Raw genomic sequence first — 72089 nt, forward strand, 5'->3', positions numbered from 1 at the left:
GATAAACTTATAAGTATATACATACTATTCTTTATTATTTTTATATAGATATTTTTTAGACTAAGTAAAAAACTTATTAAAGAGCATAGCATAATTTTTGATTTTATTTCAATACGTTAATAACTAGTGGAAACAATTTGTTTTGTTATTAAGTTGCAGGAAAAGAGTTCTCCAACTGTTTTAAAATAATTTAAATAGATGATATGAGACAATAAATTTAAATTTTTTTAAGCAGAGCAACACTAATTTAATCAAAATTATTAATAATTTAAAACAATATTTGATTAAATTTTTCTGATCTTTTCATTTTAATAAGGTTAAAGGCATAAATATTACATAACTTTTGTAACAACAACAAGCAAATTGTTGTAAAATAGTTATACAACAATCAAATGACTTGCTTTTAACATGATAAAAAGATTGTTTTATTTTTACACAACTAGTTTGAAAATTTAAAACTTCAATAATGTAAATACTGTTTACTCAAGTTTGAAAAAAAAATTTTTTTTATATTTTCTAACCTCTTCTACAGCTTCAGCCAATCTAGTTTCGCTTCCCTCAATCGATAAATCCTGTTTAAAATACAAACTCATATCAGAACCAAACTAAACGCAAATACTTAAATTGAAAGAAAGTATATATAAAAATCAACCAACCGCATCCAAAACTTGCCGCTGAAAGAACCTGTTCTGATTGGTCGAGTAGATCAGGTCTTCATCGTTCGCCTCATTGTTGAGCATCAGCAACATTATTTCGCTGTCTGTTTCGAAATTATCCTGGAACTCCAACCCCGTGTTCAACCAACCGTCACCAGTGGCCCTTGAAGGAACAATCGTTAACTTTTATTTTCAAGTATAATTATATTTTACTTCCTAAATACATTCTAGTTCACTCTTTTTTTTTGTATCTGTATGAAAACAAACAAGATAAAAAAAACTTGTTTTTTTTTGACGTTTTTAAATATCTGCAAATAATTTTTAATTGCAAGTTGTTCTTTCTTGTTTGAATGTTGTTTTTTTTTTTTGGAATTATTTATATTTCAAGTATAAATAAAAAACTATCAGTTAAAGTTTATTAGTTTTATGAATTCAATTAACCTGTAATCGACTGGAGAGTTGTCGACTTCGTTCGCTTCATTTTCTCCTTGATTGTCGTTCTCTGATTGGTCTACAGATTGGTTTTGCTGCTCGTTCTGACCAATGACGAAGCTCGTTGCTGTTTGCGACGGTTCATTAAGACTTTGTTCAGAGTTTTTTGGCAGTCTTTGGGAAAAAAGCTTCATGGCAAAAAAAGTGGCATTCCTGTAATGTTTTGAATGTACAACTGTTTATTTTTATACCTGTGAGCAAGTTTTAGATTCAAACAAAACATTAACTTTGTTTTAGACAAACGTTTTTCAACTAAAACATTCACCTGTAACAACTCTACCACTACTAAAACTTGAGAGAGATTTTAGTGATCGTTGCTGAAATATATTTTTTATGTAAACTATCAATATAAATATACCAACCATGATAGGACTACGAACAGTATGAACGCAAATACGGCGGTTAGGTCCTCGTACAAGTTGCTCGTTTCACCCGACAACAACCGTTGAGCGCTTTCCGCGACCAAGTATCCCTGGTCCTGGGTGGTGGTCTTTCTGGGCCAGGACAGACCGTCGTCTAAAGATAACATGACCACAAAGTTCAATCGACACACAAAAACATGAAATTTAATATGCGGTTTTAAGTAGCGGAATAAAAATTAAAGTATTTGTTGCCTAGCAATATAAAGAATTGTTATAGTTATTTAGCCTGATTTAAAAGTACAGATTAAAATGTAATCTGATATATGCATTTTTATGCACAAATTCTAAAATTAAAAGTTTTGATAAACTATAGGCTAAAAAAAAAAAAAAAAACTTTTAAATCTTTTATTGAGTGATTTTTTACTTTGGTACTTATTCAGTCTGATTTTAAACTTGTTTGTTTGACGAAGTACTACCGGTTTAAAACAGTGGTCCTCACGGAGTGCACCCATGCACAAAGTTTATTTTGGGGTGCACGAGAGTTTTAGGATACACGAAACTCATGTAGGAGTGCTTGAAACATTTCCGAAACTTACACTAGAAAATAGTATGGAAAATTTCAAAACTTACGATATATATCCCGGAGTTTCTGATTAAAAGAAAAAATAGAGTTTTTAACTATATATTAAATAGGTCTCCACAATAATAACGTGGTCTTCACGACCACTGTGATTAATAAAATAGAATACAAAAGTTCTGAGCACCTCAAGCTCAGAACTACCCGTATATGTAGACTATTTTCAAAATTTTGTTGTTATATCTAGTATAAAATTCAAAAAATCTATTAAATATGCCAATAATTTTTTTTTGCTTTTAATTAAAAAACCGGAATATCTAAAATTCATAAATTTGCCAGAATATCTATGAGTTCTCATAAAATTTTCAGAAAAATCTAGAGAAATCCATGAAAAAATTCAAAAATCTATGTAAAATTTTTAATGAAAATTTGAAAAAAAAGTAGACTCAAGCTACCTTATGTTTAAAGAAAACAAACATATTTTTTATTTTTTTCGAAGTATATTTAACAAACAAAGACCTTACACCTTCCAAGCTGAACATATTGAACTCACCGAATCTGATCCCTTATATTTCAAAACCTTTTTTAACTATGTCAATCTGTAAAAAGTATTTGGCAGCAGAAATAAAATTAAAAAAATAAGATCAACTTGTAAAAATCCAGTAAGCTCAAGCTTTATTTAAAACCTAATCGTAAAATATACATTTAACTAGTACATTTGAAAGTTAGATGTAAAACATCTTAATATTGTTTTTAATAATTAAGGCTCAATTTTCAAGGTTATCCATTGGTTTTCAGAAAAATAAATGTACGTGTTTCTGTAAATTTTATTGACTTTTTTATCTTAAACGTGAGTTTCTATATAATTACCTGATTTCATGATTTTTGGCCATGCTGTATAATATACACTATACCATATATATAGATTAAAAAAAAAAAAATTCTTTGAGTCAATTATTAAAATAAATACTTTTTGTTAGTTGCTAAGTTTTCAGTTGTATCCAACTTTTTTTTGTTACTTTATCAAATTTATACGGATTTTGACCTTGTTTCTAAGATCCAGTAAGTTGAAAATAGCATGAGTAATTGTTTTTTGAGAAACGTTTGAATTTATATAAGTAGTAACACCTTATTTGTAATACAAGTTCCCCAAAAAACAAGTTAACCTTAAAGAAAAACAAGTTAGCTATATAAAATACTTCTATAAGTTAAGGTTCATGATTCTTATTGAGGTTAAAAAAATTTATAAATTTTGTCTCGTTTCTCTAGTGTCTAGTAATGCTGAGCAAAAAAAGCAAAGCTAAATCTTCAGACTTTTAGCATATGTTTTCCTTAGTCAGACAAATAAAACTGTGTTGATTGCTTGAATCGAAGTAACTTTGCCTCATGTGTTTTCAAAACTTGGTATTAGGCTTTTATTCAATATTAAATCAATTGAACTTTGTATACTTCTTCAGCCTTCTATTTTAGGATTGCACAATACAAGTTGACGAAATTCGTCAGTTGTTTATGTATAATGGTCCTGAACTATTTTACATAGACTCGAAAAGTTATTTCAGTAAAATGTTCAAATAAATTTACAAAAAAGCTCAATATTTTTCTTTTAGCATAGTATTTTATTTAGTGCGTATCAAGTAAAAATACGTCTATGGCAGTAGGTTACTCATCGCTAAACCAGCAAAGTTGTAAAAAATAGATATATTATTACTTACAATACTAAATTTATCTTAGCAAGTCAGATTTTCACGTATAAGAGAGAAATCATAAAGGTTTGAAAACTATTAGTTACCTGAAAAATTTCAGAAAAGTAGCCAAGGACTAAAGAATTGTAATACACTTTTATGAGTTTTGTGTTACAAATTAAATTCTTCTTTGTTACAGACTACTTATACTTTAAAGTAAATCTTTGTTTTTCTATTTTTTTAACGTATGTGCAGTGACTAAAAGCTTAGAAAAGTATATATCCAAACATTACAACTACTTCAATATGTTATCTATGGCATAGATAGGGGTGGGCAACGTACGGCCCCCAAACCTTTTTTAAACTTAAATGGAATCCGGCCCGCAGACAAAATTGATCCGGCCCGCGAGTAGATGATCCAGCCCGCTAATCATTTTCAAAATTTATATTAAATCCGGCTAACCAATGTAAATATTACAAAATTTGTAAAAAAACTTTTCAGAATTATTTTATTAAAACAAAAATGTAAACTTTGACCCTGAAAACGTTTGTAAAATTGACTTTTTATATTTGTGGTGATAAAAACACTCTTTTGTTAAAGTATCTTTTTCTTTTTCGAGTCAGTTGAAGTAATATTTTCTTAAATTATTCAAAAACAATTGTTTGCTGAACTAACTTTGATGATCTCACCTTTTCATAAAAAATGGACGTGTTAAAAACTGCTGTCTTTCCCAGATGTGTAGTGAGTTTTTTTTATACTTGTTTAAAAAAGTAAAAAAATTGTTGTAAGCATTGACAATTAATTTAAATCTAACTGATCAAAATTAAATTTTAATAAAATATTTTTAGTTGAGACTACAATTTCAGCTCTTTTCTGCTATTAATTTTTTTATTTATTACTTTTTGATTAATTATATGGTTAAGTTTAGTGATGACCAACTGATAACAATAGTTTTACTTGATAATGAGTTTGGTCGTCGTTTTGCAGACTTTCAACAACTAATAGAAGAATTCAATAATGTTTCATCATAGTTGACGTTTGACATCAAAAATGCACCTAGCAATATACAGTTAGAACTGCTAAACTTCAATGTGACAGTACACTAAAAAAATTCAAACCTTAAAAGTTTGACAGATTTTACGCCCTATTTAACAAGTCAAAGTTTGTTAATTTAAAAAAGATGGCAATGAAGCTACTTTTTCTGTTTGGGTCTAGATATATTTGCAAACAAACATTCTCATCCATGTATATAAACAAAAGTTAGCTGCGTTCAAATCTTACTGATACCAATCTGCAGTCATTACTGAGAATATCTACTTCGAATATACTTCGAGATATTAAACAACTTGTTAAAAACTTTGAAGATCCACAAATGTCTCATTGACTTCTTTTTAGTGTAACTATTCTTTCTAAACTCTTTAACCTTACATTTAAAATATAATATGACAGTTTTATATATTAGTTTTTCGTTTAGTACTATTTTCATTAATGAAACTGATATTAGCCTAAAAGTCTATTAAATTAATATGGTCATCATGTTTAATTATTAATTAGTCTCATTTTTATTTTAGTGTTTCGTTATTTTATGTTATACTTTTATAAATGTATTTTAGATGCATTGTTTGACAATATTATTTTTAGAGTACATAACTTAATTAAGTTTCATAAGTTGATCACTACTGTTTGATATTTTGAAAGTAAAAGTACTAGAATTTTAAGCCAAAGCAGTTTTTTATCTAGGTATAACTGTTTTTTAAATGTGTTGATATGAAAAATTAATCAAACATATAATTTTCGTTGCTTTTAGTAAATTTTTTGTATTATTGAACGACCCAAAGTTTTTCAACTTCAAAATATGACCATGAAATTATTTGTTTTGTTTGAGACTTCATACATTTGAAAACAAACATTTCCGACCATAAACATTAACAAGGATAAGCTAATTTCAAACTTAATCGGTATTTCAGTGCACTTGCAGATTTTCCCAAACCGTCATGCTACTAGATTTAAACAACTGTACTATATGATTAACGTTTAGTGTTTCATCAAGATCTTTTAATTTTATTTTTTCGCTTTTTATGGTAAAACTGTTTATTATATCAGAATTAATTGTTGTTTGGTTTCTTTTATACGTGCAAAAATATGTAATGAATCTTTATTAGTTTGTACAAATTATAAGTTAGTAGTTTAATTTTGTAATATTAGTTAACTTCTGAATATTATCATTAATGAAAACTCCAGCCAAGGATTGCCAAAACTAGATAATTTTGGATAGTTAACAATTTTTAAATGTTTTAGCTTGAAATATTAGGCTCGAGTATGTTTTAGTAAGAAAGTTAATGTTTTTATAAGACTAACTAGTATTAATTCGGTCCAGAGTTATAATAAATATAGAGTTATGAATACTCAATAAGAATTAACACAAAATTTCATACATGATAACCTTGGTAATTTAAATATTGATTCAAAATTCTGAAATACCCGATCAATTAGCATCCAGCCGGATCGAAATTTTTTTTAAATTAGCTTCCATTCGGATCCGGATCTTTGTTTAAAATAAGTATTTAGCCGGGTCAGGATAATATTTTAAAATTGTGATCCGGATATAAAAAAGGATCCAGCTGAATCCGGTAGATCACTAACTCGAAATGATCCGGCCCGCTGAGGACTATTTTTTTTTGGATCCGGCCCGTCAACTATTTACGTTGCCCACCCCTAGCATAGAACAAACACAGTAAAAGGCTGTTTATAACTATTTTAGTATCGTTTTTAAAATAAATCTTTTATTTAATCAAGTAAAAACTAATAAAAAAGTTGTCCTTATAAGTGTTGAAAATTATAAAGTAAAATTGTTACAAGTTTATTTCTTTAGCTCATCATTATAAAGTATTTAGACCAAAAAAAAAATTAAGTTTAAAAATAGAGCTCATATTTAAACTTGTAACACATTTAACAAAAACTATAAATTTGTTGTAAAAAAATTAAAAACCATCTGACAATAAAAGGAAATTCTATAGTTTTTATTTGTTTATTCGGTATTTCTTTTTGAAATTGTTTTTTGTTTTCAAATTTTAGTTAGTTATGGGAGCCTTGTTGATAAATCACTATAAATGTTGCGCAAAATACTTTAAAGAAAAGCAAAAAATTAATTGGATCGTTACATAATTAAACTTATAGTTTTTTTTATTTATTTTTCAAAAGAAGGTTTGAGTTTGAAAATTGACTTTTAATTGGTAGGTATAAGCTTTAAAATCAAAAAGTCTTTTTTGTTTATTATTTAGCTAAGTAGAAAGTATATATTTAATCTGTCACAGTCCACAAAGAGTATTGAATTTAAATAAAGAAAACAATATTAGTAGCTTTAATAGTAGGTATAAAATAAGTTATAATAGAAACAAGTTTTGCGTAAAAGAAACTTTTATAAGTCATTTTAAAATATATATTTAAACTAATTCCTAATAAACTATTATCTTAAATGTTCTTTTAACATAATTTAAATAACAGTTCAATTTTTGAAAGTAAGAAATTTGTCTAAAATAATTACTTGTATATTTATTGTACTTATCTAAGTGAAATGACTCAGAATTAAGAAAAAAATCATGGTCATATATTTTAGCTTAGAAATATAACTGTATTTGGTCTGAAGCATTAAATTTCAGTAAAATGATTTTTTCTAGTTTTTAATTATGATAATATCAAAATGTAAAAAATTGAGCTATTAAACATCCTTTGAAATTTTATACTTTTTTTAACATATGTACAACAAAAATCTGCAATGACTGATCATACATTCATGATAGTACATAGTAAAATGATTGAGAGAATTAAATTGGTCAATATTAATTTGTAGATTGTCTGAAAAAAAAACATTTAAAAAGTTTATTTTTTATTAAAAATTTGGTCTTTCAAATTCAACTTTATACTAAAGTAGTTTTCAGTATGTACATTTTTAAGGTATAAAAAAAAATTAAACTTGTTTAGTCTAAACTAATTTAAGTCATAGTTGCTGTACTTTAACATTACTACATTTTGAAAGTTTGAAAACTATTTTTGTAAGTTAAGCTTAAAAATTTCTTTTAAAACTAACTGTAAAGAAATTTATAAAAGTTACACAGCTAGCACTTTAAATCTTAATTAACTTAAGTGTTATAGTTCAGTCTGAAACATTTTAAAACTTTGTACAGTTTCTAAATAAAATGGCATACAGCATTTTAAAGACATTTAAACATACTTTAAATCTCACAATAAATACAAACAGTTAAAAAAAATATTAAAGAGTGTTGAAAAAAAAATATATCATTTAATTTTACCTTTATTAAATTTTTTTAACTTGGAAAATCTATTGTTCATTTTTGAAAGGCCCGGACTGTCTTTAAGCAAATCGTCATCATCAAACAACGAAGGCTCAGTCCATTTTTTCATTTGTTTCTGTTGAAGTAAAGTCGGAGTCCTCCTGAATCCGCCCAACCCGTCAAAACGATGTCTGTTTGTCGCTGCATTCAACTTACTGTTATTAGGCGTTGTTTTGTATAGGTTGTTAAACTTTTTCAACTCATACTTGACTGGCGTTTCTTTTTGGGTTTTAAAACTTAGCTTTTCGGGCTTGATAAAATTTTTGTTGTTTCTTGTATCAGAGTTGGTAATTTTTTGCTTTTTTTCAAGCACTGGGCTTTCCCCAAACACCTCCCTTTTTATAGACGATGACTGAAGGTTTAAAGGAGCCGGACTTTCAGCAATCAGGCGAGAAATTGCAGAGTGCTTGGTGTTTCCGCTGGGGGAAGCTATTGCTTGTTCCAGTTTTGTGATCTTTCTTTTCAAGCTTCCTACTTCGTCTTGAAGCGAGGATTCGCTCAATTTTAATTCTTCAATGAGATTCTCCTTTTCATTAATGGTGCGCTCAAATTCAATTTTATGCCTTCTCAAAGCAAGGTTGCTGCGCTTTGTTTTTGTCAGTTCTTCCAAAAACATGGTTTTCTGTTTCTTTACTGAATCAAACTCCTGTTTCAGAGCAATGCAGAAAGTCGCCAAGCGGTACCCCTCTGGAGAACTACCACTCTTAGACTTGTAAGACTCCAACAACTGATTAACTTCCTCTCTCTTACCTTCCAAAACTTTTTCCACCCCAACGTAGTCTTTGAGCTGGTTAGAGAGCTTTTTGTTTTGTTTTCTCAACGCCTTTACTTCAACCACTTCGCGCTTAAAAGTCCTCACTTCACTTTTGAGAGCCTTGTTTTCCTCTTCAGAGTGGATTAGATCAATCCTGACTTGAGACAAGTTGTTCTCAAAAGACCTGCACTCGTTCAAAGCGTCCTCCAGCTCAACCACCTTTCCCCTGAGATCACACTCCACTTTTTCCCTTTTGTCCCTTTCCTCCACCAGCTTCTTCTGAGCCACGGAAGCGGCCATCTGCTCACTGGCCTCTTCCTTGGGCAGGTCGGGGTACAAGGTGTTGATGACCCGCCTCCTGTCGATCTTGATGCGGCAGTTGGGGCAGGTGGCCTTGTTCTTGCAGGTGGCCATCCACTTTTGGAGGCAGTCGCCGTGGAAGAGGTGGCCGCACTCCACCACGCTCACCACATCCGTCACCACGTTGAGGTGCTCACAGCAGATTGAACACACTCCCGCTATCAGCAGCATGATTTGTTTGAATTTTTGTAAAATATCTGAAAGAAAGTTTTGTTTTTAATAAAAAAATAAAAAATATCATGCAACAAATTAAAATATGCAACAAGCTTGTAAACAAGGTTTTCGCTATTTTTTATTTTATTTCAGTGTTGGTAAACAAAATTCAATGTTATTTGTTTTATTTATAATTCAAAAATTTAATTTTTTGGAATTAAATTTGCTTATAAATACTTTATGTGAAAATTTTATTTAGTATATACTATTTATAGAAAAATAAAGGAAGTTTTTGCTATAAACAATATAAAAATAACATGTAGGAGCAGCACTCTTGTATAATAATATAATAGGTAAGATATAATTGGTCTTCTGACCTTTTACCTTTCACATTAATAAACTACCTTTTTAAAATACAACCATTTATCAACAGCTTGATCTACAAACTCTGTTTAAATTCTACCCATCTTAAGTTATAAAAATTTAACTTTTGAGAGTCAGTTGTTTTTACAAAATTTTCTCTTTAAGCATTGTGCTAAATAAACAGTGTAAATATCTTAACAAGTTTTTTTAATTTCAAACCTGTAAATTCGGATTCCTTTTAAAACACCTATTTTAGAACATGTAAATAACAGCTACAGTTATTGAACAAACTGGGCAACTATCTATTATTGTGCACCTTACTAAAAGTAATAACAATGACCAGGTTACTGCTCGACAATCTATTGATATCTTCATTTACTTAATTTAGTTGTAATTTTTAGTGGTGTTGTAAAGATGATAATGAAGAATCTTTAATTAAACAGTGTTAAAGAAATAAAAAATAAAACAATTTTCCATTTGAGTCTATTACAGCAAAGTCTGCAGCTGAATTTAATATTAATTTAGATTTTGTTCCCATTTAATTTTATAGTCTGTGTTATTATCTTTTAAACTCCAAATGTAGTTTGCCAGTTCTGTTGTATGTCTTTTGTTAGTGTTATTGAATGAAGACATGTGATTCCTATATATTTGTTTGAAACTATTTCCCGTAGATCCCAAGTACTGTTTGGTTGCTTTATTGGATTTCTAAATTATTTAAACAAAAGGGCTTTAAAATAACAATAGAATCCGGATTATTCCAAACGAACTTTTTAGATGTATCCTTTAACATATTAAAATTAAGTTACCAACCCTACAACAAACCAAACTCACCAATTTTATATGTAAACAACAACTTCAATCACCCCCAACAAGTTCTAAAACAACTACCCAAAACAATAAACACAAGACTTATAAAACTATCTAACAATGAAGAATCTTTTAATAATGTAAAAAGTGAATACCAAAAAGCATTAATTTCAGTCAATTATAAAGATAATTTAAAATACGACAAAACCATTCTATCAAAAAGAAACAAAAGACAAAGAAAAAGAAATATAATATTTTTAACCCACCTTTTAGTTTAACTGTAAGTTCAAAATAGGCAATCAATTCTTAAACTTTGCTTAAAATAGTTTGTTGTTTAAAATTACCTTAATTTTAAAAAAATTTCCGACAAAAATAAATAAAAGCTTAAAATGCAAAAAACATTTCATGAGTAATTTTTTAACTTATCAGAAAAGTTAGTATAAATACTTATTCATAGTAAAAAATGACCCACTAAACAAGCTTGTTGTTTTAAGTAGATAGTTTGATAACAAGCTCATTTTTATTGGTATGAATTTCAAAGTATTAATTTATTTTAGAATGGATATGCATTTTTAAAACTTAGTCAAATATCCAATAACCTGACATTTAAAGATGGCTTCAAATTAAATTTGCTTCAACATCATATTTGTGAATAAGAGTTTTAAAGTTGATGAAGCTTAAAAAACAAAATAAAAATTGCTTGCAAGTTTTTTTTGTAGAGCCAATACAATTGTTTTTATTTAGCATAAGTTTTTCATATTTATGCTTTTTTATTTTAATAATAAAATATAAACAATGAACTTCACCGCACGATCTACAACAACAGTATCCAAGACAATCCTACGACCGGTTTTGTCCTTATTAGGACTCATCAGGCAGGAATAGTTGCAGCTGTTGTGATCTAACCAAGCGGGCTTAAGTACAAAGTACTGAAGCGACCGTTTGTGGGTAAAGTCCGAAAAATTGACGCAGGCAAATCTTTACAGCTCAACGTCTTAGAAATTGTCAGCTTAATGTGAGATTTTACTCTCCACGCTCGTTTTATCAGTTTTAGCCAGTATTTATTTCGGCCATTGTCAACAAGTTGATATGTTTTATGCCATCAAATATAAACAATGATGAATATAAACAATTTTAATAAAGTAATATAAAATTCACCTTTGCCTCTACAATTATTTCTACAAATAGTTTAACAAGACCAGACACTAGGCAAAAATATTTCATTTTATAACTTCATTGTTTATTTTTCAATACTACTATTTTTTAAACTTTCACTGTTTTACAGTGGTGGTGAGTACCATCTTGTAAGGCAGGGGTAGGCAAACTGTGGCCAAATTTTTGTTTTAACTAATTTAATATTACTTTGATTTAAAAAAAAACTAATATTAAAGTTTTAGTGTTATTTAAAAAAATATATATCACTCAGTATTTTTTTAATAGTATTAAACAGGCGTTTTTCACCATATTAAAACTGTACCTTTTTGGACCTGCCAACTGCTTTTCTAAGGTATCTAATAGATAAACATTCACAGTTATATGAAACACTAGTCAAATTGAAAATAATTAATACTTTGACAAAATATTTTCTTTGTTCAAGAATTAGTTATAAACGAAGTAACTTTTAAAACCAACCAAACACAGAAAAATACTATTATAAAAAAAAACAGTTAGTAAAAACTGATAAATGTTACTTATGTCAATATAGCTTTAGCAATTAAGATACAGGACTCATTTTGGAGAATTATTTTTGAAAAACATAAAAAGATGTTAAAAATAACTTATTAATATAATTATTTTGTTCTAAAAAGATAAGTATAAGCATATATTTCTTTAATCATAACTGTCTTTGTTATTATGAGAGAATTGCCTCTCTTGGAAATTAAAAACTGGCCTGAGTTACATCAAGCTGGCCTGAGTTTAACAGACTATAGAAATAATTTTTAAAGCTAAAAATAAAATAAAAAACTGTAAATTAAGCATGAATACCTAAAAGTACCAAAATAATAAACATAGGATTTAAAAATTAGCCAAGCTTTAGGGAAAATATTAAAACTAGCCTAGGTATTTTTAAAACTTCATCCTAGTCTGAGTTATTCTTTAGTAGATTGAGTGTGTGGTTGAAAAGACTCTGCTTTCTTAGCTTTTATACTTAGTTATGCACTCCTGGGAGATAATTTTGACATATATGTACTCTTTAGCATTTTTAGTGTTGTAAAAATTAAACTAATTACATGCATCTAAATTGTATACATTTAGCGCATTAAAGATTTAGTTTGTAAAAAAGCTGCATTGCAAAATTGATTCTAATGGAAGCTGTAGCTTCAAAATCAAAGTCATACAATTTTATGTACAAAAATTTGCATAACTTAATGTTGTTTCTATTGTCTACATTTGATGTTTGATTTTGAAAACAATATAAATGATTTTTAGTTAAATTTTGATTTTTATATACTTATTTCAATGAAAGTTGTATGGGTTTACAAAGTGGCAACACATAAAGCAAAACAAAAGTCATAAGGGGTGTGGAGCAAAATAAATTTCCTTGTATACAATTATCACCCATATTTCAACATTACATTTTTGAAGTATTAACTTAACTGCATATTTTCATATTAAATTCAATAACATTAGAGGTTGAGACAAATAAATTTCCTTGTATACAATTATCACCCATATTTCAACATTCCATTTTTGAAGTATTAAACTAACTGCATATTTTCATATTAAATTCAATAACATTAGAGGTGGAGACAAATAAATTTCCTTGTATACAATTATCACCCATATTTCAACATTCCATTTTTGAAGTATTAACTTAACTGCATATTTTCATATTAAATTCAATAACATTAGAGGTAGTTTAAATTGCTGTGTTGGTGTTCCCGCTAGGACTCATTTCAGATGTTTTGATTTTTGTAAATTTGTAACTTTTTTGAGCTAGCTACGTCCCTGCTATGCATTATGACACACACAATTTTATACAAATTCTGATACTATAACTTAAAATAAGTGTGAAGTTAGCTTGAATATTTTTTTTTTAATGTCCTAACTTTAGATCCAATTATTTTCCTTATCTTAAAAGGTATATAAAAACTTTTTTTTTATAGAGTGGTCCTTTGTCTTTACTATATAAAAAAATCCATTTGATTGGGGCTTGACTTTTAGTGTGGGCCCCTTGGAAAAAAAGAGTTTTTTTATCAATTTTTACTAAGCATGAATAAACAAAAAAATTTTTTTTTTTTTTTTTAATATTCATATTTAGTAGCAAATAAATTTTATATAACACTTTTTTTCCAATTGTTAATATTTTGTACTATTTAGCCTTATTCTAGAATTATTATACAAAATATAAGTTTCGTTATCGATTTTTACTTAGCTTGAATTAAAAACAAAAAAAAAAAGTTAAATTAAATTCTTTTTTTTTATATGTGTGAATAATGTTAAACAATTTTTTTTTCAGTTGTTAATATTTTGTTTTACTTGGCCTTATTTTGGAATTAGGAAATCTAGAATAAGGCTAAATAGTACAAAATATTAACAGTTTGAAAAAAAAAGTGTTATATAAAATTTATTTGCTAATAAATATGAATATCAAAAGAAAAAAAGTATTTTTATTTTTTTTAATTCAACTAAGTAAAAATTGATAAAAATAATTTGATCTAAAGTTTGGACATTTTTTTTAATTCTTGAAAAACGTTACCAAGCTAACTTCACTTTCGTTAACTTAAAAAGTAATAACTGTTTGTTTAGAACAGGGTTTTCAAAAGAGGAGAATAACTAGTAAGGCTGCAACAACTATCTTACACTAAATATTTTGGGGTTTTGTAATGAAGAGTAAAAAGTTCAATAAACTAAAACCCTGATTTAAATTAAAAATTAAAAGAAAAATCTAAAAAAAACATATTTTTTGTTTGTTTTTGTTATAAATTTATAATATAAATATTTTTAATTGTTAAAAACTTCTTATAACTTGCTTTTCTAAATATTGCAAGGTATATTTCCTGAAAATTTGAGTTATTTATCTCAATGAACATAGGAACAAAAAGTTTTATGTATAGTTTATTGAACAAAATATGGTTAAAAAGAGAAGAAATAAAATATTTTTCACTTTGATATTGGTGCAATATCATCCTAGGGAATTACCAAAACTTGAAGTCTCATTAAAATTATCAAAATAAAATTAAATTGTAAAAAATATCTAATCACCCCCCTTTTGACTTAATGATAATAAAGAGAAATGTTGTAAAATGTTTTTTTTTTAAACAAATGGAGAAAACATCAAACCAATTTGTTTACTATCATTGCATTTGAAATGTGGGCAAATTTCAGCTTAACTGCAACAATTCTTAGCTTAGGGTATTTTACAACTATTTTTAAATCAAAGACATACAAGCTGGTCTATGTAACCTAGGTAGATGTCAAATATCACTTTTGCACAACGTCACTTTTTGCAATGGTGTCACTTTTGCAAATTTTTTTTTTCATTTTTGCACGGTAACACTTTATCACGGATATGTCACTAAGCGTCTATACTGCAGAAAAAGTAACTTTGAACGGATAAGTAAATGGTAGTAAAAATTAAAATCTATTTTTTGTTTAATTTTTTATACTTAGTTACATTAACATGTTTTTAACCATTGATTTTCATTAAACTAACAATATTTAAGAATTATTTGACTAAATTTTACAAAAACTATAGAAATTTATAATGAAATCAAGGTTTAAGTATTACTAGAATAAACTTAGTTTTAATAATTATTTCCACCGTAAATTAAACAGTGCAAAAATGACTAATGAGCAAAAGTGTTGACTGGCGCAAAATTATCACCCGTCAAAAATTTCACCTATGTTAAAATGACATTTGTGTAATTTTTTCGCAAAAAGGACGATCCGGGGAAAAATTTTACCCTTACAAAAGTTGGTTTATAAAAAACCTTGTTGCATATTTGAAGCTTTTTACCTTTTTATCTAACAAAACAACAAACTAGTTTTAGTGGGTTTCTTTTAGTAAGTTCATTTGTAATTAGTAAATGTACTGGATATGCCATATAGCCTTTTTGTTAAGATAAATTTTATTGAAAAAACAAATATAGTTTTTATTTTTTTAGTAAAATAAAAACGTTTAAATTTTGAAAACATTAATTTTATTTTAAAATTCATAATTCAGCAAGCATAGTTTTCAATAAAAGCGTTTAAATGTTAAAAACAGTAATTTTATTTTAAAATTAATAATTTAGCTAGCATAGTTTTCATTAAAGAAATCGTTAGTATACAGATGATTCTAATTTAGAAAGATAGAAAACCAAAAGTTTAGAAGCACAGAATTCAATTTATCAAACATTTAAACATTTATTTCTATTTAAATACTTTTGAAGTTTTTGAAATTAATAGTGGTTTAGCTATTTGACCTATAACTTCAAATTTCTAATAGAAGCTCCCTGAATAAATTAACTAAACAAGTATATACTGTAGCGTTAGATACTTTTATAAACTGTAGTTGATGCAAAATGTAATTGTTTAAAAAGACATATAAATGTCTAATTTTTGCTTTAAAATTCAAAACTTTCCAAAAAAGTCCAAAGGTAACTAACAACTTATTGGCTTTTGTCTTTTTGCTCAAAAAAAAAGTTTTATGATTAACTTACTAATAAAATTTTTGCTTTCTTCTATCATGACACTTAAAAGTTTGTTTTTTGTAATGTTTTGAGTTTTAATTATTTTTTTCTTTTAATAAATAAATCATTTTATACATACTCTGTTCACTATGATATAATAAAGTTGTTAAAATTATATAGTAGGTTGTCCAGAAGTAGCAGTCTTTTGCAAATGATGGTTTTTTAAACATTTGTTAGACATATACTTTTGCTTGGTGCTTTAATTTTATAAAATGTATAAAATGAATAGATTTAATCGATTTTTGCAACAAATTATGTATTACAACACGACGTATAAATAAAATTTACTTATAATTCAGTGTATATTCTACTAGTAAACTTATATTCAAATTTTTGTTCTACATTGAGTGTTTCGACACTCTTTCAGTACAACTTATAAAAAATAGTCGTTGGTCGGATCCTACCCGCCGACTATGTGTTGTTCATCCACATCCTTGACAAGGTTGTTTTTATAGAAGAAAATCAATAATCCTAAAATGGTTGTGCATTTTCATTTGATGGTTAACTAGAACAAAAATTATAGATCAATAGCGGTTCTAGACTTTTTAAAAACGGGGTAGCTAAGAATTTAGTTGTTTAGGGGCAAAGGTTTTTTAAAACCACTCTACAAAAATATTTTAAACATCGTTTTCAGAATATGAGTCTGGTATTAACCTAACTGTATTAAACGATATGGTTTCTTAAGTTTAAACCGTCAAGTGTTAAATCTTGATGAGATGAGGAAAAAATGTATAACTTTTATATACGATTAAACATCGACTCTCAGTCAATAACTGATTCATAAAAAGACCTTTTGGTCATCGAGCTACAAATACTGCAATTGTAAACTCTGTTAATCAACAAAAACTTAATATGTTTTATTTTTCATTAGTTGTAATTTAAAAAAGATTGGTTGAATTAAATAAATTAAAGCTTTAAAATATTCTAATTTGTTTTAACTTTATGAATTGTAATGTTTCAATGAATGTTTGTTTAAAATAATAAATACTTTGAATAACTTTGTGAAATAAAAAAGTTTTTATTGAGATCTACTTTCGTAAACAAATTTTAATTATTATACTATGTAACCTTTCACGAAGTTAACAATTAGAAGCTTTGAAGTTTAGTATAGTTAAGCTCATAACTTTAGTTGTGAAATTTTTGAAAAATTACTTTAACTTAATGTAAAACTCTACATAATAAGCTTTTGTCAACCGACTCAAGAAGTTGCTGAGTTATATTAGAATACATTTATAAAAGTATTCAAAAACTAATTTAATAATACATAAAAAAAAGTGTTAATTTAAAACATTACATACTTAATAAAATATTATAATAACTAAAAAAACAGTATTAAGTTGTGAAAATAAATAGAAAAAACTGTTTATTATCGATCACCATGAATTATTTATCCAACTAAAAAAAATGTAAACCAATAAAATAAAAGTGTAAAATTTAAATTTGGATTTTTAATTAAACTTTTTCGTAACTTGTATAGAAACAAGTTATAAACATTAATTAAGAACATTATTATTATAAACATAAACATTAGTAATCAAAAATTACAATAAACATCAAGTAAATGTTGTAAAAGTATTTATTTTGTCAATTTGTTTATGGTGGTTAATCAAAGAAAATTAATTGTTATAAATTTTATAATGTTATAAATTTAATCTGATCATTTTTTAAACTTTAACGTTTTGTTTCAACGAAAAGAAAACTAAACTGACTGTTGCCCAATTTAATTATTTTTATTGTTGACTTAAATTCTTGGCAAAAATGCCAAAGATCCTTGTGTCACTATCTCTAACATATTTTAACTAAACATTAATTTTAGCAACTAAACTTTTATACAAATAAAAAGCTACTAACAGTTTTTTAATTAAAGTCCTGGACAAGACGTTAAAAGGTATCCGTGGTGTGAGACTCAAAAACCGAAAGGTTCTTTGTGCTTTAGGTCCTAGGACCAAATATTTTGAGCGTATTTTTCTATTGTTCAATAAACTACAATATAAATTAGCATCTTAGTTTTTATCCTACAACTTAAGAGTTCTAAACAATGTTTTGCTAAAACATATTAATTGCTGTATTTTACTTCTAATGGAAATTTTTAGTTTTATAACTCTTTAAACCAAAAAGATTAACTTATTCATCTTGTTATTTAAAAAAAATTATAATCGTGATTTTTATTTATAATTCAAAAAAATTTTAGAAAATATTACATCCAGCTCACTTAGTTCATTTTTCTCAACCTTTTAGTTAAAGTTAATAAACTTTTGCAACAATCTAAAAAGCTAAAAGTTTTGATACAGTACACATAGAAGAACTTTTAAAAAAGTCACATGAAAGAAACAAACTTAATTTTCATATAAACAAGAAAAATCAACGTTAAAAGATTTAAAGTTTTGTTATTTAACTGTTTATTTGCTGTACAAGGACCTTGTGTAAGAAAAAATCTTTCAGTTATCGAGTCGTACACAACATACTTTTACTTAAATTACTTAAACTAAAAGAAATAAAACATACGATAAAAGTAGGAAAATAGAAATAAATGAAAATTAAGCAAGTAATAGATTTACTTGGAAATTTTGATTTCAAGATGTACTCAAAGAATTGTCAAATTGCTAACAAATTAAAATAGAGTTTAAGTCTAAAACTTTGAAAAAATAGAAGGAGGGAAAAGTTTAGACCTAAAAAAACAACTTATATAACGAAATAAACAATCCTAAACATGAAAATACTTAAAAGATTGGTATTAACACCTTTAAGTAAAGTGAAAGTCAACACGCTAAAAAAATTGTTTTAACTGTTTTCAGTACTTTATGCTAATAATTTAGCTATTCATTTTATTATTTTATAATGAGATTGAAATAGTTTAATAAATTTACATTTGAGTGATAAACAAACTTCTTTTTTTTTATACATAGTTTTTATATTTTAAACAATTTTCTAAGGTTTTTTTTTTATTTAAACCCTTTTCTACGATAAATTATTTTATCATAATACAATAAAAAAATTAGAAGTTTTGAATATGACCGTATAATATAAGTATACAGAAAATGATTAGTAAAGAGTATTTTTTTAAAACAATAATAATTCTTAACTTAACAACAACATTATAAGTTTGCTAAGCAGTAAATGTGTTAAGTGTGTTAGTGCTTTATAGATAACTAGTGTTTGTATTGGAAAGAACCGAACCGACGTTAAAAGCATTTTAAAGCATCAACTTAAAATAATACTCGCAAGACTGGGACGTTTTAAAACATTTTTTTATTAAAGAATAAATATTAGCGGTGTTAATTTTTTATACTCTTAGTCAGTTTTACCAACAATATTTTGATGTAACGCTAGTTGATTGTATTGTAAATTTATCATACTTTTTAACTTTTGGTTTTCAAACGATCTTTTTCAAGCTTGTATTAACTTACCTCTGCAACAAACTTTTAAAAATTATAATGTTTGAGTTAAAACAAAACTAAATTTATTTTCAATTATAGTTCTGCGTAAAACACAAATAAAGTTTACTTTACGAAATAAAACATAAGAAGTTTCATTATGCTGTAGTTTTTGCAAACATTTAAAACAATATTTTTATAATATTTATAAACAAAAAATTACTCTAGTTATTAATAATTTATTCTTTCCATTAAAAACCCAGTTGAAGTGTGTTGATTCGTTAAAACACAGAAACATATGTTGGTACAATAAAGGAAGATTACTGTATAATTTGTTTTTATAAACAAAAATGTATGGCTTTTACATTAAAATACTAGTTTACTTTATATTATAAAATAATAGTTTACATATTTTTCATAAATAAAGGCGTTTTAAGGATCGCTACTCATACGAAAACTTTTAAAGTTCAACAGCACTAGGCACCACATTTAAACTAAAAGTTTATAAAAAGTATTATATGTATTATGGATTTATAATGAAAACTTTAATGACAACAAGTGGGCTTAAAACAGAAAAAAATTGATTATTTATTTTTGAAAAGAAAAATATTTTGCACTAAACTTCAATCAAATTATTTTATACCTTTATAGTGCTAATTCTTAAAAAAACACTCAAAAATTACTTTATTATAAGCAAAAATCTACCACTTGGTTTAATTCTTTTTAAAGTGTTTTTTATATGTTTTTTGTTGTAAAAAAAAACATTTGTTTTAAAGATGCTAAACGTAAAAAAAAAACTATCACGTAGACACAATCCTTATACTGGTTTGTCAAAATTAATACAATAAACTTGATAATGATGATTATATTTTATAGTTTAATTAAACAAATTTTATCTTAGTAGCAGAGAAATTAAACTATATTTTATTAGTCTAAAATTCAAGTAAAATCAACACTTAAATGCTTTTTGTCTTTAAACATAAAAAAAAAACTTTTTAGACTTTTAAAAATATAGTTCTTTGTTATTAAAGTAAATTTTATAACAATAATTTTACGTTTGGTATTTTAAAACTAAATCTTGTCAGGTTGATTTTACGGATTTTTTACTGAAACAGAGTAAACTAATTGTTTTCTATTATACTTCAGATTGCTTTTATAAGCTTCTTCTACTTCAACATTTTTAATTTTACTTTTTTTAATACATGGTTTAAAAAGAGTTTTTGGTAATCAATACATCATTATGTACAAATATGATCGAAATCAAGTTTTTACTGGTGTTTTTACTTCTTGAAATTTATATTTAAAAAATCATAGTTTATTAATTACACCTTTTTGAAACGTTTTTTACTTTTATTAAATAACCTCATACATTTCACTTAAATAGAATATACATAAAACTAAGATAATACAATATAACTTATAAAAAAGGTAGTCGATGTTGTTAACTTAAAGTTTTATTAAACTGTGAGATAAAGTTTTAAACTATCTTTTGACTTGAGTCATAGGGATAAATATATAAACTAAATTTTCTAGTTATTTTTAATACCTTTATCGAACTAATAAAGTTTTAGTTAAAGAATAATAAACTTAATTTTAAAAAAGATAGTAGTTTATTTACTTTGAACGAAATTCATAAATTTTTAAATTATTTATCTTTACAAATAAGAGCACATAATCGACTTGTGTTTAGTCCGACCTCAAGGTTGTACTATTGGTGTATTAGTTCGGTGTAGCTTAAGACTAATTTTTAAAAATTTTATTTTCAAGTTCAAAACAATAAACATTTATCACTCCTACGATCTAAAACATAATTTAAGAAGCACTTTGATTATTTTTATTATACAAAAACTAAAGATTTTGTTGTTATATAATTAGATTTGTGAAGTCAAAACAAATTAAACTCTTAGCAAAAATAGTATATATAACTTATGGACCTGGTAGTTATTCAGCTTTTGAAATTAGTAAACTGAGAATTTTTTCTTAATATTTTTTAAAAGGTATATTTTAAATTGAAAAAACTTTGTAGCAACAAACAAGAATTTCAAACTTTGTAACTTTATAAACAAATAAAAAATGTTATGTCGTTAAACAATTTTACAAGTTATGCAATAAACATTGATGCTTGTTTATTTTGAGTTTTTACAAAGTATCTAATTAGCAATGGTTAGGTATTTAATTTCAAGTTATCACGAGTTTAGTTGTTTAAAAGCAGATTTTGTACAGCTTACAGCAGTATTTTATAGCTACTTATAGCAAGCAGTGAGTCTCAAACTATTGTTTTTTAAGTGCTATAAATCAAAGGTAAATAACTTATTTAGAAACAATTGTTTCCTTGAGTTTTTAGAATTTAAAAATAGTAATGATACACTAGTTACAAATATGTAGATTAAAAACAAACTTTAAACTTTAATCTGATCAGTCACTTTTGTAGGTTTAAAATGTTACTTTTTTATTACGTTTTTAACATTTACTATGTAATAAATTAGACAGCTTAAATCTTAGTTTAATAAAACATAAATTTTTAATTTAGATGTTTAATTCTTGTATAAAAACAAACGAAAAAGACGATGAAAGTATACGAATAGAAGCTTTTATAACTAAATGGGTTGAAATTAAGTCTACAATAAAAGAACTAAACAGGTTAAAGCTCTTTATACATTCATTTTATCAAAAAAATATTTAACCCAATTGACAATCACTCATCAGCTTTGTAAAATAAAAAATTCAAGTAATTTAAAATTTTTGAGTCAAAACTTTTAATAACAACAATTTTACATTAAAATAGCGTTAGTAGGAAGATTAAAACAAGTATAGAGTGCATTAAAATGAAGAAAAACTGTTTTTTTCACATAATTTTTTTTGGGTGTAAAAGTTAAACGGTTTCATTGTAATTTTTTAAGTATAACTTAGCAGCTTTGGTTAAAAATTATTTTAGAACTCATTAAAGAAAAAAGTTCATTATGTTTTGTGTAAACAGCTTTATTCTTTTAGAAAAATGTTGTTAAATTTTTATTAGTTTTTACCTTTAACACAAGAGATTTTATACCGGTTGTCTTAGTACAGGGGTCGACAAACTGCGGCTCGCGGACCAATTTCGGTCTGAATAGAAAAAATCTGCGGTCCACGATGTAATTTTACACTAAAACATACTTTTTAACACAACTTTAAAAACTTTTGAGATAAGACTTACTGTTAGACTTAATTCTCTAATTGTTAACTATTGATAGTGCTTTATTTTTGCAATTTTTTATTACATTTTAGTTTAAAGTAGTTTTTATTTATAGACTACAACAATTATTTTATATAATTTCATCTCTCGAATATTATATACCGTGAGGCCCGCGACTTATAAAACACTGCCGACCCTGATTTAGTGTTATATGTTATTGTAAATTTAAATAGGACATTTTTTAAGTTATTTCGAACTTAGGGCAGATTATTATTTCATAAAATTCCTGAACAGCAATAAAAAAATATAATTGATCTAGCCTGTTTAAAATGCTTGGTTATAAATATATAATTTTTTTTTCAAAGTAGTTAAAATATATAATAAAATTAAAATATTTTTTTATATAAAGTTTACTGCATAAATGGTATCAATTTTATTTACTTAATTACTTAAGTTTTCTACCTTTTATTATTAAATCTACTACATCAAAAAAAAATTAAAGTAATTAATAAAATGTGAAGTTAACAAAATAATTTTAGTTTTTACTTTTAAGTAAAAAAAAATAGTTTTTATTTTAATCAGGGGGACTTTCAATAACTTTACCTACAATTTATACCCGGACAAAACCATAAAGAAACAACAGAAAGTCCAAGCCTTCAGAATAAACGAAGCGAACCCGACCGAAATTGAAATCGTAAAGAAAATAAACCACAGAAACTTCATCAGCTACTTTGGAGAGGTCCACGTCACAGGCTCTTTCTACAGCTACTACTTGGCCGAAAATTCGGAACTGAGCCTTTACGAGCACAGGAACAACACGATCTCGCTCCCTGAAACCTTCATCGTTTCAACTCTGTTCCAACTGCTCAACGCCGTCAACTTCCTGCACTGCAAAGGATACGTTCACAGGAACATTTGCGCCGAAAACGCGCTTCTCTTCAACGGCGGCCGCCTCGTCAAAATCTCCAAATTTTCCCGCGTTCAGAGGTCCACCGACAAAAACTCTCAATTTTTCAGCGATGTAGTGCAGGCGCCGAAGTACCTTTCCCCGCGTGTAGTCTCCGGTCTTCCGTGCCGCGGGGTTCTTCAGGACACGTGGGCGGTGGGAGTCATCTTGGTTTTCCTGATCAAGGGGAAGTACCTGTGGAATCTGGCAGTGAGCAAAGAGAAAATTTGTTTTAAGATTTTTAAGGCGCAAGGGAACCCTTATGAGAGCGTTGAGGATGAAAGCTTAAAGTTCATGCTTCTGAACTTGCTCGAGCTGGAAGATGCCCGGATGTTGAGTGTGTCGAGGATTGTTGACGATTGGATGTGTGTGAAAACTAATAAAAAATAGTTTATACAAAGATGTTGAAAAAAAAACATTTAAGTTTCAATTTAACTACTTTTATGCGTGTCTTGAGAACAAAAACTTATTCAAGTTGTTTTGATATTATGAAGTCCACCTTAAAAGAATCAATTTACTACCGTCTGATGTAAAAGCTTCTAGTTTTTTATTTTATTTTAATTAGTTTAAATTCATTTTTCTCATAACTTTGCAGTGAATTTAAATTAGTTTTATACAATTCTAAAATTTTATCTGGACCAGTGTTTTCTAAAGTATTTAACTTATTGTTAAAGAAGTAGATATTAGAATCCAAAGATAACAAAAACCTAACACAATCAAAAATACGATAACAAATTATTTAACTATTTTCTCACAGTAAAAAATATCTATGCCTACAATTATGCTTAAGTGCACGTTAAAAGAAACACTGGTCTAGACTAACTAAAAGAAGCAAGAGTTTTATAGTAGTTAGCAAAGGCAAGTTTAATATTTTTTCTTATGTTAAGACAAAATGGAGTTTTTGAATTTGTATGCAAAATATTAGCACTTTGTATACACAGTATAAATAAACTCTATTTTGGTGTTACTGTGTGATTTTTACTTAAATTCAGTTGTTTTAAACTTTTTTTGTTAATGTTATCTATTCACAAGCTTGTGATAGTTAAAATAATTATAGAGGAAATTTGTTGTATCACCTGTATTTAAGCTTCGAAAATTCATGTTATCATTTTTTTTAAATCTTTTTTATTTTTTAATAAACTATTAAAACTATACGCTAGAACTAGTTAGTTTATTTTAGACATCAGGATTATTACAGCGAGATTAAGTGTGAAAAATATTAAAGATAAAAGGCCATAGTTCTATTAAAACGAAGCTCAATTGATTAAAATGTTTCTGGTCATCATGGCTATCTCATAACGAGATCTTTATTTAATAATTGAGCATATTAATTGTATCCTTTAATACTTTGCATACTTTATTTTCAATGTTTAATAACTATATTATATAACAAAATGTTTATTATTAATATAATTTTTCGAACTTTGAACGTTATGCAGCTTATTTTTTAATTAGTTGTGTTTTTTATGACCATTTAAAAACGTTTTACACATTATAATTTTCAAAAGTTTAATTGTAAGAACTTTTTACACAATAAATAATTTAGATTTAATTTTTTCACGAGCAAAATGTACATTAAAAACATAATCAGATAGCACTTAAAATTTTACAATAAGTATAATTGAAACCACGGTAAAGTTATTAAAAATTGGCAAAATAAAAATCACAAGTTAACTTTAAATCACTAGTTTAAATGTAAAGAGTAGTTTTTAACGAGCTTACTTTTTAATATACAAAAAAAATACAAAAGTCGTACTACGAACTTCATTAATCAAAAAGAAAACTTATAAAATTGCTTTAGTAAGAACTTAAACAGAACTAAACTAGTTACTTTTATAAGTCTAAGACGCCAAGCAATAATATTTTTAAATGTAAACAAACAAAAAAGCTAACTTGTTTGATTATTTATAAAGTGCGGTCAAAAAATAATATAAACTATGTAATTGAATACTAATTTGAAAATATATTTATGAAATTTAAGGTCTATTTCGCTCACTAAATACATAACATACTATTTTTAAACTGCAGCATTAGAATTAGACTGTTGCTTAGTTTATTAACTTAAGTTTTCTACCTTTGTTTTTTTTAATGGTTTGATAAAGTTATAACAATGTTAAAGTTAAATGTTTTGTGAGTTTATATTTCAATTGTAAAAATATATTCGTGTTTTTATTTTTCATTTTTCATTTTGCAGAGTTTTTATTCTGCAGATTTGCAGAGTTTTGCACAGCATGTAGTTTGACTTTATTTTACTGCACTTTGTGCTAAAAGCTTTTCAAGAAACACTATCTATGTATAAACTATAAACATATTTATAAATAATGTTTCTTTGGTAAAAACTTGTCTACAGTGTTTGTATTTTTGTTACAGTATTTTTAGTTTAGTGTTTAAGATATTCAAAATAACTTTATACAGATACATCAAAAGTTTATTATCTATATCTATACTGTTTTAGTCGATGTATAAGTGCTAGGTTTTAAACATAAACTACGTTATGAAAGACTGTTTTTTTTTTTTAACTTTAAACAAAATCTTTATTTTTCAAGATGGTGTTGAAAAAATTAAACTTAAATTTGGAATTTAATGTTTATTAAAAAACTTCCCAGCTTATGCTGTGTAAAATTTATCATCAAAAGTGAAAGAAAAAATAAAAACTAATGACCGGTTACTTCGGTAAACCAGAACCCACTGCTTAAAACACCATTAAGTCTTGATAAATGTGAATTAGCTGAAAAAGTTTTATTATTTTTACTTTTTTTTACAAGTATTACCATCATTTTTACTTTTAAATGTAATTTTTTATATAGTTATTTTTCAAATTTGATTTATCATTTTAGTTTTAATTCATTTCATATAAGTACTAATGGTTATCTAAAATAATAGTTTGTAAATGTTTAGAAGGCTTTGTAAAAGGCATTTTTAATTTAAATTACAAAAACAGCTTTTAAACATAGTTCATTTAAAAATCTTATACAGTCGTTAAAAAATATTTATTTAATTGATGAAGATTAAGGCAAGCTACTTACATCTCGCGAGCAGCCCGTCAACAGAAGTCCTTGGTCCACGACTATTTTTTTAGCTTAAAATCAACTCATGCAAATCAAATAAAACTGAGCTATTTTTATTATTGTAAGTTTATTGTCCATTTGATGAACCAAGGCATCAAAACCTAGGCCACTTAAACAGAAAAACTAATACGAAATATATCAAAAATAAAAATAACACAAAAAGTTCATTGTGTTTAAAACGAAAATAAAAACATATTTCAATACAGTATATTTAATACTAAATGTTTTGGGAATTGCTTTTAATTTGATTTTTAGTACATGTAAATTCTAATTTTGTAGTTGCTTTACAGAAAGTTTGCTTTTAATGAGTAATTTTTATAGTACAACTTTTCAAAACTATGCTACCTGCAAATACTATTTTTAGTATCTAAAATTTCGACCCAGTAACTCTGGCCAACTGCATAGAAAGTAACCTAGTTTTTTTATAAATCCATGATAGCTATAAAGAACGATATTTTTAAATTTAATATTCTGAGTATTTTGTCAGACTTCATCGAGTTATATATTTTAAGAAAGTTAGTCTCAATTAATATTTACAGTAACCATAAGGAATGTGACTAAATTGTTGAAATTACTGTGATGTAGTCTTTAAAGTAAGCTTATTAAAGCGGTAATTAACATGTTTTACTCTTTATTTTTAAGTGAAAAATAAGTACTAAATTACTTTCCCTTCTAGAAAATTGGACATAACTCAAAAGTTTACCAAACAAGTTTCGTCATTTTTAGTCTTACCTGAGCCTTAACGATTAAGACTTTCAAAAGTTTACCAAACAAGTTTCGTCATTTTTAGTCTTACCTGAGCCTTAACGATTAAGACTTAATGGTTCAAAAATAAACGAAGAAAAATTAGTTAGTCTTCTTTAAATCAAAAAAGCTCTTGGTAGTACGACGTTTATAAAACACCCGTAAGGTTAAAGTAAACAACTAGTGTAGGAAAGTTCTGGAGCTTGAATCTCCAAGCGATTAATTACCGAAGCTTCAACTAAGAAGTAAATCAACAATTCAACTGTAAGATCCATTCGACTAAAGTGAAACCACAATCAATTCTAAGAAAATAAATTTTAACTATTGAAGACTTAAATCAGAAAATGCTAAATCATTTTTTTTAGAAAACAGACTGTATTTAAAACAGTGCACTAAAGTTTTTAATAAAATAAAAATGTTTTTTATATAGTCAATTACAAAATACTATACTGTCTAAAAAAGTTCTTGTATGAGACTAGTTTAAAAACTAGTAGTACATCAAGATTAATAATAATATAAACAATAAAACTCCGTTATAAACTCAAAAAAAAATTTTTTTTATTAAAACGATATGAGTAACACAACATGTATCAATATCAAAACAGTATACAAGTAAAAGACTTCCAAATTTAAAATCTACAGCGATTTTATCAAAAAGTCATATGAATACGTTTTAAGCTAGTTTTTAGTTTTTAAAAACTCTGGAACACTAGACCAAAACCTCGGGCCAAAATGTTTAAATGAACTTTTCCAAGCCTTGATGTAGGTCTTTAAAGTAGAAAATTTTATTTACATGAGTTCTTGTGTTGTTTGAATGAACAGAAAAAAGATGTAAACTCACCTGAGTCAACAAGAAATAAAGCAAAGACAGAACTTTAGTGTCAAAGTACAATTATTATAAAGGTGTTATTTTTAGTATTAATACATCCACAAATGGTCTACAGTATTTTGATTAAATAATATGTCTTCCGAAATTTCTTAAGTGTAATGTTTAAAGAAAACATGGAAAACCACTTGTGTACACTGCTTGACATCTTGTATACGGAGTAGTACCCAAAAAAGTTCTCAATTTACTTGACCTGGTTTCAATAAAACTGCCTCAAGCAAATATTTTACTACACTCAGGTGCTCCTCAATTTTATACAGAGCAAATTTTATATATTTTAGTGTTTCAATACAGACAATTTTTAAACTATTATTTTTTATTAAATACCACATTTTTTAGGAACAATCAATTTATCGAACAAACAATCTTAATTAAAAAATTATTGTACAGGAAACTTTTTTTACAAATGTCATAACAATTAAATTAGGTTATTTTTAACCGCTTTGGTTAAATATGATGTTCGTAATCACACTCAACATAACATTTCTGATCTCATAAAAAAAGAGCATGAAAAACTTCTTACTTTTTTTACATTCTTTTTTCATTTTTAGTTGTTTCTTGAATTTTATCAGATTTTCAATAAATTTAATTAATTTTTTTATTTTTTTTTTAAGAAGCATGATTTGGTTTTATCTTATTTTAAATACCACCTGTTATAGTAAAACATAAATTTAAAGTTTACTATACAATAGTTAAGTATAACGACATTATTGCAATTTTGATTTTTTTTTAATTTCAAGAATTAACAAATACTATGTAAAAGATGTAATTAAAGTAATTTGAATTGTGTTTATTTTCTCCGACTAAAGCTTAAAAATCAATAGTCAAGTTAACAATTTTGTGACTTCAATCTTAGTTTGTTATAACGGCTACGCTCTGTATACTTTCAATAAATTTCACTTTTGAGTTGTGTATTCTATATACAATAAATTTTTCTTTTTTTTGTGTTTAACAAATTTACTTATGTGTTTTTTTTTATTTTGTAGCATTATTATTGAAAGTCATTTTACTATATTTCACATCAAACAGATTTATTATATGCACTTTTTTTTTTTAATCTAAGCATAATCTATAATCATAATAAAGAAAATAAATTTTTGGTATTTAGAATGTGCAAATATTAAAGTACAAGATATACCACTAAAAACCAGTCAGCTTAACAAGCACATCTATCTCAACTTATTATGTTACCAAATTTACATAAGCAGGGTATAACCTCTGCTACAAGTTACAAAGTCACTATGGATATATATTTATTGAATGCCATTTCTTGTAACAAATACTTGAAATGTAAAGATTTAAACAAATATAAGTTAGAAATTATATATCATGATTAATTGAACCAACATGTATATAGATAGAGTGTTTAATTACTTTTACAATATATAAATGTACTGGCTAACTACACATTCATTAAGTTTTCCGTCATAAACAACTACAACAATACATAGAATCAACAATAGAAAGAATTATAAAAAATAACAATTATGATACAAAAGTGTGTGTGAGTATCTTATTCGCTATATTATTACAGCAAGATTAATTCTTCTATCCTTTTTTAAACTGTGTTTAGTTATTCTGACGGTAGTAAATGCTATAGTTTTTTTATGCAAATTTCATCATGTTTCAAATTTTAAAAACCAACTGCTCGAATTTTTCATCTATAGAACCACTAGACTTAGTAAATTAATTTAATTTCTTCAAAATTAACTTAATAAAAATATACCAAGTTTAGATATCTAAAGAAAAAAAAAGGTTAATGTCTTTAAGTAATAAATTAAACAAAACATTTAAACAAAATTTTTATTGTAGTTTTTATTAAGAGAGAAAATATTCGAACTATTTTATTTAAGAATCCCAAGCACATAAAAAAGAAAACAAGTTGATAACTAGAGAAAACTTTAAATCAAATTATGAAACATAGAACAATGTACTTTCATTTAGTGCAAATTACATATTTTAATGAAACGTTTGAAATGTAAAAAGGAATGGGTTAATATAAAACTTGTATAATCATAAATAAGTAAACAAGTAACAGAAAAAAAGTTTAAGATTATTTCCGAAATTGGAAAATTAATTGATGCTACATAAAAGTTCAAGAAATAAATATAATGTTTACTTTTTAAGTTCAATTTTTTAATAGTGCATAAGAAGAAAAAGCTTGAACCTTAGATTAATAATAATTTTTCAATGATGTAGAAATTCCAGTTTTTCTAGAACTTTATCATAACAGAAATAAATGAAACAGCACTAATATACAATATAACAATTAAGAAGCATTAAAAATAAAGTTTACTTTAGAGCAAATAAGCACTACTAGAAGCAATAATTTATAATAGTATGTATAAAAATTTGAATTTAGGTTTATTTTGTAGATTTAAAAACTGATGTTTTGAAATTATATTTAAGTTTTAAGAACTTTTTATATATGAACAAAAAGTAAAAAAAAAGTTTTATACTAATCAAGTTTATTGAAAAATAAATGAAACTTCTCAGTTTTTCAACATCACAACTTATTGCAAATTGTGTATATTGTAGTATAGAAAAACTTACAATTTATACTTAGAAGATCATTCATGTGAAAACTTTCATATGTATATGGAAAGCTAATGTTGTTTTATTATTTAAAAATAATGTTATGTTCAGATTTACGTTTTTTGCTAAAAATATTAGTTTGTTTATTTTTGGGTACTTAATCTAACTTTAAAACTTATAAACTTCCAACTTTTATTTGTACTACTCTTTTCTTTACCCTTGATAAAATTCATACATCTGGTAATAAACTAGTATAAGAAAGCATAAAAAACTGTTTTTAAATATTGAATAATTTTTTGAATCATAGTTTTTATAATCTAGCGAAAAAAAATTTGAATATATCAATCATCTTTTGCAAAACTTTTGTAGTTATTGTAAAATATTTAGGAAGAAGAATATAAAAAAGTAATGCTTTTTAATAAATCATGTCATAAAATACGCACAAAGAGATCAGAGTATCAGTTTCCGTTGGTTTTCTCCAACCAACTTGGCTTGTTGTCCACTTTGATGCTGAACTGCTTCAACGACGCCTGCAGTTGCTGCTGGTTGCCTGCAAAGTAGGCGGTTATGGCGTTATGGAAGAGAAGAAGCTGCTTTTGCATCACCTTCATCTGCAAGTTGTTTCAATCAAAATTAAAATTATAAAATGTTAACTTGTTGTTCGTGCTTGACAAATTTTTTTAACAAACTATTTTCGTATTTGATATGAGCTGTTTGAGAAAAAATATCAGGCAGAATTTAATGGATTTTACAAACCAGGTTTGAAGAATTAAGTCAAGAGACATTGAAACAAAAACTCTGGCTAACAAGTTTTATAAAAATACTCCAAGTCATCTACTAGAAGTTAAGTTTTATTTAACAAAACAATTTTATATTGCACAGTTGAAAGGTAGTCTGGGTTTATGGGACTTATGCTAAACAAAAAGCTTGTCGTAACTTTCTGCAGTTACTGTTTTTTTACAATAATAAAACTTTAATACTTCTTTTTTTTTTAACTTGCCTGATCTAGCTTTAATGAAATATTTTCTCTAGTCTGCGTTTTTCAAAATTTTTCAAACTAGTCCAAGTAGCTGAGTAGACTAACAGCTCTGCATTTATCTTAACTATAATTTTTCTTGCACTTATTTTCTTATTTAAATAATATTTATAGGATATGCTGGCACCTTATTCAAATCATTATTAACTACAATCGAAAACTTAACTTTAGCAAATGCATACATTAAAACACTGTCTTAAAATAAATATATTTGAACTAAACTGCTTTTAAAAACTTTATCAATACCCCTAACGATAATAATAAATTTTGTTTAAATAATTTTTGGTTTAGCTTGAATCACGATGTACATTTAATAGAAAATACTTAAACAATAAGACTAGTTTTAGCGAAAAGTAAAAGACAAAGCACCATTTCGTAAAGTTAATATTTAAAAATAAATTGTTTTATTGTTTTAAATTATTGTTTTAAGAAGATAAAGTCATTGTATTCAATAATGAAATCTCCTAACACTTTAAACTATTTTTTAATTGTTAATGTAGTTAAAGCAGTTGTTCTAGTAGGTTTAAAGTTTGAAAATATAGTAGATTTCCCTTTTTAAATTTACAACGCTTACAATAAATTATTAATTTCTTTTTTTAAACAATTGTGCTCTTTTTTCTATCAGCAATTGACTTTTTTGACTAATGTTCTTATAAGTAGACGAAGAAACAACATACGATTTTTTTATTAAAAAAAATTTATGAAGAATATACTTTGAACAATAACAAAATTTTGCTTCATAATGCCTCAAAACTGGTTGTACTTAATCTATAAGTTTTATAATGATAATATAATACACGTTTTAGGTATAACTTAATAATTTATTTATTATAACGTTAAATATTTTTATAACTCTATAATCTAATCAAAAACAACTACAACTGTAAACTTTATTTTTATATAAAAAGATAGGTATATTAAAGTTTAAAGATAGGTTTAAATATTACAAATGCAATATTGCTAATTGCGCCTTTGTTAGAATAACACACAATTAATATTTTTGAGCGGTTTTTAATGGCGCTATGAACTAGTTTGAACCTCTCATATATACAATTATGATTTTAATTATTAATTGACCATTTAAAAACTTTGTTTTGATAGTTTCGGTCCGAATTTTAAACTACACTAGTTAAAAGAGCTAACATGAATCTCTCACATGTACTTATCTTATAAACATATTAATTTATTATTAGTTATTTGTTTTTCTAAATTGTTTTTTTTTAATTACCAATATTTTTTTTTGTTAACTCTATTCCTCGGTTAGTTACAATTTTACTCATACTTGGCTTGTATCCCTTGTACAAATAAAATTTATAGTTCAACAGTCACAAACCCTGTTTTCATCGAGGAACTGCAGCTTGACGCCCACATCCGCCCTCAGCTTCTCGTACACTTCCTTCTGCTTGCTGAAGTTCAGCTGGCTCGCCGCCTGCCTGTTCAGGTTCGCTTCCGTCCTCGGCGCCAGCTTGATCGATTCCAGCTCGGTGCGGTACGCGTCGTACTCGATTCTGTTGAGATAAGTTTTAAACATTGATAATTATTTTAATTACATTTATTAAGTTCGGTATTCGTCGTACTCAATTTTATGATAAAATTCATTATTTATTCCAACTATGTAAAGAAAAGAATCATTTCTGAAAATAACTTTTTTTTAATAATTCAAAAAAAAGGATTGGTACTTGAATTTTCAAAAAAGATAACGTGGTCTGGTACTTTTTTTTTAATTTTAAATAAATATACTTATTTTGGTGGGATTGATACTCGGTTGTATTATTAAAAACTTCAAACAGTCATACTTATTGTTAAAAACTGTTTCCAAAGTATTTACTTCTTTTTACAGAACTTATTGACTCAGGATAATAGATTTTAAATGGTTTTTGTTTAGCTTTAAACACTAATGGTGCTACACTTCTTTTGCAGCTTTTTGAAAGACTATCATCCTAAATTAACTCGAATGATTGTTTTAACTTTATTTTTGAATATTTACATTACTTTATTATTGAAATGTGCTTAAACAAAGATGAGCTGTTAGAATTCTTTTATAAAAAAATTAAGTTATAGCAGTTCTATATATTCCAAACTATGGTCCTTTAAACTACAGCTTGCAAAGATTTACCCTTAGTTATTATAAAAGTTGCAATTTCACCATTTATTACCAAGTTATCAGGGTTGCCACTCGTTTTTTCAAAATTTTTTCCAGGTTTTTTAAAGTACACATTTTTGGGTCTATTTTTAGCTTTAAGTTAATTTCTATATAAGAAACTGCGTTAAATAGTATAAAAACATTAAAAAGATACTGTAAAGTTACTTTAAATGTGTTTTTTAATAAAAAAAATTTGATGACGAAAAAAAAAAATTATTAATATGATTGATTTTTTGTGTCAAATCAAAATTTTACTACTGAAAATTCCAGGTTTTTCCAGGTTTTTTTCAAAATTTCTCAAATTCCAGGTTTTTCCAGGTTATTTTTGCCTAAATTGTCGAATTCCAGGTTTTTCCAGGTTTCCAGGTAAAGTGGCAACCCTGAGTTATTCAATTAACTTTAACATTATAATTTTATTTTGTTTTTAAAGTAAAGATTTGTTTTTGTTTTATTTTTTACATACCAGTATTCTCCATGACCAGCATCTTTTCAGAATATAAGAACTGATGAACTCATTGAGCGAAACACTGTACACTTAATAAAATTTAGAAAGAATAAATTGTATTGATTCTCTTTTAAAGTAGACTTATCTATTTATTATTTTTTTAAACATCAAAACATATAGTAGTACTGTAGCTTGCTTCCAAAAATATGTTTAGCTAGTCATAACTACCACTAAACTGTTTAAAAAAAATTATAACATAAAGAAGAAAGTATGACTTTTTAAAAGTGTGGTTTCCAGAAATTTCAATATTATTTAGTTTAAACTATATTTAATCTAACTTTTCAAAACTTTAGTAGTTTTTAAACCTTAACAAAAAATAAATCATTTATTATTATCATATAAGTTATGCTTGATGTTTATTAAAACAAAGTTTACGTTTTAATCTGTTTCGACATTTAAAACCTTTTAAATTTGATACTTTAATATCTAAATCATAGTTAACAACTACAAAATTTTATCACTTTTGAGCTTAGGTAACTCAAACTTTAAAGCATTCTTTAAGTTTTTGATAAAATAATAAATTTAATTTAATTGCTGCTTTATCCACTATATAATCAGGATTTTTACATGCGTTCAAAACCTTCAATTTTGTAAACCATTTTCTTCTAACAATTTAATTACAGCTTGTGAAAATATTTTAAATATTAGGTGATTATACCGTAGTTTTATACGATATTTTATCTTATATGTTAAAACTGATTAATCATCATAAAAATAATATGAAAAGGCTTCCATGCTAAACAACTTTTTTCAATAAAAATGTTATTAAAACACTTAAACTAAATATAAATAGCTTACTTAACCTATCTTAACTTTTGAAGTACTAAATATAATTACTCAAACAAAAGAAGTTCTTAAAATAGTTCATTTTGTACAGCAATTAAATCACTTTTTAAAACATTTAAGAATATTCATCTTTTTTTTTAACTGTATAAAAACAAAAAACTTAAAAATACAATGCATTAAACTCTTTTTTTAGCCTGAACTTCTAAACTTTTTTTGCTACAAGTTAATTGTTTACATTAAAAAGAGCATTCTCGAATCTGCTTTAACGTTTTTTGCAATAATTTGCTTGAGGCAGTATTTATTCTTTATAAAATATCAACATAACTTCAATTTTGAAGTTTTACATTTTGAAATTTTTATTTTATAGTTTTTTTTTTATACGCACGAGTCTATATTGGAATAAACTCTGTTGTAAGTGATAAAGATTCTATTTTAATTTTTAAAACAAACAAACTTATTCAAACTCTTTTTAAAAGTGTAACTTTAGGTTTATAAACTTTTTTTTCTTCAACAACAATAAAAATATATAGCAACAAAACTTTAAATAAAATAATTGTACAAGTCAACAAACAATTACCTCGCACTCTCGTATCTGCTGATGGTGGTGAGGGTGTCGTCCATGGTCTTGCTGCAGAGTGTCTTCATTCCGCCGATGAAGAAGTTCACCGCGGCCAGCAAGTTCTCACCGTTCTTCGCCAGCACGAACTGCGTCTCTCCGTTGAACTGGAACTCCTCCTGTAAGTTCATTTTAAATAAATTGTTATTAAACTTATACTTACTTTACTATAAATAGTTTTCAGTTTTTTGCAAGTTTTTTTTTATATATGAAATATAGTTTGTAACTTTAACTTAATTTCTATACTTATATTTGCTTAAGTCACCAGAATTAAATTATAACCAAAGATATCAAGTATAGAAACAAAATATATTTGATAGAACTCTTTGAAATTTAATATTTGTTTTTTAATCTAATTATGATTTTCTATAAACAATAAAATTTTATGTGTGTTAAGAAAATATTTTTACAACAATTAGCAGCTTGTTTTGGTAGCAAAGCTTTAAAGTAACTATAATTTTTTTTAACTTATCACGTTTGTTTATATGTAGAATCAAAAGACTTGACTGTAGTATTTTTTCTCTTAGTTATGAAGACCAAGAACTCATTAAAAAATTGTTGAATAACTTATAATTCTATTTTAATTTGATACTTAGTATTTATTTACAGCCTGTCAGGTAAAATACGACAACATTTATTTACAATTTACAGCTCTATTTCAATTTTTTTATTTAAAAAATAATAATCAATAAGCATTTATTACTTTTATATCGTTACTGTATTGTGACATATTTTTAATGTAAAAACCAATTATGAAAGAGATAAATACTTAAGCAAACATTACAAAAAACTGCCAGCAAAGAAAACAAAATTTTAAGTTTTAAATTACTTCATTTTAATTCGACTATTTCCTTAAAAGGATTTTTTACTTTTTCATAACAAAACTTATGGTAAGCAACATTTTCTTCAAAAGCTAGTCTCAATTCAACATTTAATTTTAACTTTTTTGTGAGAAAATGTTGTAAAAAATACAAAAGATGGTTGGACAATTTATTTACAAATTTATCAACATTAATTTCAGCTTAAGCGATTATAAATATAATGACTGGTAGAGGATTTCAAGAAGTTTTGACAATGACTTAGAAGCTTAACACTTTGGGTGAAAAAAACATGTAATCTGTTGTATTTTGTTTTACAATAAATATAATTCGCTCTGCTTTGCATACAACGTACTGAGCACTTTTAAACAAAGTTTAAATAAAACAACATAATATCTATATTGATACCTGCAAGTCTTGTGATTTTCCAGCCAGTTCACCGAAAGCCTCCCCCAGCACCTTCTGAGTTTGACACATGAGCGAGAAATGGTTCGTGAACTGCGTCATCAGCGCTATTATGTTCTCATATCTTGTAAAAAATAATGTACTGATAAGAATCTTATTTACCTGTGATAGTGATGTTTAGCTTTGTTTGGCTACACAGGGTTGCCACTGGTTTTTCAGAAATTTCTTCCAGGTTTTTGAAAGTACACGGTTTTGGATCTATTTTTAGTTAAAATTTAAATTAAAAGTTAAAAACTGTATTAAGTAGTATAACAACACTGAAAATATACTCTAAGGCTACTTTAAATCATGTTTTTTGAAAAAAAAAATTTAATGATGACAAAATTTTTTTTATCTACATGATAAATTTTTCGTGTCAAATCAAAATTTTACTACTTAACATGTAAAAATAGTAAAAAATTCCAGGTTTTTTTAGACAACTTGTCATATTCCATGTTTTTATAGGATTCCAGGTTTTGTGGCAACCCTGACTACAGCTTTTGTATAGCGAACTAATGATTAGCTTTGTTGACTTATAATATTGTATAAAGCGAACTAATTTTTAGCTCTGTTCTCATTGTTGTAAACGTAATGTCAAAATTGGTTTTTAGTTTATTCTAATAAAAATTGTAGTATATAATAATAGTAGTAAGTAGCAAATGAAATCGAAAAATAAATTACAGTAACCTCTCGCTTATTTACGCACATTGTGTCCACAGAAAAAGTGCGTAAATATATGAGAGATCGTAAAGATACGAGAGGTACCAAATATACTTACTATAATGGCTGTTTTTTTATTTTGCTTCTAGTTAAAAGCAGACTAGGGACTTTCCTACTTTTAACAATTTGTTTACTTTATTTATAAATATGAAATCAAAATATAAAACTCTACATATATAAAAAAAAAAATTAAATTTATATTAATTAATAATACTTGTAGAAAAGTTTTACTAAATTTAACAATAAGTAGATTTTATTTTTATCTTTATTTTTATGTGACTTATTTGATAATTAACATTTATATTCTTTTCTACTTAGCGAATTCAATTTATAATTAAACAGTTGTTTACAATTAAGAAATAGTGTCTATATATGTCTATTTTAACATTTTAAACTCTCATTATGTTATTATACTTTCATTATTTAACAAAGTCATATTACTTTCCAAAATTTAATTTAATATCTTATTGTTAACAAAATTTCTGAAAAACTGAGGTATATTAAATGTTTATCAATTAGTCAAGGAACATAAGTTAACAAAGTCTAAAAATATATAGAGGTGAGTTAACATTTAAAAACACATTTTAAATTGAAAATATACAACAAACCTAATTTGTGCAATATTAAAACAAATTTAAATTTTTATATTTTGAATTTTTAGAATTCTAAAATCGTAACTAAACGAGAGTGCGTAACGTCACGAGTGCGTAAAGATGCGAGAGGTTACTATACAACTAACGGTCTAAAAAGTTCATGAAATATTGTTTTTTTTTTGTTTTGTTAACCGTTGTTTAAATCCAAACTAATAATCTCGTTTTATTTCAACTATCTATATGTGGAAACTAAATGAAAAATTTTGGTTAAGCAGAAGGATTTAAATCAACTTCGGAAAAAAGGGTAAAATAGAACATTAAATTTAAAAAACTTTTTTATATATTTCTGCTTCATGACAAAATCGATCATTTAAAAAATATTGATAAATACTTATTTTTTATCTAACTATATAAAACCAAACTTTTGTTTGGTGTCCCTCAAAACTTCGACTCTGGCCTCAAGCTCCAAATCCACAGTTCTGGTACCGCGTCCCATTTTCTCAGAAAGAAGTTGTTTTGTGCACTGTTAAATATAACTGAATTATACTATTAAACATACAACTTAATTTATATAATTTATAAATCATTAAATTTTTTTTATCATCTAAAGGTGTGGGACTTGACTTAGTTTTCTATATTTCTGTTACAGCCAATAGGTGTAATTTTATTGTTTAATTGATTTCACTCCATTTTGAGCTGTTATGTTTAAAGATTTAGAGTTTATAAGGTTGACATGAAAATAAAAAACTTAAGTATCAAAAATTATCGCGATAAAACGTAAAAAATAGTAATAAGATACAGAAATTGAAATATTTAAAAAATTTGTTTTATAATCGTAAATTTACTTTTCAATTCAGAAATTTTGTGGATTTGGAAATCAAATAAAAGTTTTTTTTAACTATTGCAATGTATTGATATATTCAAACAGAAGACAGCTTACCTTACGTGCAAATCAAATAATAAAAATTAAAACAATGAAACAGCAGGGGTTCTCACTTTGAAAGCTTTCACTCCCCACATTTTAAGAATTTCTGCTTTCTCGCTAGCCACTTGCTGCACCTCCTGCAATGTCATTTTGGTGACTTGCGGCGCCTTTTTCGTCGAATTTCCAAAACCTTTAAAGTTTATGGCTTGGTTAACTGTGACAAATCTACCAGCTTGATTATTTCAAGTTTTGAAACAAAAGCCAAGACATTACAGAAGAGTATAAACTAGCTTTTGTATCAAAGAACCAATTTCATTTTTATTTTAATATATGATAATAAAACCAGGAAGTTTTGTAATAAAATTTTGCAAAAGTAAAACAAAATGCTTTGACAAATAGTTTAAAAGATTTCATGCAGTGCAAATATTTTTATTCTACTAGAACTATATGAAAATCACTATTAGGTACAGATATCACTTTAATGCTTAAAGATATTAACTGTACAGCTAAACAATTTTATTTAAAAATTAGTAAAAGCCGTAAAACAAATTAACTAGTTAACACAAAACCATCAGTAAAAATTTAAATTATAGTAACAATCACAGAATAAATAATCTAATTAACAATTATTTCGACTTTGTTTACTGTTATAGGTTATTTTAGCTAGGATCCGATCAGACTTCGGTCTATTTTTTAAATTTGGATCCGGTTAGTTCCGGATTTTAGCAAAAAAAAAAGACTAGATCTGGCCGGAACCAAATACAGAAAATCACTATTCAAAACTGATTAGAAAACATAAAAATAAACATGTAGTATAAATGCAAAAATTACTTAATCTTTACATTTGGAAATAATTAAAACTTAAACATAGAAAATTTATTTATATACAAGTAGAAATTTATACAAACACTTGTTTTAAAATTGTTTCAGGTTTAATCTAATTGTTCTAACAACCAAACCTATCTTTAGTTACAATATGTATATATTTAGTGTATATATACTAAATCTCTCTAAGAAAAATAAAGTTCTTGAGAACGTGCAAAAGTACAGAAATAATTAAACAAGTTAAGAAGATTATTTTAAATTTAATATTACTAATATATAGTTATTTACTTTTGCTTTGTAATTTAATGCACAAAACTAATTAAAGAACTTTCTAAAAACTAAAGAAAACAAAAAAAAAAAGATGTTAAAATTCAACACAAACAAAAGGTATGTGTTATACTAGGGGTGAGCTACTTTTTTTATTAGGCGGGCCAGGAATACTAGAAAATATCTATTATGGGCTGCAATTGTTAAAAATCGAAACTGTGGGCCGCACAGATACAAAAAAGATGTACTACAGAAATAGAAAACGTTTTAAAAATTTGTAATAAGCCATACTGTTTATTGAAATTCGAACTTATAAAATTTATAGCAAAAATATTTTTTTTGTTCTGAAAAAGTTGTTTTCAAGCTAAAAATAGTTCACAGACCACATATTTAAGTGACACCATCTGGTGTTGTTTAACCAGTTTTATTATTTACAAAAAGTAAGTGAAATAAATTATTGTTTTTTTCTTTGTAAACGATTGTTAACTATTTTCAAAAAATGGTAACCTTGGTATATGACTTTTTTTAAACTAAAATCGAAAATCACTATCAAAACAAACAAAGTTTTATAAAACTGTATAATGAAGTATAAAAATATAAAATTGTCTGCCTCTCAAATCAAGTTGAAGTATAATTAAATAAAGTAAAGTATTATCATTGTCTGTTATCGGACAGCAACATTTTTTATTAATTTTCAGAAAAACGGCGGTCCTATTTCACAGAAACACATAAGGTCTCATTTCAAAGTTTTATATTATTTATGATTTTGTAGACAGTTTTTACTCTAGTTTGTTTTCAATTTGATTAAAGTAAAATATCTAGTGTTTTATAGCTACTGGAATCAACTTTTTTTTTAATTATCTTGTTTTATAAAGTTCTATCATAAATACCACATATAATGTTTAACAGCAGAAAATCAAAGAAGTTTGATGTCTAAAGGATGAAATTTGGAAATTTTAAAATAATTCTTTTAAAAGAAACAAATAAAATATATTTTAAAAGATTTCTATAACAAAAACTATTAACTATTTTCTTTTACAGTTATTAATAATTATAAAATTGAAATAGAAAATTTATTTTAAGCTTATACTGTTTTCAACATACTCTTAAAAATTTACAACAATCACACTAGAAAACAGATTCTACACTAAAAACGTCTGTGTTACAACAACAAACTGAAAATAGCAAAACCCATCACGTTTACAAAACCACCAAACTACAAACTACACTTTGTGTAACCTGGGTGTCTGGACGATCTTTTATAGGAGCTGCAGGGTAAAATAGCTGGTCCTGAATCTAAATTTGTAGCTTTGAACAGAACTTATCCATTTAAAATAGAATAAAAATAGTTTAAAGTTATGAAAGTATGCTAAAAAGTACAATGGCAACCATAAATTAATGAAGTCAAAAACCAAAAATAATCTACTTTTTTTATACAAAATTCATTGTTTCTAAAAATTTTATACTTAATAAGTTTTTTTATAGAACATTATACTGTTATCAGGGTTGCCTAAGGTTCTTGGTAAATTATTCCAGTTTTTCTGAATTTCTTCAAGTTTTTTGGTCCATTTTTAGTACAAAATTAAACATAAGGTAAAAAAAACTCACTTAAACAGTATTAAAACATTTAAAAGATACTTAAAGCTAATTTAAATATGTTTTTTAATTAAAAATAAATAAATGATACACAAAAATTTTAGGCCTTATGGTAGATTTTTTGTATGTAATTGAAATTTTGTTACTTTTCATGTAAAAAAAATTTAAAAATCCAGGTATTTCCAGGAATTTTTATGATTTTGGTTCAAAATTTCAGGTTTTTTCTGGATTTTTTTTTAACTTTTTAAATTTCAGGTTTCTCCATTTTTTGTCCAAATAGTCAAATTCAAAGTTTTTCCAGGACTCCAGGTTTTTGGCAACCCTGTATTACTTATTTTCTAAATTATCCTAACATTATAAAGCATACATTCAAAAGTATAAAAATTATAAAAAATGAACACGAAAATTTTTTTGTAATGTAGTAGCATGAAAGTTTATGTTAAAACAGCTAATAGAAAATATTTTTTTATTATGAAATTAATTAAAATATCTATCATCAACAGTAATTGTATACTTTAAGAAAACTCAAGCAAAGTAAACTCAATCATTTTATTATATATTTTTTTCTTATATTTTTAGTTTATGTAACTTTTTTTTAAAACAATGGATGTTAAATGTTACAATTATAAACACCGATCTAAAGATTATAAAATTCTTGCACAAGTTAAGAACTTATACAAGCAATTCTATGTGGGACACTAAAAAATTATTTTTTTTAAGTTTATCAAGTTGCTATTCTAAAATGTTAAAATAAAACTATTAATAAAATACAGAAATGTTTTCAAAATTTGGGAGAGTAGTAATAAAAGCGAAAATAAAGATAAATTCAGATATTTTTATAGTTGGACAGTACAAAAATAGAATTATAAGTTAAGTTATATACATTTTTTAGGCATTTTTTTATAAGTTATAGCTTTATAATAAAAATAAGTTTTATTAACTTAATAATAGAGCATACACCCTTATACATATACAAAAATTACAAATACCTGCATTTACCTTTATTTTTACTGTAAAAAGTATAATTTATTTACTTCTAATTATTTTCTATTGTCATATTTTTATACTCATATTACAGATATTCTCTACTTAAAATACTTCATTAGTTAAATTATTGTTGTATGTTAAACTTAATTTATTTTTTTTTAAACTCAAACTCAAAATATTTTATTAGAACTAGTGAAATAAAGCTTTTACATAGTTAGTAAAAATTGTTGTATTTTGACTGTGCTATTCAACAACACTGTTAGTAGACTTTTAAAAGTAAGGTTTCCCAAAGTAGGCCAAGTAGCCCCCTTGGAAGCCATGACAGAAATTTAGGGGGCCATGTGCAGCAAAGAGGTATGGGGTCATAATTTGAAACTTACACTAGATATTCTGGGGTAGGGGGGCATTTTTTTTTCTTTGAAGGGGGCCTTTTGAAAAAAAAGTTTGGGAAACCCTGATTTAAAGGAACTACTTCAAAAATATTTGGAGGTAGTACTAATAACAGGAGTAATTTTTAGGGGATAAACTTATCTATGATATAACATAACAATTTAAAAAATATAAATTCTGCTATAACCAATTAAAAATAACTACTTTCAATAATACCAGTGAAAGCTCAGAAGTTTTAGGCCAATATTTTTATTTTGAACTAGTTTCAGTAAAACAAGAAAAACTAAAACTCAAACAAGTAACAACTCTTTAATAAATTTTGTTATTTTTATATTAAACAGCAAAGGTATTAACTACTATTTACTAAAACTATGATACTGGCCCTCAAACACTTAAAAAGTTAACTTTCATTACTACAAACACATAGATCTTAAGAAAAATTATTTCAAAAAAAAAAAAGATGCAATGACTAGTGTAAAAACTCGTGTTTTTAAAAATTTAAGTATTCTAATTATAAAACTGAATTGTATTTATCATCTAATAAAATCAAGCCTACTGCAAAAAACATTCTTAATTTCTAAGCAGACATAAAATATTTTTTTTAGTACGGTGCGTGCATGAAAAAATTAAAGTATATTGGTTTTGAATACAGCTTAAGTTGTAGCTCTGCATGCTGTACTTTTTTTAATTTACATAACAAACAAAATAACTGGTGTATAAAGAAATATGCTAAGACAAAAAACAATTAACCCTTTTTTAAATGATGATTTTTTCAAATGGTATAAACCACAAACAACACTAACTAACAGAAGCAGACTTACCCATGGTAGACTTCATTTGAACATTTTGAACATCACCGCTAGCATTGTTGTCCATTTGCGTGGGATCAGCAAATGGAGACTCAATTACTTCTTGTTGAGTTTCTTCATCTGCACCAGCAAGTCTGCTACCAACAGATGACGAATTATTTGGGTTAAAAATTCCATCTGCAGTAAACATACAATATAAACAATTAAGTTGCTTAGTTTTGTTTATTTCCAAATGTGTGTGTATATATATATATATATATATAGAACTAAAATACACAAAATAAACTTTTGCTTGGGACAGCTGTTTCTGCGTTTAACACGCGTCTTCAGCCAAGTTTTATTCAATGAAAAACAAACTTGTAAGTACAGCAATAAAATTATACAAAATTAGGTATTACGTAATAATAGAATAGATAGTTAATTTTTGACAAAATTATTAACAGAGTTTTTAGATAAATTGTTTTCTATAATGTATGCAGCCAGTTTGTAATTCGTTTCTTTTGTTTAGAAATTCAGATTTTTTAACTTTTAAAATTTCGATTTTTTCCGTATTGCAAAATTTACATCCGTTTTTTAAATTATACTTATTTTTCGTTCTTGTTAATATTTCCCACTGAATTTTAAAATTGACCTTGTAATTTTTTAGTTTCCAAATATACTGCGATAATGTTGTCGTATTTTTATGTTTTTTTGTGTTTGAAGCTGTACTTGTGCTTTGTGTAGCAATTCTTGAACAATAGTCCAGTCGAGCCGACATAAAACTTAGTCTGATTTTCAGTTATGACTGTCGCTTTATATATAATATTTTTCATTAGGCAACTTCCATTTACTGGGCATTCTTGTTTTTTGCAGTCACACATTCGCCTCTCTTTGTCCTGCGTGTCTAACATCTTTTGATTGTGTGCCATTATAAGTTGTTTCATGTTTGGCATGCAGGAATAGGACACTTTTAGTGTCTTCCTGTTAAAAACTTTACAATATGGATGGTCTTCAGTAAAGTTTTTGTCCACAACCTCTAGGAAGCGCTTCCCAACCCGTATTGCCACACTTTTGCAGAATGGAGCATTGAAATATAAAATATTTCTTCTCCTTCTTTTCTTGTTCTTACCCTTCTCGCTTTTGTGGCTATAGGCTAACTCGTGATCGTACCCACTTTCTCTTATAGCTTCCTGGAATTGCTGGGTTGTTTCCTTAAAAATGCTTTGACTGCTAGAAATCTTCTGGAGGCGGTTATTCACTGCGACTGGTATGTGTTTTAAAACATGCTCTGGGTGGTTTGACTTGCTATTCACATAAACCGTATGCGCATTTGGTTTTCTATACGGCTTATGGCTTTCATTTTGAAGATCTAAAGTTACATCTAAGAAGTCTGTTACAAACAGATTGGCTTTGATAGTGACATCAAAACCAATGTTCTTAAAGACTTTTCTTAGATGTTTGACTTTTCTCTCCATATCTGGTCCCGGTAGAATGTCCACCACTGCTAAACCATCGTCACGGTATATACCAAAGTTACCATCTCTAAAGATGTTTTCCTTCTTCAATATATCTAAAATATATAGGCCAACCAGTTCGCAAATTTCTGCGCCATGAAAGCTTCCCATTGGTACATCAAAGCTGTTCTTGTTATGCTTTTTCGACCATGGTTCACCCTTGTGGAACAGTACTGATTTGCAGCAATGTCTGATTAGCTCTTTTTCATTCTCCGTGATTTTAGTTAGGCCTGCAGCAAATTTGAAGGAGTTTTCCAGAATTGTTGCTGAGATGGCTGGATAAAAGCTCACTATATCAAATTTGATAAACCTTGAAGTTGATTTATTGCTTAAGTTATTGAACCACTTCAATACCTCATAAGTGTTTTTCCATTGTATTAAATTACTTTTTGATCTTATAAGATTGTTGATTTTATCTAAATTTGTTTTTGCAGGTTTGCCAATAAATATATATATACATATTTTTATTTATCTAATTATATAAAAACTATAACTTATACAGCTGTTATATAAAAAAACATTATTTTATACAGCTGTATTATAAATTATGTAAAATTTCAAGTGATCCTCAGTAAGTTACAGTTTATTATAATGGTAAACAGAAATTTAGATTTTAAAATTTTTATAATAATTGTGACGTAGTAATGGTACAGTTTATTGTACGATTAGCTGAATTTGAAATAATACGCTGTAATTGTTAATTTATGCTTTTTAGGGAAGTTTAGAAAGGTTATTTTGGAAAAATGTTTTAAGCTATTAGCAGGGTTGCCACACACTCAGGGAACTCAGGGAACTCAGGGAATCTCAGGGAATTTTAAAATTGTAGAAAATCTCAGGGAAACTCAGGGAGTCTCAGGGAAACTCAGGGAAGTTTTGATTTTTTCTCTAAATTTCAGGGAAGTTTTTGAAAATCTCAGGGAAATTTTTTTCTAGATCTAGAATGAGGTTTAGTTAATCCAGTTTCAATATTTTGTTCAAAAGTAGTAATTTTTATTATTTAAGTGGTTATTTAGAAATTTTTAGCGTTACGGCTAGTTCTTCAATATTCTTAGTATTAACATTGTAGTTTTTTTAAGTTTTAAATTTATATTTACTTAAGTAAAATCAAACAATTTAGAGAAATGAAAGTTGTTGTTAACTATTCATTGAAAAGTTCTAATAAACTTTTTATTTTTAGTTACTTATGTAGTTTGAAAAACACTATGTTATTAGTTGTACTATTGGCCAGGCAAGTGTTGAACGGGGCTTTAGCTTAAATAAGGAAGTAATATCAACTAATATGGGAGAGATGACAATAAGGTCTTGAAGAATGATCAAAGATCATCTATATGCAAACAGTCTAGAACAAAGCACAGTTGAACTAAGTTCTGAATTGTTAAAATTTGAAAAATCTTCTAGAGCCCAATATTTGGCATATCTTGAGCAACAGCGCTTTGCTAAAAATGTTCCAAATAAAGGTGATGCTTTGAGCAAGTTAGGAGAACAAAAAAGTAAACTTACAAAGCAACTTAAATGTTTGAATGAAGACTATGACAAATATACTGCAGATGCCAACAAACAGTCTGATTTAGAAGCAATGAAAGAATTATTAGCAAGAGGAATAGCTGCTAAGGACAACGCAAATAAACTTGAAAATAAAATTAAAACTATTGATTTAGAAATTGCATACTTAAAAAAACAGTATTAAGATTTTTTTATTAGGTGAAATTGTTTTAAAATCAAAATTATGTTTTCAGTTATTTAAAATAGATTGTGTATGAACATCTAAAAGACATAAAAAAAATATTAATTTTAGATTATTTTGTATCAGTTGTTAGGTATTAAGTTGTACTTTGATATGAGATATTTCTTTAGCTATTTCTTTAAACTTTCTTTTTGCAGGTTTTTTTACAATAATGTTAAGCTTTTAAGTTTTATTTACTGCATTCAGAACAGTTGCTAGGAAAGACATACAAGTCATAATGAAGTTATTATGTATGCATTTAAGTAAGTTCTTCATGTGAAATTATTATTATAGTATAATTAAATTTTGTCAATTAAAATGTCAAACAAATTAAACTTTATTCTTTTATGTAGAAAGTTAACTAACAAGTTAACACAAAGTTGTGCAAAAATTTAGTTTTTAATTTTTAATTGGTTTAAACCTTTTAAGATTGAGTTTTTGAAAACAGTTTTTTTCATAAATTTAATGCAGAAGCATACACATACAACCTTCCTTTTATTATTAAAGAAGAAAAATGAGAATGAGGTATTAATAATTTGTGTTAGATAAGAAAAAAAAAATTAAGATTTGAAAAATACTCAGGGAAACTCAGGGAAATTTAAGGTTACTCAAGGAAATTTTTGGTCACTCAGGGAAGATTTTTTGGCTCAAAGAGTGGCAACCCTGTATTAGAAAAAAAATTTTAGACTGTTGGAAAAATTTTATAAAATACTTGTGTTTGCTGCTTCAATTTTATTTTTTTTCAATATTTAGTTGGTTTTAATTTTGTTAAAAAAGTATTTTTGATAATGGATGCATATGTTTTGTTTTTCGCTTTTCTTGTTTAGTGTTACGTTCTTATCTGATTTTTCAATTTCTATTTTTTTTAAGTTACAAAGTTTGCAGCCGAATTTAGTATTGAATTTTTATTTTGTCCTGTTTAATATTTCCCATTTAATTTTGTAGTCTGTATTGTTATCTTTTAAATTCCATATGTAGTTCCCTAGTTCTGTTGTGTGTCTTTTCTTAAAATTGTTGAATGATGATTTGTTGTTTCTGTATCTTTGTTTTTAAGTATTTCCTGTAGATCCTATATACTGCTTTGTTGTTTTATTTGATGTTACTGTTGCTTTATATATTATATTTGATACTAGGCATTCGTTATTTAAAGGGCAAGTTTCTTTACGGCATTTACAAATCTTTTATGGTGCTTTTATTGTCTATATTGCTTTTTTTAATATTTTGTTGTTGTGAGCTATTATTTTACTTCTGAAATTATTTGTGCAACTGTAAGATATTTTAATTGTGTTTCGGTTGAATATTTTATGGAATGGGTGGTTTTTGTCAAATGATGTAGTAATCAGGTTTAAGAACTGTTTGCCTATTTTAGAACCTACATTTAGACTAAATGGTTGGTTGAAATATATTATGTCTTTTTTTCTTTGTTTTTAATTTCATTCTGGTAGAGTAGTCTTATCATATTTTAAGGTGCTTTTATAATTGGCCAAATTTAATGCTTTTTGGTATTCATTTTTTACATTGTTGAAGGATTCTTTGTTATTAGATAGTTTTATTAGTCTTCTGTTTATTGTATTGGGTAGTTGTTTTAGTACTTGTTGGGGGTGATTGGAGTTGTAGTTTAAAATAAAATTGGTGATTTTGGTTTGTTGTATGGTTGGTAACTTGAGTTTGATATGTTGAAGGATACATCTAAGAAGTCTGTTTGGAATAATCCGGATTCTATTGTCATTTTAAAGCCGTTTTGTTTGAATAATTTAATTAAATATTTAGCAGTGTTTTCAGCTGATCTCGGTGATTTGCTTCTTATTATCCCTAGTCCGTCATCTCTATATCATCCGAATCCATTATCTATAAAAATCTTACTTTTTTTGATTTAATTTAGTAAAAATAACCCTATTAAACTGCAGATTTTTGCCTGTTAATTGATCCCATAATTACATAGAATAATTTGTCTGAATTTGTTTTTTCCCAGGTTTGGTTTTTATGTGTTAAAAATGCTTTACAAGAATGTAACATTAAATTCATTTCTTTGTCAGTTATTGGGTAAATTTTTTAGCGAATTCTAATGTAATTCTAAAGTATTTTATAGTCACCAAACTGTTGTTTTTGTTAATTTTAGTTGTTTGAAAGTTAGATGGTAGATCAATTTTTGTACTGAATTTTTGTAATGCACAATATTACGTCATACTATTTTTTTTTGTATAACTTTTGCATTTATGTTTAGCAAAGTTCTTTTTATTTTAAATTTAGTTGGCTGATGATTAAGACTTTTAGCCTTATGAAACACTTGTACCAGTACTTTTAAGATCTTATTTTTCTAATAAAATATGTAGATATATAATAAAATAAGGTTGTTATTTAAACTTAAACACCTTCTACTGAGCCACACTTGAAGGGCTTTTAAATAATTTATTAGAAAAATAAGATTTCAAAAAAACTGGTACACGTGTTTCATAAGACTAAACGCCTTAATCTTCAGCCAGCTAAATTTAAAATAAAAGCACTTTGCTAAACATAGAAGCAAAAGTTGTACAAAAAAACAAAAAACAGTATGACGTAATATTGTGCATTACAAGAATTCAGTACAAAAATTGATCTACCATCTAACTTGAAAACAACTAAAAATTAACAAAAACAACAGTTTGCTGACTATAAAATACTTCAAAATTTATTGTACTTTAAGAGGAGCTTTTTCATATGTCGACAAGACGATATGAATTCACTCCTCTTATTTAAACAACTTTACTTTTTGATGCATACATAACGGTTGTTGATTCTTTTAAGCACAGCCTACAAACAGGGTTATTACCATCTGCTATTGGCTGCGCTCTTTTTATCACCTCCCAAGTTAATTTAAAATCAATGTATTTGCGCTTTAGGCCAACATACTTCGAAAGCTCAGTTTCATTTTCGTATACACCACCTTTAAAAGATTTTTTATGGTTAGCATACCGAAATCTGAATTGAGTGGAGCATAAGCCAATGTAGAACTTCTTTTCAAGGTCAGAGTTAAATGTTGAGCCGTTTTGCATGATTTTTAATACTTTCAAAATTATGTCGTAATCTATTTGTGCTAAATTTTTTAACTTTCATTTGTGTGTTTTATTTTGTGCTTTATTTTGAACTTGTTTTGAAGTTGATCAGTGCATAAGCACAAAACTTGAGTTCTTTAAGTTTTACATCTTAGAATAAACCTTTTTATACATATATATGTATAGAAAATAAGCTGGTTATTTAAACTTAATCACTTTCTACAGAGTCCACTTGAAGGGCTTTTAAATAATTTATTAGGAAATGTTTTTTGTCTTTTTTGTATAACTTTTGCATCTCTTTTTACCAAAGTGCTTTTTATTTTAAATTGAACCAGCTGAACATTAAAGACAATCTTTTTTTGTCTTAATGAAACATAAGTTTTGTAATTGTATATATAAATATACATACATAAATTTTGGATTTATTATTTAAAAATTTTATCTATCATTTAGTAAAAAAACTTAAACTTCCATCTTAAACTTTTGAAACTAAATTTTTATAGTTTATAATAACAGCCTTATTTGTTGCTATGTCTATAAAGTTTATATAAAACAGAAAAACAGCTTGTTGATTAAAAAACTACTTCAAACTAAATTCACATTAAATTTCTACACACAACTTAACTTTAATCCAAACATTTTATGAGACTTTTGTAAAACTTTATATCAACTAAATTAAATGATTACTGTAAAACATTATTTTAAATATTCTCAAATATTAGATTTAATAACTTACTTGAAAATGAAGATCCATTGTTAGTGGCACCAATAGAATTCTACAAAAATATAAAACTTTAACAGAACTCTATAAAATCATGTTCTGAACTATTCTTATTCAAACTTACTAAAAACTTGTGAACAAAATCTTTATTTTTCAAAGTTTTATTACTTTATTATTAAAACTTAAACTGATAAATTAAGCCATGTAAAATAACAACTTACTGAAAAATTGTCAGAAGCTTTTTCTGAATCAAGAGGAATATCTGTTGTTGCTGGTGGAACACTACTTTCCATTTTTATGAGCTTTTGTAATAAATTAGTAACTTAACTTTTTAAACCTGGTAATGTAAATTTGCTTAAAGCTATCTTAATAACATTTTTTTATGTGTGTAGATTGTTTAATTGAGCTATGTGTTTTTACTTTGAACAGTGTAAAAATTTAGACCAAAATTAATAGCGTTTTGAGTTAAACTATTCATTTGTTTTTGAAATCATAAAAAACAGCTTTTAGATGCTTAGATTACAAAACAGGGTGGCCACTGACTTTATAGAAGTTTCTTCAAGGTTTTCTGATTTTCAACAAGGTTTTTAGAAGTACAAGATTTGTTGCTTCTTTTTTATATAAAATTAAATTCAAAGTTTAAAAATGAACTTAAACTAATGAAAAGATAATATGTAAACCTGTTATACAATAATTAAATTATAACATATACTTTTTGTGTATTTCTTATCTTATCTAAAACAATCTTTACAAAAGGATGTTAAAGGATTTAAACAATAAGTTAATTTAAGCTTAAACACGATTTTTTGTCTATCCTAAATTTAAGTCATAAAACATACTTTAGTGAAAACTAAGATTTAAGCTTATATATTCATCTTAAGAACACATTTTTTAAATAACTGTCAAGAAATTTTGTGGTCTACCAACTAGCTTGATATAAAAACTAATTACAAGAATTTTGAATTTAAGGAAAAGATATAAGAAAATAGCACACATATTTTATATTTACTAGTTTGTTAGTTATTTTCAATCTTCCACTTAGTTTTTATAAATATTTTTGAAATATCACATCTAAATAGATTTATGCAAATTATATATTTCATTTGCAACAGGTTTTGGTGGCAAGAGATTGCGACCTTTTCAAGCAAAAAATAAAATATTAAACTGCATATAACAATGTTAGTTATTTATACTGTTATTTTAAAACTTATTCACAAAATATCACATTTAGAAAAAAATCTTAAAAAAGTATTGTAGTAAAGAGATAGAAGTATTTCAAAAAAGTAAATTTAATCGACAGGTCAAAACTAATAATAGAGTTCAAACCTTTTAGGAAAGGTTACCAAAATCTGGCCTTAGTCACTATAGACTAGACTGGGTTAGCCTGAGTTAATCAAAAACTGCTATAAAAAATTGTATTAAAGGCACAATATATATTTACTTTAGGCTTCTGTACAGTTATATTCTTTAAAAACACTAACATTATAAATGAAAAAATATACTTACTACATCTATGTTTACAATAATTATAAAACATACCTTTGATAAAAGAAAAATATTGAAGGTTTGTATAACTTTATATGCAGAATCTAGAGTAAGCATGTTTTTTTTTGACATTTTATATCTGTACAAAACTTAAACTATTTTAGCTGACTTCATTGACATATTTTCTGAATTTTTCAAACAAAGAACAAAAAATGTGAACGCTCACAACTATGGTCGATGGATTGGTGTGGAGAAAGATCTTTCGGAAATTGAGCCTCACACCATATATGTGTAAATAACTTTGATAAAATTTAGCTTCAAGATCAATGTATACTTTTTTTTTTATTTAAACTAATTAAAGAAATTAATTCTTGAAAAAAAATGGTATGCACTCTTTTTTAAACCCATAACTGCCAATATTAACTATGAAAACTATAGTCTACCATGGGCACCACACCATCTCATCACAAATTTTTCAATTTTGATAATCATGTACGTTCACATTTTTCTTGTTGCCCTCTCTACAAGATCAACCCTAAAAATGCAATAAAAAGGTTAATGGCATAGGGGAATATAAACACCTTTTTTTGAAATTTGATCTTATTTTATATAGTTTTTACTAAGCTACAAAATGCTTTTTACAGATTAAAAAAATTCAAAATAATTTTTGAGGGCAACATTTAGGTTCCTTATGTGAGGCGCAAACTAAAATGGCAAAAATAGACTATTTCACTAAAAATCTATCTTCTCCTACATTTTTACAGAAAACTATCTCAAACTTTTAGAAAATGTTCCTTGATATATTTAGAAAATTCTTCAGTAAAGAATTTTAAAAAAATTAAAAATTTTTATAAAAAAAAAAACAAAAAAAAGTTTTTTTTTTTTGTTTTTTTGTTATAAAATTTTTACTTTTTTTTTTTTTTTTAATTTTGTTCCAACAGAATTTTCTAAATATTGCAAGGAAAATTTCCTGAAAGTTTGTGGTAGTTATCTCAAAAAACGTAGAAGATAGATTTTTAGTAATTTCTAGTTATTTGCCGTTTTAGTTTGGGACTCCCATAAGGAACCTATTGTTGCCTCCGACTTTGACTGGCTATATCTTAAAAGATATTTTGAATTTTTAAAATCTGTTAAAAGCATCTTGTAGCTTAGTAAAAACTATATTAAATAAGATCAAATTTCAAAAAAAAAGTTGTAACCCCCCTATGCCCTTAATAATAAAACAAAAAGGGAGAAGTGGTGAAATTGCTATAACTAACATAATTTCTTTTCATATATGTAAAAACCAACATCAGTATAAGCATTAACTGTAGAACACAGCCTATTCTAACAAGACCTACAGATCTATGTGCTAAGTACAAAAAAGCAAAAACATTCAGTATTTTCTTATACTTTTTTATTATGTTAATTACTCAGTTACAACAAATATTCCTCACGCTATTAAGTATTAGATACATCATGTCAGAAAATAAAAACCAATAAATTACACTTGTAAATGTACAACTAAATGTTTTAAAAAAAATAAATAATGAATAATAAAAAACTTAACAAATACTTAATTTAATAAAAAAATAGTTAATAAATATCATTTAAAGATAAAGATAAACAAAATAAGTATCAACTATACATGTTCAAAACTATATTACTTTAAAACAAACTTAAGAATTTTTTTTTAATAAAAAAATATATATAAGTAAATAAAATAATAATAATAATAAATAAAATTATAAATTATAATCATACTTAATTACAAAACTCACATAAAAAAAAGAAAAAATAAGTTAAGTTAGTAAACAAAAACTGCATGTTCAAAAACTATAACCAAGACTAAATCAACTGCATCTTACCCAACCAACACAACTGCCATTGATTAGTCTTAAAAAGGAAAAATAGAGAGTAGAAACCTAATAACTAAGAAATCATCTAGTGTTTATACAAATTTTTTGTTTGACCAAAATAGACCAAACAAAGCTGATTTTGCCTGAATGTGTAGCAACACTGCGCCATAATTGTTATAACTATTATTTTCAGAATAATAATTTGTAGTAGAAGTAATTTTAATCTCATTGATTACAAGTTTAATTCTATGGTCATATTTTTAGTTATTATTGTTGTTAAACAGGTTTCTGGATGTAAATTTCATTAAGTAAACAAAATATTTAGCTTTAACAGAAATGTCTTTTTCCATTAAATTCTACACGTCAAAACCACCTTTTAAAAAATATCATTTGTAAGCTATAATTTTATTAGCATTTAACTAAAACGATAAAAATTAAAACTATTCTTTTTTAACAACAACATAAAGTTATTTTAAGAGTATTCGTTTTTAAACCATGGTTTTACAGTTTAATCCTCTACTGTTCCTGCAAATTCTAAAAACTGCAAACAGTTTTATTTAGAAAGCTTTTGATAAGACTATATAGATAGAAACTTTTAAACTTTGTATTATATTTTTTTACTTCATTCAAATTCTTGAAATACATATTTTTTACTTAATTAATTTATACTTAATAAATTTTATTGATAAATAATAATACTACTTAAAAACCTACAAACTTACTTTACAAAAGTTGCTTTAGTAAAAAATTTGACAACAATTTTAAACTTTAAATTAGTACTATTTTCTAACTATTTTTTTTAAATCTTTTAGTTTTTAAGGTTTAAGTAACAATTCTTATCATTACTTAGTAGAAAAATAAAATTGTCAGTTATACGTGGTGTACGACTCGATAACCAAAAGAACCCTTTGAACTTCACGTCCTTAGACCAAACTTTTAAAGCGCTTTTTCATCATTCTACAAACAATAATATACCTTAGAAAATAAGAATATTTTTACAATAAAATGATTACTATTTTATCTAGAACATACTTATTAGTAATAAGTTATTAAGGCCAGCAACAAAGTTGTCATGTTTCGCACCATCAATAATAAGTTATCAAGTTTGCCATACGATCAACAACAACAGCATTCGAGACAACCTAAGAAGGTTTTGTCCTAACTAGGATTCATCAGGCGGACATAGTTGCGAGAAACCGCTGTTGAGATCTAACCAAGCGGGCTTAAGTACGAAGTACTGAAGCAACCTTTGGTGGGAAAAGTTATGAAAAGTTTGACACAGACAAATCATTCAAAGCTAAAGTCTAAGACATTGTCAGCCAGCTAAGTGTGAGATTTTAGGACTAAGCTCGTTTGACCAGTTTTAATCAGTATTTATTACGGCCATCATCAACAAAGTTCATATATTTCGCGCCATCAATAATAAATAATGAACTTTACCAAATGACCGTCAGAATTTTATTGAAATCTCAAAAAAAGGTTTAATAAATATAAACGTAATAAAAAATTTATTATTTTATAAAGGGTTCGTTTTAGTACGAAATTTTTTTATTTGCAAACTTTTTTAAATGCTGCTAATATCTAAAATAACTTTGTGTCAATTTTACTATTTGAAATTACGTGTTTTTTATTTTTATTCAATACTTTTTAAAGTTTATATAAAATAAAATACAAAAGATTAGTATGAAATATTATTATTTTTCTGCAGCTTATTTTATTACAAGTGGTTTTAGAAAAATGCAAACCTTAACTTTTTGAATTTTTTTTATAGTGCTTAAATCCTTCAAGTCAATAAAAGTTATCCTAGGTATTTTTTAAATACTTTCATTTCAATTTTCAATTTCAAACTTAAATACTTTTTTTTCTTAGTTTGCAGAATTTCTGATTATAATATTTATTTTTATTTAACGAGATTTAGTAATGTTTATCAGTTAAACGCCTACTAAAAAACTAAGTTTTTGAAAACCTTATATAGTCTTTTTTTAAATGAATACTTTATAAAGTTCTTCAACTTTACACAAGTGTTAGAATTAAAATTTTTAGAACAACACTTTACTATGATTAAAAACAGCTTATAAAACATTAAAGCTTTTTTTTGTTATTTAATAGATTTTAGTTTGCTTTTTTAACTTAATAAAGTTTTGTCACTTAAAAATACTAATTTGTTTTTATTACTGTTTTTGTTGTTTTATTAAACGAAGAAGATGTATATAATTCACTTTTTATTTTGTATAACTCTTTAATGTTGTCAAATAAATAGTTTGTTGTTTATATTTCTAAAAAACATCTTTATTTAAAACTTTATCATCAAAGTACCTAACAATGAAATTAATGCATATTGCTCATATCTCATAAAACTTTTTGCTTTAAATATATTTGCCGTGTATAACATTAAAAAAATAGTACATACTAGTTTTTTGTTAAAAAACAAAGCTTATAAGGTAAATTTTAAAATACAAGTGTTTGAAAATGTTTTAATTAATTGTGTTTTAAAATAGTTCTAAATTACGATTAAAACTTTACTAAAAAAAATACTACTGGTATAATTTTTTAAATGTTTTTAAGGACTTAAAGCAATAACAAAAAAAAAAGATAATTTAAACCCTTTTTATAGGTTAAACTGTATTTATTAAACAATATTAAAATTGGTTTTCAAAATATGTATGTTATAAAATTATTTAATATAAAAAGTATTGTAGTACATTGTAGCAAAGAATTTTTTATTCTTAGTCTTTTTTTTCTTTCACATCGTTTTCATTTACACACTGACTTAAAGATTAATTACAAAGTTTTTTGTTACGCTTACAAAATATGCTTTAATTTTAAAAATATTTGACAAAGAATATTGTAACATACTTTTTGTTTAAGATTTTATTTAAATTAAAAGTTTTTCGCATAATAAAATTAATTCATTTTGAAGTTTTTTACTTGAAAGTATAACAATATTTTTTCAATAGTTATTTTTAATAGTTTATTAAACGACAAAAAAACACTCAAACTATTTTGTCCTAGGACCTGGTGCACGAATACCTTTAAAACTTTATGTCCAGGATAAATTTTAAACATTCGAAACTTTAGTAAGGATTAAATAAAGTTTTAAACACGTTTATGATATTCTTGTTTATTTTTTTTAACTCACTTATTTATAATCTTATTTCAGATAAAATTATCAGTTTTATTATTATAATTTTTTACAACTATAGTTTAGCATTCGAAATTTTTATCGAATTTACTTTATTATACCCTTACTAAGAAAATAAACAACTATAAAAATTAAAATTAAACAAAAGTACTAGTAATGATTTTTGGCCAAAATACAAAAATATTTAGTATAACTTTTTATTCATTCTGTATAACCAAAATTTAAATATTCGTTTAATTGTTTAAATCTTTACTTTTGAAATAATTTTAGTTGTTTTATAAAAAAATTCCTAAATCGTGTATAAGTTGTTATTGTCAAAAATTCTCAAAAATATCATCAATCAACATTAAAAAACAGTTTTAACTAGACTAATTTAGATAAAACAAAATTAAAAAAATTTAAAAGTATAAGTTTTGAGAGTTTTTAATAATTTTTGTGTTGAAATATAAAGAAACACCGTTTTCACCGTCTATTTGCGAGATAGGATCTTGTAAAACTAAATTTACAAAATTTTGTTTATTTAAATTCTGGTTGTAAGTTTTTTTCAGTAATTAAACAATAAGACTTGACTTAAATATAAAAATCAAGTTTTATTGCACAATTTAAAAACTCTTATCTTTTTAACGGTTGCGTACGGTAACTTCTTAAAAACATTTCTAACAAAATAGAGTTAGGAATGTCTTCTATTTACTTTATTGACATACTCATACTTTTTAAAGTTTAAAATAGATTTTTACTTTTACAAGATCTTTCATAAATGAAGATTTAAATTAATTTTTTAACTATATGTGTCAATTAAAAGATTAATAACATTTAATTACACTTAATACAAAATACAAGCCAAAAAATAAGTAGAATAGCTGTAATTCTTTTTTAACAGATCATTTTCAAAAAACAAACGTTTATTTACACAGTTAAAAGCGCACCAACAAAATCTTTCATGTCATTGTCAACTTTTGGTATTTCAAACAATAACAAAATTGTAAACATTTTTCATAAAAGTAAAAACTTGCAAATGATTAACCACACTGATTTTGCAGCTGTAGATAAGCATCAATACTTTAAATTAGTGAGTGCAGCAGTTTGTTTGTTAAGCATAAATAAGTCTAAAAAACCAAAGTCGTGTTTACTATACTGCTTTGTCGAAAATTTTTTATTAACCTAAATGCATTAGAATGTTTTCGGTTAAATGTATAACTTATAAACTTTTAATAAAGTAATTTCGAAGTTTTATTTTACGAGACTCATATGTTTCATGTTAAAAAAGTTTTATTTTTAAAAAGCTAGTAGATGTAGAAGAAGTGAAGTATAAGTTTAAATAAATATATTATACAAACTAGGTAGGTTTAGAGCAATACTTCTAAAAGTAGGCTATCCAGAGGTAATAAGTAGTATGGAGGCAAAAAAGTGATTACGTAATGGACTAGTTAAGGGGCGAGGGGCGATATCTAACAATGAAAGGGGGGATTTATTTTCAAATTTTTGCAAAATAGGCGATAATTAAAATGAGATTAGAAATGTAAAGCATAATTGTTATTCTGAAGTTTATCTTAACATGTTTTAAGATTTCGTAAAATTGTATAAAAACTGCTGAATTTTACATAAAGTCCAGAATATCTAATTTACTACCCTTATGAACTTTAAAAATATTTTCGTTAAAAATAGATTTTGATACTAATATTCGTTTTAAAAACAAATTATTTTAATCGTCGTTTAAAAATGTCTAAAGAGCTAAATATAAGTTTAAAAAATACAATATAAATTCAAACTAATTACTAAAAGTTAAAAACACAAGTTTAAACATGCTTTTCATTTATTGTTGTTTTAAATTGTTACTTTTTTATAGAGTCCGGCCTTTCAAAACTTTTAAAATATAAATATGTAATGATTTAAAATGATAAATACAATAACGAAATCACTTTTTTTCATAAAAAAAGTAGAGTAAAATAAGTAAGATATGATAGGTTTTGGTATTTCCTCGATTAAAATACTAATGAAAACTTAAAACAAAAACAAGCATATTATAACAAAAGTAGAGTTAATAGTAAGAAAAAAACAACAGAATATCAAAGTTATCTTACTTTACTTGTTGATTTTCAACATTTAGATTTTTTAATAACAAATTAAAATAACTTTTAGATTTTGTTTTTAATTTTTTTGGCAGTTGTACATAAAGATATAAAACGATTGTTGTTATATTCATGCTTCAGTTTTTTTTTTATTCAAAACATTAGTAGACTGATGTTAAGTGCATAGTTAGTTTTCTTAGCGCGTTAGGCGGATGGTGGTGTAATGAAAATGTTGTTGTAAGGCATGGAACGAACTAGAACAACAAAAACAGAAGAAAATCGTTTATTTTTTTTGTTTTTAGAATTAAAAGACTTATCTTAAAATTAAAATATTAATTTATGTTAAATGTGTAGATTAAAGCATGTAAAAGTAATAACTATAGTGCTTTTCATTAAACTAGAGTAAAATTAATTTTTGAATAAATATAACATAGAAAAAGTCATAATTTTAGTTTAGCGGCCTAAGTGGATATTTTTTATTTTTTGAAACAAAAAATTACATTACTTAAATTTCAAGTTACCGCAACATATCTTAAACACCTAAGCGATTGGAATACAACTTAACTCAAAAAAAATTAGAACGATTTACACTGTAACAACACTACTACTGCATTAATAATCAACGAACAAATACCACACTCAACATCGTACCAGGAGTTACCTTTTCAGCGAGGGGCTCACAGTGTGCAGAAAATCATCGTTAAACAAACAAGCATGCCTCTCAACGAGCTAGTAGTGCAGTTTTATGACAATTTTTTAAATTCGTGCTTAAGAGCTGCCGTGTAATTACTGCACTAGATAAACATGGAGGTGGTAGAAGTTTTTTGACGATTTTATTTTGCTCTACAGCTCAGCGGATGATCATGTGGATTTTTTCAAGTATTTATTTTAGTTTATATATTTTATTATTTTTATTTGTGTACTTTGAAACGAGCAAGTGAAACATTGTACTGTTAATAAAATTTAGAAATAAAAAGTTGATTATTTTAATTTTCTAGATTTTATAAAATCTATATTAATAAAACATCTTTGAGTTGTTAAAGAAAACACCAAAAGGAACTAAGTTGGAAAACATCATCAATAGTAGAGCTAACAAAAGAACTTGATGAGTAAAAGGTTAGTGGTATTTAAATTTTTATAATTTTTAAAATGTAACATTATACTGATGTATGATGTCTACATCATTGTTCATCTACGCTATAAATTTTATTTATGAAAATTTGTACTGACGTATTTTATTTTTAAAACATGAAGTTTATGAAGCTTATTGTCATCAGTGTTCCAAACTTTTGTTTTAATTAAAGTTTTGACGAAATTCATAAATAGTTTCATACTAAACTAAAAAGTTAAATGTTTTTCTTTACTTACAAGTAACGTAAATAGCAAAAAATAATCAAACTTAGAAACGAATCACAATTTTTAGTTTTAGAGTAGTTTGAATGAAAGAAAACGAATCGTTAAAGTTAAATATACATTATTTACTAAATTTAGAGCAGCATTTAACCATTGACTTTTTAGATAGTTTTTCCTTTGAATGTTTTGAATTTCAAAATTATCAAAATGCATTTTCTTAGAAAGTACTAAATAAAATTGATGCATAAAAAACTTATCTTATTTTGAAATTTTCTAATATCTTACATTTAGACATTTGCTGATTTTTTTATAAAAGTTTCAACTAACAAAAACTAAATCTTTATTACTAGCTTTTTAGAATTCTATGAAGTCGAAATTAAATTAAAACTTATTGAAGTAAAAGTAAAAATATTTTGTTTAATGATATGTGTAAACATAGATCACATTAGATACAAAAAAGCTTTTAGTTAACAAATCAAAGTTAAATACAGTTTTAACATTCAAATATTAAAGCTAAGTAGAACATTTATTCAAATTTTACTGGTATTTAGCATAGGTCAACAAGAGTTTTAAAAGAAAACATTCTAAGATATTATAAAGTTATTATATCAATATTTTTAGAGTCTTAAAAGGTTAATTTTGATATCCTTTACCAAAAATTGTGGTAAAACATAATACTTATCTTTTTTGTAAGTTAAGAATATGTTAATGCTATTGACTGCATAAAACTAATTTTTTGATCATTAATTTCTACTTCAGTTTATGAGTTGTTTGAACAAACTTGTTTTTATTTAAGTATTGCTTTTGTATTAGTGTTTAGACTTTTTCTAATTTTTACAACAAAAATAGTTAACAATAACAACAAAGCTATATTGTAGAAATTGAAGCCATTAATTTAACTGCAGTGAATTATTATAGTGAAATTAATGCTTAAACTTCAACTCTGACCTTGTCGACAGCTCACCGCCGAATAATTAATTGAATGTAAACATTCTAATGACTGCTTTTTCCGATATCAAAGTTATTTAACTAAGCAAACATTTCTAACTGCAGTAAAATATTTTTGTACAAAAAACAAACCTGCAGTTTGCATAGGTTCGAGTTTTAAATTTTTTAGATTGAAACAAGAGATTTGTACATAAGTTTTGAAATAGTTTAAAGAAAAATTTTATAAGTATGATGACTTAAAACTTAATAAATATTTTTATTGCGTATTTTTAAGTACCATGGCTATTTATAATACAAAATGTTTTAAAACTGTTAAACCTAACGAAATTCTTGGTTATTCTAAGTGCATATATACATATATACATTTGACTCTAATGCAAATGTTTAGTGTTGGTCGTGAGTATGTTTTTTGATAGTTATAAAATCTTAAAAAGAAAAGATAAAGCAATTTAAATTTTAATTGATGTAACACAAGAATGTATCATTTAATCATTTTTGTGACTACATAAACTAAGCTTAAAAACAAATAAAAACCATTATTTTTAATAATTTACGTGTATTGTAAGTATTTTTCCACTAGTTTTTATAGATTTTTACTCAGTATTTTTGTTCTTTTATAAAGTGTATATGTTTTGTAAGTTTCGCTTAGTGCTTTTGAAAATAAAAAAATATTAAAAGCATTTTTTTTATAAAAAAGTAAATATTTACTTAAAAAAAAATCATTTTTTGAAATCTTTTTGAAACTTTTATTTGATTTCTTAATAAGAATAAAAGCTATTAATAATGTGTGTTACTTTTATTGAACTTGATTAAAGTTATTCGGAACTCTACTGACTGTATAAAGTTTAATAAAGGAGGTGATAGTTACAAAAAATTAGCTAAAACCTAAAAGTTATTGTTCACTATACGAAATTTTATTAAAATAATTTTTGTAAGCAAGTCAACTACGTTTTTGCACTGTTTTGCAATTTATCAGTATAAACGTTAGTTGGCGCAACAAGCTACATTTTGCACACAAGTTGCAAAATTTTGCTTAGGAGAAAACGCAAGATCAGCAAAATTAACGCGTTTGTTAGCACAAAATTCATGCTGCGTATGAATAAGCGAGGCTCGAGAGTGTAGCTACCTGCTATGACTAGTTGAATGAAGCTAACAGCAAAAGCGTTGCTAGCTTCAAGTTTGATTTGCCATTCAAACCAAGCCTTTCGGCTTCAAGATTAGCGCACAATGAAAACAAAATGAGTTATTGTAATAACTTTGTACATTGTACTCCTTTCATTCAGTCGCAGCGAGCGTTGTGTTTTCGCTTCAGTTCGTTGTGACTTGCTGCTCGTTGGACAGCTTTTACGACCAGCAACTTTTATTTTGACTCAGCATAGCTTGTTTTTTCTTAGACAGTGCTTTTTATAGCTTGAGAAACGAAATTCGATCTGCATCACGTGTGCTGTGTTGTAATTTGAACGCGGAAATTTGAGTTGTGAATTTTGCAATACCTCGCTGCTGCCTTTCCTTATATTTTTTGTTATATTTTTTTTTGAGAAAGAGCAGCAGCTTGTGATTGCTCAAGAAAAATTTAGCTTAACGTTTTAAAATCATTTAATTGCTAAAAAAAAAATTAAAGTTAGTAGTTTGCTTTTTTTATGACAGAACTATGTTTTTAAAAGAAAGCTTTCTGATAGTTTTTAAAATAAAAGTTAACAAAAAACGCAACTTTTGCTCAAATAATAAAAAGTTTATATAAGATACTTTCTTCCCACAACGGCTTCTCATTTTTCGTTTTTTTTTCATTTTTGCAGATACTTTGTTCAAGTGTATTTCACTACTGAAAGTGTATATGCCTTTAGGTTGAATTAGATTATATCAAAGTCGGTGGTGGCCTAGAAGCTTGTTCGTTTGGTTTCGTGCATGAACTACCGGCTTAAAAGCATTACAAAAAGTTCATTTTATATAGAAAGTATAATCTTTAGTGTTTTGTTCAGTAGAAATTAGCTTTAAGCCTGTGAGTTTAGCAGCTCTTAAATTGAAATTGCTATAAATTTAATAAAAGGTAAATTATATGCGCGAAGGGTTTTTATGTTGATTACAAGTAATGTTTCTTAATTATAGTGTACACTGAAGTGATTTTTCTCAATCAAAATTTTTGTGCATTAAATTTTGAAGAAATTCATTATAAAGTGCTTGAGTTAATAATTGAGTTTTATAGCTACCTGTAGTGCAATAAAACCGTTATGCTTATATAATGATATGTTTGAGTTCTTTTTCAGCTTCTAGAACTTAATGTTAATTGTTTTAGTTGCTTAGCTTTAAGTTCTATGCATTATTACAAAGTTCTTTGAGCTTTTGTTTAAGCTTTTAAAAAAAATATATTTTAGACTTTAACTTAAGTTCTTGTATTTTGAATTGAAAGAATAGTAAAAGTTTTTTTTATTTTTTTTATTAATTGCTTTATTATTTTATTTAATTTTACTAAATTTTGAAATCAGTAAAATAGTTGAAGTAAAATACAATTTTTCTATAAAATAATCTTTTGTACTAAAAATATTGAATATCTATTTCAAAACTTAAATAAAGTTTTGAAATAAAAGACTGTTAAAAAACATCAAATAAAAATGTAAAATATTATTTTACCGTAGTTGTAAAACTTTCAACAAAAAATAATATTATTACTAAATTTAAGCAATAAAAGTCCACCTAATGTTGAAGCTTAAAAATATTTTGTAACGTTATTTTGTTTCCAAGTAAAAACACAATTTAATTAGGAAAACAGTAAAATTTTGCATATCAATCAATAGTAACTGATTTACTGAAAACGCACAAAAACCGTCTTTCTGATTTTTTTTGTGAAACTTTCTACATGCAAACCGTAAAACGCGCCAAACTTAACAAACATGTTTGTAGCCAGGAAGTGTGAGAAAATAAAACTTTGATCTCAATTGTTCAGATAAATTTGCAGCTCTTGAAGTAATCTAAGATTGTTTTTTGATAAAAAAGAGCTTGTTACAAATAAACAAGACACTTTGAATAAAAAACAGAGCTTAAATAGGTATTTTAAAGTTTTGAATTATAAAAAAGTTTTCTAGTAAAACAAGCGTAAATGAAGCATAAAAGTATCTTATTGTAAAGTTGTTAATTAAAACTTCAGACTTGTATTAATTACACAAAAATAAATGAGTAATAAGAAAGAAATATTTTAATCGATCAAATGCTTTCACAATAGATCATACGAAAACGTTTGATTTAAAAAAATACTATTTAAAAGTATATAAAAGCAGTTTTTTATGAACAAATGTTAGTTCGTGTGATTTGTTAACCAAAAGTTTTATTGAAATCACATGTTGAAAAACGAGTAATTTTCTGATAAGCAGCTAGATTTAATTTTACCCGCACAGTTTTAAGCTGGTTTTTAAATATACTGTTTGAAAGCTTGTGCAAGTCTCTGTTTGTGGTTTGCATTAAGAAGTGTATGTTAATCGTTTTTTATAAAACTTCATGCACATTTTTTGTATAAATTTTAAACATTTACAACATAAAAGTATAAAATCTACAATACAGAATAAAACATATACAAAAGATTAATTAAACAATTCATTGACTACAATAACTGTATAAAGAATTCTTTTAAATAGTTTTATTAAATTAAAAACAAAATGACTTCTACATAATAAACAAAATTGACAAATTGAATTAAATTTTTGTTGCGCACATGACTGAAGTACGCTTTTTTATAAGTCGTTGTTTAGCTCAACTAATCAACACAACGCTTCTTCTATTGTAAACAAGAGCAAAGGTTAAAGGTCACACAAAATAAAGCAACTTAAGCGCGATGACATAACATATCTGCATCAATGAGTTTTGCTCGAGCAGTGAAACAATATGACAACACTTGTATGAACTTTAAACTTGCAACTGATATAAGTAATGTTAGAATTTTTTGTTCTGTTTAAGTAAATTTATGAAAATTTAGTTTTGCTAACATAATTAAGCTTTACATCAAAGTGTAACTTAATTAAAAATATTTGTATAATTGCTAATTTTCACACGTCTTTCACTAGTTGTTTAAATTTACTAAAAATCCATGGAAATATCCTCCAAGCGAAGGGGGGAAGTTGTTTGCCCCCAGATCGTTCACCACAACCCCGGCAACCCCGCAGCTTTCATGCTGCAGCCTGGCAACGGCGTGAATCAGTTGGCAACTAGTTTTACTCTTGGGGAACCACCGATAAAAAGATCGCGCACGATCGACCAGAGTTGCAGGTTTGTTTTTTTATTTGCTAGATAAAATTAAAGCGGTTGCAGTTTCAGTTGCTTTGAAATAAATCGCAACCAGTTTAGGACTAAATAGCCTCAGCAAAGATGCTAATAGGTGTAAAAAATAATGCGAGCAGCAATGAACAAGCTGCGACGCGCAAACAAACACAAAACATGCGGATTACAGACAAAGCGGTGTTAAGCTGCAGCGAAACTTATGAACACGTGTAATACCTTCAACAGCGGATTACACACTGCCGCCGGCGCTTGTGTATTCAGGTAGATCACAGAGACAAAACCTGCAGACAAATTACCGGTTCGGCAGCAAAGCGGCAGTCAGACTCCGTAACTTGTGCGACTAAAAATAACCAAATTGGGTGCGATGAAATTGCTTTTCTTAATTTTACTCCTGTTTGCTAATGCGAGCTGTATTAAGCTGATATTAAGCGTTTTATAAAGTTTTTAATTTATAATTTTCATACTGTTTAAAGTAAAGTTGTTAAAGTAATTTAATTACTAAAAAAACTGTGAGTGTAATGATAATTTTATGTTTATATTGTTAAATATTCAAGGTTTTTCAATTTTCTAAGCACTTTTTTGTTTTAGTAACTATAATTTTTCGGAAAAACCATAAATATTTATAATATTAACAATATTAAGTTATTTTGTTTTGAAAATATCATGTTTGTTGCAAAAACTCTTTATTGGACTTTGGTTTACACATAGCTTTATAGTAGTTTATTAGCTAGTAAACTAATCGTTTAATTGTTTTTGTATGCATAAATACTTTCAAACTAACTTGTTCAGTTTTTTAATACTTTAAATTAGTATTTTAATAGCTAAAATTAGAAGTATTTTATATCAATTTACTTTTTTTCTGTACAAGATTATATTTTAATTTGTGTTTACTTTCAATTAAACATTGTTATTTACACTTGTAAACGATAAAAAATGCTGAACTATTTAAAACAATTAATAAAAGTAATTTATTTAAGATGATATTGTTAAAAGTTTATCGAAGTTTCAACTTTTAACTTTATATAACCTTAAACAATTTACTGTGTTTAGTCACAAATTAAAAAACTAAACTTGATATAGTTTAAATTGCTTATTTCTTATCAAATCTAGATAACAAAAAATTAAAAACATGATTTCACTAAACTCTAAGATAAAATTAACGACTATTAGGATGTTTACTGATTTTGTAAGATGGTATCACGCAATTATATATTAATTACTTAAATTAGCATTTCGAAAAGGGCCAATATCCTAACTTAGTGAAATAAATCTTTTTTCTTGATTATAAATAAAATTTCAAGTACAATCTAAAATGTATGTTAGTGAAAATGCACTCGACATTTAGCAATCCGTCAAATTTAAACGGTTCCCAAAACACCTTTTAAAAACGCTACACGCGCAAGAAGCACACACAAAATCAATAAGCTTCAGTTGAGTCTCATCAGAAGCTTGCGGCTTGCATCTTCTTACAATGTATACGTGACAGATACTTGAAAATAATATTCAATGTAACTTTTACACACCGTTGGATAAACAACAAAATATTTGAGTATAATTTTTTCATCGTAAATCAACTTTTTTTAACTTATGTTAGAACTAAGACTGCTTACTTTCTGCTTTTAGTTTGATTAGGAATGATAAGAAATGGTACTAATCACTAAGTTCTTAGAATCTTTAGTAACCGCTGAATTTATTTTGACTTAATATATAGAAGTTTATATTTGAAACCTGTACAGAACATATAGATGCATGTGTGTACTTAAAAGCTTTTTTTTCAACTATCATTATTATCGAGAGAAATTTTGTAACATAACAATTAGTTTTTGAAACTAGTAATTTACGTTTTTTGCTCGATTCAGTCCGTAATAATAAACAAAGTTTGAACAAGTTTAGTTTATTACGAAACTAAAGCTATATACTGAATAAAAATTAATAACAATTATTCAATATGTTGCAAAACACGTTGCAAGGTCAGCATTAAATTTGCTGATAATGAATAACAGTGCGAAAAGTAAAAAAGACAGCAATATAATTAAATTTAGCCAAAATATTGCTTTATCCAGTGATTTATTACCAAGATTTTTACTAAAGTAATTGATTTTCTAGAAAAAAAAAGCATACTTTTATGGTTTCTAGGCACAAACAAGAATAAAATTCTTTTGATTGATTACACTTTCTTTTGGTTTGCTTGTAGCATTTCAAGTTTTTAAATTCTGTTTTACCTCAAGTTCAAATTATTTATAAATAAAAAACGTTTAACTTGTATTTCTTTATTTTTTCTTTACAAATTTTATTAAAATAAGACAGTTAGTAAGACTTTTAAATATTTATTTTTTTATCAATTTTAATTTTTTTGTTAAATCTTTATACTAAAGATTTTTTATTTTGGAAGTAAAAAGTAAAAAAAAATCATAAAGTATACTAGTATGGTTTTAAAATGTTAATAAAAAGTTATTTAAAAACTAAAAACACTAAAAAAAAGTTTACACATTTTTTTAGATAAAGTATCTAGTTTATCTTTTTAATATAAGTAATTTGTAAAATGAATTATCACATAAGCAACAAAACAAATTACATAAAATATTAAATGAAGAAGCTAAAAGTATTAGTTATATTCTATCTTTACTATAAAGTTACTCAAATAGAATAAATTTACTTTTGTTATTTTTAAATTTTATCCGGTATAATATTTTTTGTCCTTAAGTGTTTAAGTTTTTTTATATAACAGTTATTGGAAATATTGAAAAATATTAAATTTTTTCGATTAAATTTCACACTACTAGATTTCATTTTAAATATTAACAGACGAAAAAGGTTTTGAACTAGTGATATTAAGAACTTTGTTTTTAAAAGTTTTAGTTTGATAACAAGTTGCAATTCTAATTATAACACTCAAAACATTCACTCTTCTTTTCATATGAGCCGAAACAGCGAGATCAAAGGTGTAAACAGCCTCGCTTTAAAGCAGGACTGTCAAAATGCCATTTTTGGCCGAATCGCAACTCTTCATGGTTGCCGTGTCGCTGAGTGTTATTTAGAAAAGCGTTTAAAATTAATCTTAGACGTGTTTCAGTTGTGGACTAGTAACAACTGGAGCTGTCTCTTTTATGGTACATTTTTCGCACACGATTGTAAGAACACCGCTTTATTTTAAACTGCAAGTTTTTGTCTATTTTTTAAACTTTTTAACACTCTTTTGTGGTTAAAACTACGGCTTTTATTTTTTGTGTACACTCATGAAAAATTTACTGTCAATCGAATTTTTCTTCTGTTTTAAAATAGCTGATCACGTAAAACTTTTATTGTATAAGTTTTACTGTAGCAATGTTTATATTTAAATATTGATACAAGTTCATCTCCTAAATAATACAGTTATATACATATGCTTCAAAAAAAAGCGAAATCGATGCTACTTTGCTGTTGTTCTTTTTTCAAACCAGGCTGAAAGCTTGTAAAATGGAAAATAAAATAGAGTCAGAACAAAAACCGAAATGCTTCATTGTTTGTGAGCTAAGTTTGGTTGAGGCTGTGTTGAAACTGAGTAAAACGGAAATTATGACAACGTTATGAGAAGTAAGTAAAGGACATTGAAAAGTATGCAAATTGTAGTTGATAGCTAAACCAATGTTACAAAAAATCAGCTCTGTTATAGAAAATGATTTTTTTTACTTATATTTGTTAACACAAGTTGTGCTTTTACAGTTTCGGCTTTAAAACAGCTTGAAAAAGTACGAAATTAACATGATGCACAATAATCTGTGCACACTAAGTTTTTCTAAAGTAATTTTTATAAGACTATACTTTCTGAAATTTATGTTACTATACATTATCGTTGAAAAACCTAACACAACATTTGGTATTTGCTTTTAGTGCAGAAAAGTCTGTTCACATAACATTACTTTCTATTTAATACTTTACTTTTATAACCAAACACTCATACATGTTTCAATTAGCAAATAGCTGGACAAACAGTTTTGTTTTTTTACAAAAAGAAAACCGTTTTGTGTGGAATTAAGAAAATATTTTTGTTGCTGTCTTCATTAGGCGTGTCTTTGTTGCAAATGACAATAGTCAGCAGTTCGCTCATTATTTACACATTTCCTACCTTTATGACGTAATAAGAAGACTAAAAAGAAAGAAAAACAGTTGGCTTATTTTTATTATGCGCTGTTATAATTGAAAATGTTTCTAAAAACACAATGAAATTGTAATAATTTAACTTTAGATATTTTAAATAGTCTAATATAAAAAAGTTCTGGCTTTTTATGTTATTTGTAGTCAATATGAAAAACAATTTAAATTAAAGATACTTTTAATATTCGATCAGTATCGTTAAGTAACTATTTACATAGTAGAAACTTTTTCGTTAAAACTAAGCTTTATATTTAAAAACAAGTCTGAAGTTTGCAGTATCTATATGAATTTCAAATTAAAATTCCATGATGATATTAAACTTCGTTTAATGCTCAAACTTTTTTTGCTGTTAATGTAGTTTTCTTAATGAAAATAATTTAATCAGAGCTATAAATATGCTAATGTTATATAATATTGATAAAAAAGAATTACATGGTTAAAAATATGCTGCTAAAATTTTAAAACAGTTCAATAGTTTTCTTTTTGTAGAATATTAAATTATACTTACCAGCCACATCTATTTATTGTATTACAACACCTACAGTATCAAAAGTTTTACGTGCTTTATTTTCTTCAATAAGTTATCTAAGGCAAATACTACGCTTCACTCAATTTTCATACTTTTTATTTATACCGTTCCAAATGTTTTCCTTCAAAAGAAATTTATTTAATATAACAACATTATTTGAACTTAAGCCTATTTTAGCAAACAAAGTTAAAAACCGAAGAAAATTGTACTTTATATTATTTTTACACAGGTAAAATTTGCTTCATTTATTATTCTACTGTTGAGTATATGAATATTTTGTTTTTATCAGTTTACAACTGTTTAAATATTAAAAATCCGAAAAACTTAACCTAGCATAACAAAAAGTTTAAATAATACCTGCAAAATTATCATTAGACTAAACTCTAGCTCCAACAATAATTAAAATTTTCAAGTTTTAAATATTGGTAAAAGCTTGTAGCTAGTTCAAAATGAAAGTCCATCTGATTATAACAATGTTTTTTTAATGCTTTAATGAGGAAGTAGTTCAAAAGCAAGCTAGCCTTGGAATTAAGGCACTTCCTTGTAAAAAGAGGTACAAGCTGCATAACAAACTAACGCTGCTGAGCCTAGCTTGTTGTTCGAAAGATTGATATTTAAAAGTAAAACAATTTGAAGACATTTAGTTTTTTACTTGCAAAAAATTTTTGAATTCCGTTTTTTTGTCAAACAAAGACTGCTAGTAGTAAGTTAAGTTTCTATTGAAGCTATACCTAGTTCAGTCAAAACGACTTAAACTAAAGGTTATTTTATTGTTACGTTGATTAGAAGAGAAAAGATATGTTTTACTTTACAAGTAAAAAGAGGTAAATTTATTTTAAAAATAGGTAATAATTGATTTTTACATAAAGTTAAATTGCTATTGGAGATTTATTTTAAACAAAAAACTAAAGTGCCGTCCTGCTTAAACTCTATTTACTTTC

General features: G+C 25.9%; 4 protein-coding genes across 6 annotated transcripts in view; 2 read left to right on the forward strand and 2 right to left on the reverse strand.

The window, feature by feature from the left end:
- Positions 1-7781: 7781 nt before the first annotated feature.
- LOC145844799 (E3 ubiquitin-protein ligase TRAIP-like) lies at positions 7782-9406 on the reverse strand. The gene has a single exon (XM_082952221.1). The coding sequence runs from the start codon at positions 9404-9406 to the stop codon at positions 8066-8068; it is 1341 nt and encodes a 446-aa protein (XP_082808347.1). The 3' UTR covers positions 7782-8065.
- A 680-nt stretch (positions 9407-10086) lies between these two features.
- LOC145844800 (testis-specific serine/threonine-protein kinase 4-like) lies at positions 10087-24112 on the forward strand. The gene is made up of 2 exons (XM_082952222.1): positions 10087-10094; positions 23359-24112. The coding sequence occupies exons 1-2, from the start codon at positions 10087-10089 to the stop codon at positions 24110-24112; spliced, it is 762 nt and encodes a 253-aa protein (XP_082808348.1).
- A 6456-nt stretch (positions 24113-30568) lies between these two features.
- LOC145844721 (arfaptin-2-like) lies at positions 30569-51723 on the reverse strand. 2 transcript variants are annotated; one of them, XM_082952136.1, is made up of 10 exons: positions 51606-51723; positions 51400-51439; positions 44428-44592; positions 41873-41929; positions 39613-39731; positions 39039-39139; positions 37268-37388; positions 36003-36160; positions 33325-33499; positions 30569-31566 (listed from the first exon to the last, which is right to left on the reverse strand). In XM_082952136.1, exons 1-10 carry the CDS (start codon positions 51675-51677, stop codon positions 31414-31416), a joined length of 1161 nt encoding a protein of 386 aa, XP_082808262.1. In that variant the 5' UTR covers positions 51678-51723; the 3' UTR covers positions 30569-31413. The 2 variants fall into 2 exon arrangements, with proteins under 2 accessions (XP_082808262.1, XP_082808263.1); XM_082952137.1 differs by lacking the exon at positions 41873-41929 and having other exon boundaries at positions 30570-31566.
- Positions 51724-60945: 9222 nt separating this feature from the next.
- LOC145844458 (putative RNA-binding protein 46) overlaps positions 60946-72089 on the forward strand; it is a 19817-nt gene continuing 8673 nt past the window's right edge. Inside the window, exon 1 of one of the 2 annotated variants that reach the window (XM_082951862.1) lies at positions 60946-61034. In XM_082951862.1, coding sequence (XP_082807988.1) covers positions 61024-61034 — 11 coding nt within the window. In that variant the 5' untranslated portion in view covers positions 60946-61023. Of the gene's footprint in view, positions 61035-66330; positions 66474-72089 lie in introns of those variants that run through there. The other variant, XM_082951861.1, reaches the window with a different exon arrangement.

This window comes from Thalia democratica, chromosome 9 (assembly GCF_965202585.1).
Source record: "Thalia democratica chromosome 9, ktThaDemo2.hap1.1, whole genome shotgun sequence".
Taxonomy (NCBI): Eukaryota; Metazoa; Chordata; class Thaliacea; order Salpida; family Salpidae; genus Thalia; species Thalia democratica.

What these genes read in the sequence shown, in the direction of transcription:
- LOC145844799 (XM_082952221.1), bottom strand. Translation starts at nt 9,406, where the DNA reads ATGCTGCTGATAGCGGGAGTGTGTTCAATCTGCTGTGAGCACCTCAAC.
- LOC145844721 (XM_082952136.1), bottom strand. Translation starts at nt 51,677, where the DNA reads ATGGAAAGTAGTGTTCCACCAGCAACAACAGATATTCCTCTTGATTCA. An exon ending in AAGCTTCTGACAATTTTTCA is followed by an intron (nt 51,440 to 51,605) that starts GTAAGTTGTTAT and finishes ATATTTTTGTAG; the next exon opens with AATTCTATTGGTGCCACTAA. An exon ending in TTGAGGGACACCAAACAAAA is followed by an intron (nt 37,389 to 39,038) that starts GTTTGGTTTTAT and finishes ATTTTTTACAAG; the next exon opens with ATATGAGAACATAATAGCGC.